The sequence below is a fragment of the Rhineura floridana genome, chromosome 13 (genome assembly GCF_030035675.1).
Source record: "Rhineura floridana isolate rRhiFlo1 chromosome 13, rRhiFlo1.hap2, whole genome shotgun sequence".
Classification (NCBI taxonomy): Eukaryota; Metazoa; Chordata; class Lepidosauria; order Squamata; family Rhineuridae; genus Rhineura; species Rhineura floridana.
Genome location: NC_084492.1, coordinates 25,530,885 through 25,602,973, shown reverse-complemented (window position 1 = coordinate 25,602,973; position 72,089 = coordinate 25,530,885). Strand labels below are relative to the sequence as shown.

Sequence of the window (72,089 nt, the reverse complement as noted above, 5' to 3'; positions counted from 1 at the left end):
GGGGGTCTTAGACCCCTTGCCTTTTTGGGAGCAGGGTCCCTATGTCTCCAGCATCCCATGAGCCAATCAGCAAGAAAGGGGTGTTAGACACTGAGAAGAGACTTCCACCAGGCTTCCTTGTCCTTTCCTGCTGAGTGGAACCAATCAGAATGAAAGGAGGTGAGTCAGCCACACTCTTTTCAGTAGCTAACACTCTCCCCTTTCCAGCTTATCAGCTCCTAGGGATATCTGTTGTTGTAGGAGATGGTATTAAGAAGGATCTCATTCTCAACCCCACAGCAAAATGTGACTATCATGAAGGGACCCTGCACTTCTGAATTTGCCACTACGCTCCTGCTATAGAGCGGGAGACAAGGACTCCTGCATGGCTCAGAGTGGGGAGGGGAGGCAAGGGAGAGGGGTCCAAAGGTGGGGAACATGGTTGTGTGTCAGGGGCATCCAGGGAGGGACAGGAAGGTGTAGAGGGGGCAGGGTGTGTGGAGGGGTGGGAAGATGTAGACGCACATGTGTCTGTAATGGTGGTGCAGTGCTTTGTGTGACTGTGTTTTCAGGTTTGCTTTTTGTTCTTGATTTAATAAAGCCTATGCAAAACCCCTCACTGTCTTAGTCACCTTCCTTTGGATATGCTCACATCGGTCAATATTCTTCTTAAAATGTGGTACTGAGAATGAGGGATGAGGGAGAAATTCAACACAGTCTGCATGTATAGGTGAATCTACCTAATTCCCACTGCCTGAAACAATATGCAGACTAAAACACAGCCGCCCTTCAAAATTCATACCTCTCCGAGTTTTGCAATGCACTTCTCCAAAAATGCATATTCTAGAGTGTGCATAGAAATGAATATGTTAGTAAAAATAACATAGAAAATGCATCACATTAGGTAGAACCTCTTTGCAAAAATGTGTATATTAGGCAAAACTACATATGAGAATGTGTGTCATAGGAGAAATTTGCACTATGCTGATGAATTTTTATGAGGACTTTTTAAAAAAATCACAGACTGATGTAGAAATTTGAAGGACAGAACTTAAGATTGGAAAAATGAGAAACAGAGAAATTGAAAATGACATATGAGCCCATCACTAACCAAGGGCCACTGGGAGGCTGTACGTCCTGCCTCCTAGGAAAAGCAGCAGGCCAGAATATGCATAACTGGATGCATTTTCCTCTTTTTTAAATTTATTCTTATGGGTAGCTGCAACAACAGCCTTTTTCTAAAAGTCGTTCTCTCAACAGCTCTCTTAAAATGTTTCAGCTCTTTTTCTCTCTCCTAGCTCATCAGCTCCATCTCATCAGCTCTTCAGGTTTCTGACTCCATAAGTTACTGACTGACTGACTGCCTCATTATCTAGATCAGCTTATCCACAAGTTTTTCATTCACCCTCCCAACCTTTTAGCCGGTCTTAAGGAGAGCAGCATCTTGCTTAAGGTGCTATTTCCTTTCAATTGCCTGAATCCTAAGATTAACTTTTGACCCTCCTGTGTTAAACTACTTGAGCATTTCCCCCTTAAATGTTTAATCTTCCTGAAAACTTTTGATCCTCTTATGCAACCAAAAACCCAACACAAAGCAGTTGAAAGTCCTATTCCTTCCCAGCCCAGTTTTGTTTAATGAAATGTATTTCCAATATAATATAATCCAGTTCACCCAACATGGCTCTCATCCGATAAACCTTGGGATTTATAATTCTGAACAAGGCTAACAATAATTCATAATCAAGCTTCAAGAATTAAAGCTCCCAGAGATTTTTTGATTTCATGTTCAGTGCTGGCCAGATCTCCTCACCTGCTCCAGAGTTGCCAACAGAATGTCTGTGGGTGCCAGAGTGGCTTCCATTATCTCCTATGGCATCTGCAAAAGGTTTCAGTAAATATCTTCTCAAAAATCCACAATGCATGAGAGACTTTTGCTCTTCCTGCTTAGTTCCTTTTTACACTGGCTTGGCCTCTTCCACACCCCACCCCACACTACCCATTTTGTGACTGGCACACATGGCACTTTTTCAAAATTCCAAATGTGCCCACTGGCCCAAAAAAGGTTGACTATCCCTGCCCTACATGAACTAAGATTATGCCCTAGAAGGCATTCAGCTCTGCCCTATGGATTTCAAGGTAAGGCTGGTTGCAGCAACAAAGTTGAGTGTCTCACTGATACCTTGATATGCTTCCAAGGAATCCCAGAGTTCCCCAGACCATCTTTTGAAACCTACCAATCGAGAGTAACATTAGCTTTCACAAACCGTTCCCTGTTTCTGCTGTCTGCTCAAGCAAAGGATACTCCAGCAGGAATATTCAATTGATCTTTTCTGTACTGGGCTTCTGTGCAAATTGATAGAAGTAAAATGTTACCAGAAAAGAAGCAGAGATCTCCATGGCCGTAACGCACATACTCATTTTGCACAGTCAGAAAGCTTTGATAACTCGCCTCTTTCGATTTCTGCATGTCGAGTTCACCTGCTGAATAATATCACAACCACTGGGTTAATTCTGGTTATTTCAGCCGCCAGTGTCTTCATCAACTACTTTCCAGTTTCCTCCTCTTGTCTTGACCCCTAACGACCAACCCCCAGTCGCTGCATGATCTACTACTGAGCAACATGAGGATAATGTCTATGCACCAATGGCTCAAAAGAAGAAAAAATTACCTCCGTCAAGTTTTGCAGGATTAATTGGCTTATCTCAGAAAACAGACCAAATGGGAAGCATTATTTTTGAACAAGAAAAATATCTCTGCCTCTAGACAACAGGATCACAGAGAATGCATGAAGATGAGCACACAGTTTTGGTGATAGTCAATTTTGTTAGAAATTTTAGGGATGGGGGGAAAAGTGTTTGCCTTAAATATTTTGTGTTGATGTAAATTATTACTAGCCCAGACTTATGAATTAGCTTTGCTTTTGCATGTAGACAAGCCTCTCTCAACCTGGTCCCCTCCAGATATTTTGGAGAACAAATTCCATAATCCCTACAATTGGCCATGCTGGCTGGAGCACATGGGAGTTGAAGATCAAAACATCTCAAGGGTGCCATAATGTTTACTCCAGTCCTGTCATAGGCATAGAAGTTTCACCCAAAGACAGTCAGTGTGTCAAAAGCAAATGTCACAAATCTGAATGCAGATTTTTATCCAAGAAAGCATCAACACTACAAATAGGATGCTGCCTTATATCATATCAGATTATTTGTCCATCTAGGCAAGTATTATCTACTCCGACCTTCCCCAACCTGGTACCCTCTAGATGTTTTGGACTACAATTAGGGATGTAAGAAGTTATTGTTTTCCATTTTGCCCTGTGTTTGTCACCTGCTGCTCTGTTTCTGTTATACTGCAGTTCACCTTCCGCCAAAAACTACATTAGTCATCTCACTGTCTGCTGTGGTGAAATTATGTAACTTACATAATTTATGTAATTACATAAATTAGATAAATTATGGCATTATTACATTATTCTACCCCACTCATTTCAAGGCAAAAGAAACACAATGCAGATGGAGAAAAAATGTAATCAATTACATATGTTTTTAAAGATGTTTTGTTTTAATATGTTTTAAAGTCTGTTTTTATTATGCTTTAGAGTGTTTTTAGTGTTTTTGTTTGCTACCTTGGGCTCCTACTGGGAGAAAGTAGGAGGAAATTAAATTATTTAAATTTAATAAATAAACAATAGTAATAATAGGTAAATTACATATCATTTGTGGACTGAAAGCAACAACAACAGCAAACACTGATATGGGGCAAATACGCGATCATTGGCAATTTCTGCTCCTGTTTTCGTTTTTGACAGAATTCTCTAACATCTTTAACTACAACTTCCACCAGCCCCAGCAAGCATGGCCAATCGTCTGATGTGATAGGGAGTTTTATTGATGGATAATCTGCTCCAGGAGCAGCTTTGCATAAATAAATAAGTAAATCAAAATAAGTGTTAAGCCGAGGAGAGTCTGGACATGGCTCAATATGGGAGCTCTACGTGAATTTCCTTGGAAGAACAGCAGGACTGAAGGGCAATTGATAATAACGCGCCATTCATGTCCCTGCCTATCAGCAATTAAGAGCCACGGTGCAGAAGCGGGGCTGGCACATGCTGTCTGATTGCGCCATTTCCAAAGCCATCCCTCACCTGGATGACATCAGCACTGTCAGATTCATCTTGTAATTTTTTTATGTTCCGCTCTTGCTGCCTCTCCTCTACCCCCAGAGACAAGTATTAATTAAGACATCTCAGTGCTAATGCTCAGCCACAGGCTTTGCTGTGTACTCAAATCCCAAAATAGATAGCACTTGCAATAATCCACATGCATTTACATTGTGTGTGGTTTTTTCCAAACCACTCTCAGCCCCCACCACCACTCACACTGCATTTGCTTAAGGTACTTTAAACATTAAAGTGTGGGGAATCAGAGAAAGACCATGCAAAATAGCCATGCCACTTAAAAGGTTTGTGGTGGACAGCCACAGCCATCTGTCGGGAATGCTTTGATTTGGATTCCTACATTGAGCCAGTTGGACTCGATGGCCTTATAGGCCCCTTCCAACTCTACTATTCTATGATTCTGTGATTCTATGGTGTTTTGGCATTGGGGCTGCATATACATCACACATTTAAAGCAAATTCTCCCCTCCAAAAGAATCCTGGGAACTGTACTTTACCCTCACAGAGCACCCTTATAAACTACAGTTCCCAGTATTCAGGTGGTGCTTTAAATGTATGGTGTGTTCACATTCTGGGACATTTAAAAAACCACCTGTAGATCAGCCATCTAAGAATCTATCAAATTTGCCCTTTCTGAATTATGCAAACCAAAACACAGCAGTCCTTTGAAATTTGCACTTATCTGAATTTTGCAATGCAGTTCTCCAACCAATGTTTACCAAAAATGCATATATACAAGAGGAAATGTGCATAAAAATGAATATATTAGTGAAAAATAACAAACAAAAATGTAAAAAGTGTCCTTGGATTTGACCCAAAGGTCTATGTAGACCATCATTCTATGTTTAACTCTGGCCATCCAAATTCCTCTGGGAAGCCCATAAAAGCTTATGAAGGCAGCAGTCCTCTCCTGGTGTTCAGGGGTCTACCTCTCTCTGAATAGGTATTTAGGCTGCAGAGCTAATAGCTGTTGATGGGCCTATCTTCCTTGAATTTAATCTCATCCATCTAAGCAACTGGTCATCACTGTATCTTTGGGCAATACATTCCAGAAGTTAATTATGCATTGCTTAAGCATTCATCTCATCGAGTCACAAGTGTGTCTCACTAAAAAGACAAAAGTAGAGCCTTCATCAATTTCAGTGAGACAAGCAAAATCAAGTCTATTTGGTGGGAAATCAATTTCTGCTAAAAATAATGGAAGACCTTGTCTAATATATGCATCTCTAATACTGCCATTTATATTGACTGGCTTTTAATTTATTATTATGCTTATATCCTTACTTTCCTCCAAAATGTTCAAAGCAGCATGAATGGTTTTTTCCCCTCTCCTCATTTTTTTAATCCTCCAACAACCATATAAGGTAGCTTCCGCTACGAGTGTTACTGGTTCAACCTCTCATGAGCTTCATGGCTGAGTGGAGATTAGTTAGCCCAGTCCTAATCCAATACTCTGTGCAAAGGTTAGGGAACCTTTTTTCAGCCCTAGGGCCACATTGCCTTCAGGACAACCTTCCAAGGGCCATGTGTCAGTGGTGGGCGGAGCCAAAGGCAAAATTGGGTGGAGCAACTAATGCATATGCTACTTTTGTACAGAAGGCTTATACACACACACACATTCCTCTTTATCCTTCATCCAGTCAAGCACACAGTCAGGGGCACATTTCAGTCAGGCAAAATGCTCATGGCTGGTGCAAAGCAAGCCTGGTGAGTGGTTTGGCTTGGGGAGAGGGGGGGTTGCCTGGAGAGCGTTCAGGGAGATCTGGAGTGCCCAATTCATACCCCAAGACTGAGGTTTCCCACCCCTGCTCTATCCACTGCACCACATCACCTCATTCTTGATATGATAATTAAGGCCCCTCTGATTATTTTGCATATAAAACATTTCTATACATATAGTGTTTTTGTAAGTCGTCATGGTGTCATGCGGCGTGACGGCAGCATTCTATGGGGGTGTGAGGCAAGTGAGGATGACAGACCAGCGGGTGAGCGAGGTGGGCAGGAGGCAAGCAAGCAAGCAAGATCACCCAGGCGAGCCACGGAGGACAGACCAGGGTAGCTCCTTATCAATCCTCCTGCCCTGCTGCTGCTCCCCCCCCAACAGCCTCAGTGGCTGAAGGCAAGGAGGCAGGAGAGAAGGGTGGTTGCTGAGGGTTAGGGTCTCTTCCTGTGTGGCTCACCTCAGCTAGTCACTTCCCTCCTTCCATTTGGGTGGGAGGGTGGCCTGTCTGGGAGTCCTGGGGGGATTGGGAGTCCGTGTGTGTGTGTGTGTTTGGAAGTCCCGGGTAGCAATCCCCCTGCGTGTGTGCGTGTGTGTGTGCGTGTGTGTGTGTGTGTGTGTGTGTGTGTGTGTGTGTGTGTGTGTGTGTGTGTGTGTGTGTGTGTGTGTGTGTGTGTGTGTGTGTGTGTTGGGAATTCCTGGTTGGCAAGCAGAGCAAGTACCAGAATAATTTTTCAACCATTGTTGAAACATAACAATTTGGCAATTTGTTTGCCAAAAGGACTATAGCTGAGTGGTAGCGCATCTGCTTTGCATGCAGAAGGTCCCAGGTTCCAAGCCTGCAGGTGGGTCTGGGAGAGCCTGAAACCCCAGAGAGCTGCTGCCAGTTAGTGTAGGTAATACTGAGCTAGATGGACCTCAATATCAAGCAGTTTCCTATGTTCTTATGTGAGGCTTGTACTTCTCATTTTGCAGAGACAACCCTGCCTATTGCTTGCAAACGGTGGCGAGAGGAAGGTGAAGGATTGGGGGAGGGATGTGTATATTGAGAACAACAGTGACCCTTTTGAACCACCTGCATTTATGACCTTTTGCCAGCTTCTAATGGAAATAAAAATATCCCATCACACTTGTTTGGGCTTGATTGAGGAGGGTGGAGAAGGGGGGGAATGCAATAAAACCTCCCGATTTTGTGTTAAACCACTGACATTTAAAAAAAAGAGGAGAAGAAGAACTAACCTGGCACTTGTCAGTCTACTGTTGTGTCCTACACTAAAGCAGAAAGTCCTCAGTGAAGGTCACAGCACAGGAAGTAAAGATGGGAGTATTTTAGCAGCACTTTACATACTGTTGTTGGTTGTTGTTTGGAGAGGAATTGGCCTCTTCCCTGTTTTCAAAATGGTTATCGTACCAATGGCAGCTGGTGGCTCCATGTCAGTGGGGCAGTGGAATCCGCTCCGGGTTTTAGTCCAAATTCTCAGGAGCTGCCACTGTATCCTATATTTGGAGAGCACTTCCAGATGGGGGCTGAAGATTGTAAAGGGATCATTGGTGGCAACAGGTTTTTGTTTTTCAATTTATCATGGAAATGGGCAGCTTTCCAGGGGCCATATGCCCGTGGTGGGCGGGGCCAGAGGCAAAGGTGGGAGGAGCAGCAGATGTGACTCTTGCCTTTATACAGTAGCCTACATTCCCGCCACACAGAAGTCAGAGGTTTTTCTACATGCATCTCTGTCTCCATCCAGGCAAGCAAAAAAGCACTATCCCATTTCAAGGACACATCCCAGCCATGCAAAAGCACTCAAGGGGGGCACTGAGCAGAACTAGTGAGGAGTGAGGCCTGGAAAGAAGGGGCATGGCCTGGAAAGAGTTGCAAGGGCCAGATAGAAAGGCCTGGAGGGCCATATTCATTTTGAGGGCCTGACATACCCTACCCATGTTTTATCAGATGTTCCCCAGAATTAGGAAGTCCATATCACAGTAAATGGGAGGTGGAGGCATTTTGACAATAATAACATTGTGTGGATGCTCCACAAAAACTTTCAGGCATGAGGAACACCAATCCCACAGTAAGCACCCATCTGCAATCACCCTGACAGACTTCCTTAGGTCATCAGTGCAGATGGACATGACTCATCCAAGTGTTACACACAGCCTGGGGTAACTTTCCCACCCATATCTAGAGATGCCGAGGATTGGACCTCAGATCTTCCACACCAGTGACAAGTGGTAACAGTTGTGAAGTCGGAGGCTGAAATATAGGTGATCCATCTGTCAAATATGCTGTGAATGTGAACCACGTGTCCATGGAATTCTCTCTTGGTTAACACTCTGATCAAAAGGCTATATGATGTTAATTTTTTTGGCTAGTATTTTACTTTATTTTATTTTATATATTTCTATCCCACCCTTCGATCCTACGGTGGGGCAATCAGGGCAGCTCACAATGCCATCATACGCAGTAAATAAAAACAGGGGGGAAATTAAAATAGATTTTAAAATACATAAAATACAGTTAGCAATTCAAAGGGAGTGATATTAAAAGAGGACTAAAGAGGAAAAACCAGAGCTTGGAAAAGTTACTTTTTTGAACTACAACTCACATCAGCCCAGTCCAGTGGCCATGCTGGCTGGGGCTGATGGGAGCTGTAGTTCAAAAAAGTAACTTTTCCAAGCTCTGGGAAAAACTAAAAAGGGGGGAATAAAATAAGTGTCAGGCTATACCTTCAGTCTCTCTCAAAGGCTCTGTGGGAAAATATGGGTTTCAGAAGTCTCCAAAGCACCATCAGGGAGGGAGCAGAGTTGGCTTCTTGGCATAGGGTATTCCAAAGCCTAGAGGCCACAGCTGAAAAGGTTCTGTCCTGTGTGCCTGCCAGTTGAACATCTTTCATTCCAGACATGCAGAACAGAGCAGAGCCAAGCTGATCTTAAACCACAGGCAGGTACATAAGGGTGTAAGTGGTCCCTCAGGTACATTTGATGTACATCAGGTACAGCCAAGGCCATTTAGGGCTTTAAATGTCAAAACCGGCCCTTTGAATTGGGACCAGAAACAAATTGGGAGCCAGTGGAGTCGTTAAAGGACAGAGATGATATGATTCCCATGCCGCGATCTAGTTAACATTCTGGCTGCTCCATTTTGAACCAACTGCAATTTCTGAACCGTTTTCAAAGGCAGCCCCACGTAGAGCATGTTACAGTAATCAAGCCTCAGTGTCACCAACACAAGTGTCACTGTGGCCAAGTCAACTGCTTCCTGGAATGGGCGCAGCTGATAGATGAGCTGGAGTTAGCCAAAAGCACTCCTGGGTACTGCAGCTACCTCATAATTCAAGCAGCTGGGCAGGATCCAGGAGCACTCCCCGACTGCAGACCTTCTCCTCCAGAACAGGTCACAGCCCTATTCCAGGCACAGCTTTCTTCTTGACCAGCAACAATTCCATCTCATCTGGATTATGTTGCAGTTTGTTAGCCCACATTCAGCCCTTCACAGCCTCCGGGCACCACTTTAGGATGAGCCCTTTTATTTTTCTTAGAGAAATGTACTTGATTAAAAAAGAAACTCTAAGCAGTACACCTAAAAGAATATAATAATGTGCAACTGTAATGTGAAATCAGATACTATATCGCGACATAGTATGAAAAAATATTTATGACTGTCAAAGATGTTTATTATTTACACAACCTGTAAAGATATTTATCGTGCAATACTATGCATGTTTACTCAGAAGCAAGTCCCAGTGTATTGAATGGGGCTTACTCAAACAAGGAAGTGTGCACAGGACTGCAACCTCAAGTGATAAGGAACTTCATTCACCCAACCCAAAATTCAGAATCATGCCACTTTAGGCTGTTTTGCAACTGTTTTATACTTGTTTTATGATTACTGTATTTTAAATGGATTTATTTCTGGTTGTGAGACACCTTGGTTTCCAATCAGCAACCCTACCTCATAGGGTTGTTGGAAAAACTCCATATATACACACAATGGAGACGTAAAAATGTATATACATATAGTAGTTTATTGTCAAAACCAGTTGGTCATTGCAGAACATTTTTTTAAAAAAAAGCAGTATTAGTTTCCTACCAAATTAAAGCAGTGACACCTAAGTAAGCCCTCTCCAAGTGCTTAAAAAATAGGATTGGAGGGGGAGAGAAACATTTAAAACACAATTCTTTGCTATGTTCACTCAAAAGTCCCATTGATTTACAGCACAATCCTAGCCATGTCTACTCAAAAGTAAGTCCTAACTGTTACTTTAATAAAAAAAAGATAAAAACTCACAGAGCTGAGTGAGACTTCATTCCTTGACTTCAGGTAGGACAGCTATTAGCTCATTTAACAGAATTTGCAGGGGGATGACATTTTGGTGTATATCTCTAGAATCAGACCATCTAGGGCTTTTTTTAAATGACAGCTAAGAGTCCAAAGATTAGGGTAACTCACCTGGAGACCTGGAGAGTACCCAAAAAACCCAGAACCCCCGGGTGAATACTGAAGACCTGGCAACCCTAAGTGTGAGTTGGGAAAATCTGGGTTAGGCGAATCTGTCCATTTCAGTTTCTCTCAGTTTCTCATTTTTTTCCCCATCTTAAGTTCAGTCCTTCACATTTCCACATCAGGTTGCAATTTTTTTTAAAAAAAGTCCCTGAAAAGTCATCAGCGTTTTAGTGCAAATTTATCCTCATATAAATATTTTGCAAAGCATTTTCCCCTAATATTTACATTCACCCTAATATAACACATTTTTGCATGTTATTTTCACTAATATATACATTTTTCTGCACACTTTACCCTAGTATACTGTATGCATTTTTGTACATGTTACTTGGCTAGAGAACTGCATTGCAAAATTCAGAGAAGGGCAAATTCCAAATGCTGGCTGTGCTTCAGTTCATGGTTGGTTTCGGAAAAATGCAAATTAGGGAGGTCCAACTTTAAATACAAAATGAGTTGAATTTCTTCCTCAGCCATGGCGGAGGGGCACCATTTCTTTCTTTTGCCTCAGGCAACAAAGTGTCTTGGACTAGCCCTGCTTCACCCCTTAGTTTTGGCCCCCAGCATTTTACTCCGCAATGGAATTTTTAGGCAAAGGTTTCAGTTTGAGAACTTATTTATTTATTTATTACATTTATATACCGCCCCATAGCCAAAGCTCTCTGGGCAGTTTACAGCAATTAAAAGCAATAAAAACAAATATACAAATTTAAAAACACAAAAACTTCCACCTCAGTAAATTGCATATCTGAAAGTGTGCCTTGAGGCACAATCCTCCCGGTATTTATGGTGTGCCGAGCAGATACAGAATGTGGCGTATCCCCAGTGGAAGAGGGATGGTATTGGCACAGCCAGGCTGTGCTGGTAAGTATCCTCCACCCAGGTGCAGCCGTGGCACAGCTGTGGCACAGCCAAGGAAATCCACCGCTTCCCAGGCCCATGGTCCAGCTGAGATCGGCAAAAGTGGAGCAGGCAGATTCAGATTCTTTATTGTTACAGTCATAGACCCATGGAAGTGGAGCAGGCAGAAGACATCAAAAAGGGGTGTTCAAGGGGGAGTCATGGCGGAACCAAGGAGCAGAGCTTGGAAAAGTTACTTTTTTAAACTACAACTCCCATCAGCCCCAGCCAGCATGGGCACTGGATTGGGCTGATGGGAGTTGTAGTTCAAAAAAGTAACTTTTCCAAGCTCTGCCAAGGAGAGGAGGACTTACACTGCATCCTGGCTCCATTTGGCTGTCTCCAGCGGCCTCTGGTCCCAGCAGACAATATGCCAGGAAAAAGGGGGAAAGGGATGATGCCACTGTGCTCCTCTCTTCAGGGCTCCTGATTCAAGGCAGGATGTGGCGGAACCTTCTGCCACCTTCCCTTCCACTGGCTCCACTCCTGCCATCCTTTCTGAGCAGGATTGCTCTGCACACCTGCCAGCAATTGTTAATCTGCCTGCTGACTCTTGCTTGACCGCAGTAATTCCTCACCTTTTAAAACTGATGAAGCCAACTTCTGGGCCACAAACCTGTACCTCAGCATTTTCCAGGTTGACAGCCGAGCTCTGATATTTATGAAGATGCTCTTAAGTAGCTATGTTCCTCCTGTTGCCGTATGCTTGAAGGGTTATTTTTGCATAGCTGCTAGTCAATATGTTTCCCTTCGGTGGTATAGTAAGTATAAAGAAGCAAATAACTGCAGGCGAGTACCTATAATAACTTCGGTAATGACAACATCGTTCGCCAAATCAAAACAAAAACAAATATACACATCTAGCTCAGAGCATATTGCTTAGCTGTTGCTGTTAACCAGAAGGAGGAGGAGGATTTCCAGGGTTTGAAGATCAGAGCCACATTTCCAGTTAAACTGCTGAAAAGATAATGGATGATCTTGATAGGAGACACTGAACTGAATGAGCTGGTACTGACAAACTGAAACAAAACCAGAAACACTGTCGGAGAGTGAGAGGGTCCCTCCAGGCTTTATTTTTAATTGAGCATTCATTTTGATTGGTGCTCATGATGTTACTGGGGCAGTTTTATGCCATCCCACTTTCAATACCCTTTGTGGCTTCAGAGGTTTGGGGGCACTCATACTGCTTCATTTGCCATAAGTGCATGTCCTTTAGTGTCCTGCTAAAATCCTGTAGCTTTTCATACCAAACTTTTCATACCCAGCACAGATCATGCCAACAAGGCCAATGCTGGTGGCAGGGAATCCTGGTGTGCCAGTTCCTGCTGTTGCACAAAAGCTAATGAGGACAGACAGACTGGAGGTAGGAAATCACACATTATCACTTCAGTTGTGAAGCTCCCAACTGCCCAGCCTCAGCATTGCCAGTCTTGTAATGGTAGCACCCCATAAGTGCCTTAAACAAGAAAGTAGTCACCCTGCGATTCAAGGTAAACACTTTGTACAGATGGTGATGTAATAGTGTGACCTTCCCCGACCCTGTACCTTCCAGATGTTTGATACTGCAACTCCCATTGGCTCGCATCCTGGGTGGGGCTTGTGGGAGTTGTAGTACAGGGTAGCTGGAGGACACCAGGGCTGAGGAATGCTACAATACTGCGTCCATAATGCTTCTAATTACTTTTTGAAGGAAGAATCCACTTCAGCTTCTCATGAAACATTATTATCCCTAAGAACACGGACCAAAAAAAAGAGATCTCTGTGGGCAATTCTATGCAGAGTTAGGCATTCTTAAGCCTCTGCATAGGATCAGGCTATAGATTTTCCAGTATCCTAAATGGTTACGTGAATCTCTTGGTTATCTGAACATTGTATTCTTTATGTAGCCTTGTGTCTGCATAATCTGCATAATGTATGAGTGGTTGGTTGATAAGTTTGAGGTAGTGAATGATGGTAGTAGTTGCATGAAATAGATGGTGAAAGGTTGTATTGTGCTATATTGGTTGTTACTTATATTACACTGCTTGTAATACTCTGACTTTTATATTGTGTTTATGTACATATATATGGTTCATGTATTTTGCTATGTAAATTAATTGGATATGGTTTTTATTGTACCTTGTGTATTCTATTGTAAACCGCTTTGAGATCTTTCAGATAGTGAGCAGTCTATAAATGGAAATATCATCATCATCATCCCACAAATGTTCTGTGGTTGTTACTGTTGTATCCCGCTTTTGTTGCGCTATGGCACAAGAGTTCACCTCCAGACAGAAATAAAGCGGTAACATTGGGGAAACATCACTGAACAACTAATACAGCAAAATGATGTGTAGATGATCCGGTATTGACCCACCACTAATGTGCTCTTAATGCACCAGTGACCTGCAGAGCTTGGAAAAGTTACTTTTTTGAACTACAACTCCCATCAGCCCCAGCCAGCATGGCCACTGGATTGGGCTGATGGGAGTTGTAGTTCAAAAAAGTAACTTTTCCAAGCTCTGGCTGTTACAGAATACACCCACAAACAAACGTTTTGGAGGGGTCCAGAGACTAAACTTTGCAGTGGAGGCTGCTCTCAAGTTCCATATCCCTGCTCCTGCCAGCAGAGGGTGGCACGCCTTGGTGCTCCGTAAGTATGTAAGAAGCTGGATCAGCCCAAAGCAAGGGTGGCTGGTGCCCAGTGGAGGCTAGTCTATTAGGGCAAATGGAGCACTGCCCACCCAGCCTTAGTCTGCCCTCAGTCAGCCCTCACCTGCCTGCCTTCTTACTTGCAACTAGTCCAGGGGGTGGCACTGTCTGTTGGCTTTCTCCTCCTTAGTCTCAGTGTTGCCCTTGCAGAACTGAGAAGAGAAGAAAATGGAAATGGACTGTCTTCAAGTCGATCCCAACGTATGGCTACCCTGTGAATAGGGATTTCATGGTAAGCGGTATTCAGAGGGGGTTTACCATTGCCTCTCTCTGAGGCTAGTCCTCCCCAGCTGGCTAGGGCCTGCTCAGCTTGCCACAGATGCACAAGCCAGCCACTTTCTTGTCCACAACTGCCCACTGGGGGGCAACTGGGCTCCTTGGGACTATGCAGCTTGCCCACGGCTGCACAGGTGGCAGGGCACGTAACCCCTGAGCCACTCACTGTGGGGGTGATCCTTAGCTGGCCCTTGACACCCAGGAGACACGAACGGGGATTTGAACTCACAGACTCTGGACTCCCAGCCAGGCTCCCCTCCTCACTGTGCTATACCAGCTGAAGAGGATGGGGGTAAAACAGAACTAGCTGACTCTGCCTGCCATTGGCTCTGGCCCCACCTACTGTTGGGCTACCAGTTTTCTGCCCTACCTGCCTGTCCAAGTAGACACCAGCACTGCAGATGCCCGTTGGTTCTGGTAGGGTGGAAGGCAGGGAGCACAAACAGTAAGCGGAGGTGGAGCCAATGATGGGTGGAGCCAGCTCATTCTAGTTTTGTCTCCAACCTCCTCTCTGCTGAGTTCTACAAGGGCAACACTGAGGCTAAGGAGGAGGAGGAAGTAGCTGACAGGTAGGGCCACCCGCTGGGCTAGTTGTAAGAGAGAAGGCAGGTAGGAGGGGGCTGGCTGTGGGCAGACTTGAGGTTGGTGGGGCATTCTGTTCTCATGGTAGTCATAAGGCTGGAACGGCACTACTGGCAGGCCAAAAAACAGAAAAGGTGCTGAAAATGTAGTTTATTTTAGGCCCAGTATACTTCAGAAAATTCCTTCTTCAAAGGCACTGTAAATAATATGGACAGCATAAAAGGGATAATTTAATTTTATTTATTTCTCTTATGAATCACTTTCCATGAAACATCCCAAAATGATTTAAATATCGGCAATCACAAATATTTTTTAAAAATCAGATCCAATACACTTACATACAGGGATAAGAATCTCCTCTTAAAGAGCTTGTTGGAAAAGGAAGGTCTTCAATAGGCACAGAAAAGGCAATAGAGATGGTGCCTGCTTGGTATTATGTAACAGGAGGGCATTCCAAAGGAAGGTAAAGGGATGATTTCTACATCATATGGAATGGTCCCTCCCCATGAGATCATCTATTTTGTACAACAAATACAAAATATAAGACAATATCGTATGATCTACTAAACTCAGGTTAAACAAATAAAAATTACCACGTTTCTTGTTTGTAAAGTTTACTCCAAAAATGCAAAACTTTAAAACCAAATGTGTTTACGTACACAGCTATGAAAATATGCCTGACGAAACAAATTAAAAATAGACTTCTGAGAAAGTAGCCCAGTTGACAATTTTTATTTATTTATTTAATATTACATTTGGGAGAACCTATTTTATTTCCTTACATTTTGCATTTATTATCCCTTATCTACTTGTACTCTTCATATATTTACAATGAATTCCCCTGAAGAATGGGGTTTCCGCAATGTCAAAATAAGCCACATCTTTTTCCCCTTTTCCTTCCTTCCTTCCTTCCTTCCTTCCTTCCCTCCCACAGAGGCCAACCAGATGGAAGCCCACAACCAGGACGCAAGCACAATGTCCCCTCTCCTATTGTTGTTCCTCAGCACCTACTATTCAGAAGCATAACTACCTCTCATCCTGGAGATAGCATGTACCCATTGTGACTATTTATTTAATGCAGGGATGGGGAACCTGCAACCTTCCAGATGTTGGCCTTCAACTCCTATCAGCCCCATCTAGCATGGCCAATGGTCAAGGATGCTGTAGCCCAGCACATCTGGAGGGTCACAGGGTCCCCATCCCAGATTTAATGGACTTATAGGCCTCTTTTCAGGCAAAACACCCTCCCAAAGTGGTTTATAAACTATATATCAATGTACACAATAAACATATAGTATTAAAGCCATTTTAAACAACAGCTCCAGCGGGCAGAAGCTGAGGTGGCCTCCCATCATAAGGCTGCCTCCTTTGCAAGCTTGTCAAAGGCCCATAATTTATTCTGAGAGCAGAATTTGTATTTGCAGCTCCCAAGGTCAAAATGTATATACTCACTTACTTACTTACACTCTGCTTAGCAGGCATCCCATCACAATTGCTCTCTGGGTGATGCACAGGCATAATTAAAAACAGTCTAGCGACACAAGTCTGCATCCATCAAAAATCCCATCTAACAACAGAATCCAAGAAAAAGCACAAATCATAGCAAGCACCAGTTCATACAGAAGACCTGAAAACAATCACCGGGTGACCAATGCCCATTAAAGTCAGTTATTAAGAGCATGGGATTCAAAAGGATTAAGGAAATATAAAGGTCTTCACCTGGCATCATAAATGGGGAGTAGGTGATACTACACTCTGAAAGATGACATAATGGCTCCAGTTGTCAAATAGAAGCCCTGGACAGACACTCCCCTAAAGTCCTCCTCCACTGTCATGGTGGCTGGTGCCCTTTGGAACTGGTAGGGCAACAGACAGTGGGACCAAGAGCAGGTGGGACCAGAGCCAATGTCAGGCAGGTTGCAAGTCAGCACTGAGCAGACAAGCAGACTGGTTGAGGGCAGACTGAGGTTAGTGGGGCAGTGTCCACTCACCCTGATGGACCAACTTCCCCTGCTCCACTGTACCACTGCTTAGTATTTTTGCAGCTACACTGAAGTTTCCAGGCCATCTTCAAAGACAGCCCCACATACCCCACACTGCAGACAGTCATCTAAACAGGTGGTTAGGTTAAAGCAGTGGTTCCCAGCCTTCTTTTCCCATGGACCACTCAAGAATTGCTGACAATCTTGGCAGACCACTTAAGGATTTTTCTGCCTCTTGTAGCAATTGTCATGCACTGCACTAGACGCTGTATGATTTGTAATTGCACTTTCCTTGCTTCTTTTATTTCCTATATATTGCATGTTATTGTTTTACCGTTTTCCTTCCTTAGGATTCAAATTGTAATTCAATGAAATACAACACAAGAAATAAAAGAAGCAATACAAATACAAATAAAAACCAATATGAATATTTAACACTGTGGGGTTGCTGCTGACCACTTGAATGAAGCTCATGGACCACTGGTGGTCCGCAAACTACAGTGTGGGGACCCCTGCATTGGAGCATGGATCACTGAAGCCAGGCTACCTCCATCCAGGAAGGATTTTAGGTGGGTATCGGCATCCCCCAGAGGATCCTTGCACCTGTCATGACAAAGATGAGTCAGCTACACAAACCTGATCCTTTAGCAAGCCATTCCAGAACAGGCTGACCATCACTCTCCCAGACGGATGAGCCACTCACTAACAGTAACTCCATTTGGGTCTGGTCTGAGTTTCCATTTGTTGGCCCTCATCCAGTCCTTCACCGCAGCCAGGCACTGTTGCAATTGAACATATGGAGTATATTTGTTGATCTGACACAATGTGCACAGCAGAACTGGGGAGACAGGCAACAGGATGCAGAGGCAGCAAGGCAAAGTCTCTGCATTATTCTCTTTTGCTTCATTCATAATTTGTGGCTCTTATTCCCAGCTATAAACTGTGAGGTAAAGACTTTTTTTCTCCTCCTCCTCACAGGAAAGTGTCGTCTCTGCAGACTTAAGCAAACAGCATGTCAAAGCAACTGCAGCAACCTGTGATATACAAATGATAGCCTAAAGAGGAGGGGGGAAACCCCCTAACAGGGGATCTATGCAGCGTAAAATACTCTTTGTCTATCCCTTATCCAACCTTCCTGAAAAGACATCCTTTCATCATCTTGGTAGCTGGTAAAATCATACTTATGGAAGCATAGCTAACTCCCAATGAAACATGGTGGGGTCCAATGCACTTTATTAAAAACCCAGGGAATCACATAATCAACAGCAATGGCAACAAGAGACCCTCCCGCACTTTAATTTACTTGCCCCAAGGCCAGTGAAATTTAAGCTGTGTGCAAAGACGTGCTTGGAGTACCAATGACTTAGATACTGAACATGGCATGATGGGGCATAGGGGAACTGCCAGAGGAAAAGCTATCAAGTGTGTGTTTCCTCCAAACGAAGCAGCCATCCATTTCTGGAGTTAATGAAAACTCCCACGCAGATCTGGCTGTTGCATCAGCTTGACTAGTTCTTGTTGGATTCCCCGGGCAGTCCAGAGGCAGTCCCACATTCACCTGTCAGCTCAGTTCTGACTGCGTTCTACTGAATCGTGTAGTGGCAAATTCAAAAGTGTCGGGTCCCTTCATGATAGGCATACCATGTCCCCACACAGCCAAGACCCCTTCTAAGATTATACAACCTTCTAAGCATATGCAATAAAATGAGCTTTCAGTTTCTTACCTTTGTTTGGAGTACTTTTCCTTAGTGATGCATTGCAAACATTAATGCAGATCTCCATGTGTTGCCTTTCAGCTAGATCTACTATTTTCTGTGTATGTACACAGGCAAATGTACTAAGGTGCTGCAAAGTAAGGAACTTCCTTTGCTGAGTTTCCCTTCTTGGTTGTCCTGTTAAGACTCAGAGTAACTGCATTTGGGCAGAGCTAATGAGTTTTAGGAGGAAACTTAAGCATGGAAATTCCTGATCCTAACCTTTGGTGTTGGCTGCAGTTTCTTAGGCATATTCATTTGCATTCCACCTTACCATGCACGACACATATATATAGAACATCATTAAAAGTGAAACACAACACACACACACTTCCTCATTCCCCACCAAATGTATTTTTTCTCTTTCCCTTCTCCTCCCCTACTATTCCTAGCTTTGGGCTGGAACAAAACCATACATCTCCTCCTGCCCACCATTTATTATTATTATTATTATTATTATTATTATTATTATTATTATTATTATTTGCTGTTGGGTTGAGAATAAGATCCTTGGTAACAAACAAACAAACTGGAGGCTGTGTGTGTGTGTGTGTGTGTGTGTGTGTGTGTGTGTGTGTGTGTGTGTGTGTGTGTGTGTGTGTGTGTGAGAGAGAGAGAGAGAGAGAGAGGGGGGGGGACAGGGAGAGAGAGAGATCTTCAGCCCAAGGTCTCTCCCCTCACCTACCTCCTTTTACACTTTCCCTTGCTTGCTTGCTCTCATCTCTGCACTCCTCAGTCCATCCCATGTGTGCCTTCTCCCACAATAACAGACATCCCTAGGAGCCAACCAGCATGAAAAGGGAGTGTGTTAGCTACTGAGATTATTCTCAGTGGCTGAATCACCTTCTTTCGCTCTGTTTGGCTCCAATCTGCAGGAAAGGATGCTGGAGACCCTGCTGGGATCCTGCTCCCCAAAAAACTAAGGTGTCTAAGACCCTTTCCTCCCCAGGAACCTGGATGACTACCCCCCTCCCAGGTCTACTCATGTGAGCAATGGGATGCAGGAGCAGCAAATTCACACGAGAGTTCTGTTCCCTTCTGTGAATTGCAGCAGTTCTTTCAGTGCATGGGGGAGAAGGTGGGAGGTCATGTTAGTTGGATGCTCCCCATGTTACGCAGCTCCTATGAGCACCACCCCAGATGAGCATTGATTTGTGCAAGTTCAGCTTTACATTCAGACTGATTCAAATTTCTTCTCCATTCCTAAATCCACATCCGGACAGCACCAGGGATTGAATGTGAAATTATCCGTGTTTAGAATGATTCTTCTATTGATGATGATGATGATGATGAAGATATATTTGTGTGCATGCATATTGAGTATTTCTCTGCTGTGTTTTATCTTGATAACCCTACACTTCATTTTATATTTAAGGACTGTGGTCCAAATAAACTAGGGGTGTGTGTGCATGCATGTACATATATATATGTTTGTAAAGATGTTTTGTTTTAATATATTTTAGAGTCTGTTTTATGATGTTTTAGAGTGTTTTCAGCATTTTTGTTTGCCGCTCTGGACTCTTTCTAGGAGGAAGGGTGGGCTATAAATTAAATAAATAAATATAACATACAAATACATACACACCATGTTTCTGGCCCCAAGACCACCTAAAGCGGTGCTCAGCGTATTTAATACACAGCAAAATATACCATCAAGTAAAGAGAGATGCCATAAATCAATCACCAATCAAAACAATATATGACAGTAAAATCACAGCGCAGGAGGGCCAAAAGAAAACCGTCCCAAACTAGAGGATGAAAGAGTGCTGTCACCAATTTCATTTATTTAAAGACATTTATGTACCTCGTGATCATTTGCATTTCTTAATGGTGTACATAGAAACAAGCCATACCCACAATGAAACGATAAAGCAAAGCAAAGCAAAATCATCATAAAACCAAGCACTACCTTAAAAAGGCCTGCTAGCATTTTACATACCACACATTTAGGGACTAGGAACCTGAACAGACAATGAGAGATACTTAAAAGGGGGGGAGCAGCTTATCTCATTAAGCAGGTGTTGGGAACCTTTGGCCCTCCAGACGTTGCCGAACTACAACTCCCATCAGTTCGGCAACATCTGGAGGGCCGAAGGTTTCCCTTGCCGACCACCAAGGGTGCTCTTACATCATTTCCAAGTGGACAGATCTATGCTCAGAGCATGTAGCATAGGAGAAGGAGCATCAGTGGGGATGTGGGGGGGAATTGGGAGGGATGTGCAGTCGCATTGGGGGGGTGAGTTCAGCCTTGGCCCACATGCCGGAATCCCGAGAGAAAAATCCTCAGCGACTTTCACAGTCCCCTCCCACCTTCACCCTGAACATCATCCCTTGGAAGTCCTCGTCTTTTTGAGGGAGCCGCGGCTGGCTGAGCACCCGCGAAGGCGGCCTTCATTTCCCATGTCTGATGCTGTCCTCTCGCTCAGCACGGCAGGCGACAGCTAGATTTCCTTCCAGCCACCACCAGCAGTAGCCATGGGTGATGGGGGCGGGGGGAGCTTTGAGAGAGGGGGTAGTATCATGATGCCCCCCCCGCACCACCTGTGCCTTGGATCAAGTCAGGAAGAACGCATCAGACTTCTGTTTCGGACACACCCTCCCTTTATGGGGGATGGGAACCACACACACACACGCAGCAGCAGCAGCCGTCCGTTTTCCACCCAACCGGAAATCGAACTTGCTTTGAATCAACTAGTCTGCCCCCCCCAATCCCTCACCGCACCGCCCCCCATGACTCCCACTGGCACGTCTCCCCTTCCATCCAGTCCGGGCACCTGCTCGCTCGCTCTCGCCCCCCTCCCTCTTTGGCCTCACATCTTCAGGTTTTCCATTGCGGACTTTTAACCGAGGGAGGGGGCGCGATCTCTTTGGGAAAGGCGCCGTCTTGTTTTCCTCCATCGCCTTCTACTTGCTCCAAAAGAGGGACGCCCCTTTCCTCCTCCTCCTCCTCCTCCTCCTCCTCCCTCCCTCCCTCCCTCCCTCCCTGCCTCTCTCTCTCTCTCTCTCTCAAGACTCTTGCTGGCTTGTTTTTTTTAAAGGGTCGGCGCTCCTCAGTCCTAGATTTTCTTTCCTTTTAAACCTGATTCCCCTGAATCACCTTCTTCTTGGAGGATTTCCTGGGAACGGGATGACTTGAGAGAATCAGGTAAGGGAGCGAGCCTTCAAGACAGGGCGATGGCTTCCGAGAAGGGGTTTAGTGGTCCAGGGTCGGGGGGGCGGTCTGAGACCCTTGACTTTTTTTGGGAGCAAGGTCCCAACAGGGTCCCTCTGTCTCCAGCATCCTATGAGCCAATCAGCATGAAAGGGGAGAGTGTTAGCCACTGAGAAGAGTCTTCTAACATGCTTCCTTGTCCTTTCCTGCATTGAAGCAATCAGAGTGTAAGGAGGAAAGTCAGCTGCAGAGAAGACTCTTTTTCGTAGCCATTCCTCTCCCCTTCCATGTTCGTGGGCTCCTAGGAATGGCTGTTGTGGTGGTGGGAAACAGCATTAACACGGATCTCATTCTCAACCCCACAGCAAAAAAAAAGGGGGGGTGACTGGGACTATCATGAAGGGACTCTGCACTTCTGAATTAGCCACTACGCTCCTGCTTCCGAGTCTGCTGTGCTCAGTCAGAGCCCTGGGGGTGGCTTCCACGCCCTGTGGCCCTTGCTGGAATGTTACATGCGGGACGTGCCTAGGTGGGATTCGAACGCAGCTCTCGGCTGCTGGAGGGAGGGGGAGGGGGTGAGCGCCGCTTGCTGGGAACTTGGAAGCCCAGCTGCGCTCTGCGGGGGAAGCGAGCAGCAGCTCGAGAGATGGTGCCAGCCTCTGTCCGAGGGTAAGAGGTGAGTACAGGTCCCTTAAAAGAAAAAAAACACCTCGAACGGAAGGGAGCTAGCATTGGGAAACAATGAAGAGGTGGGTTTCTCTCCCCCCCCCCCCGTTTAAGAAATATCGGTGACGCGATGAAAGAGAGGAAGGGCACTTTTTGGACTCTTGTCCTGAGTCCTGACACAACAGAAGGCGCTTCTCTCGTCCGCCCCCCCCCCCCTTTCCCCGGCTCTAGTCAATTACACACAAGCCAGACAAGCAAGCAAACAAACGCCTTCGAGGCGGGTAATCTTGGCAACGTGTCTCCCCCGCTACGATGACTTGCTCGGTCGGGAGGCTGGTGGGTTTGGCTCTGTCTGTCTCTTTCACTCCCTGTGTGTGTGCGTGGCTTTAAAATCCAACCATTTGATCTCTGGGAAATACAACTTAATTTTCTCTTTCCCCCCCCCTTTCGCTCTCGCCCTCTTTCTTCTAGACTTTGTCTCACTGATGCCTTCGGCTGGAACGTCAGACGGTGAAATTCCCTCTCATAGGTTGAGCAGCGTGTTGATCTGAGAGGGAGTTTAAAAAAAAAAAAGAGCGAGAGAAAGGTCCAGTCTTTCGGTTTCTGCTCCTGGTTTGGACCCTACACACCACCGCGAAAGAGGAGAAGGAAGATCCTGACAGCGGCAGGAAGAAGGGAGAAGGGGAACACAATCCCTTGGAAATAACCGCGGAATTGGAGAAAGGAATCGCCCTCTCTGTTCCCTGAAACTGTCCCTGGGAAGAGCCGAGCCCAGATGGATCCTGGAAGGAAACCTTGGATGTCTTCCTTCTTGGGGGACTCCAGAAGACCCCATTCAGACCAAGGAATTTGAATTGTGGTTGCCGCAGAGTTGTTAGAGGAGGTGGGGTATTTTGTGAGGGTGCGCAGGGATTAATAATCATAATCTACCCGGCAGATTTCCGTTTCGCTTCTCGGGATCAATTCTTCCAACGTCACGACAGCAATTTTTCTGTGGACCAACTGGCTGTGGATTTGTATATGTGCTTCCAAAAACAAGAGAAGAGGGGTGGGGGAGACGAAATTGAGCTCAGTGGCTTTAGGTGGCATCTATCTCTAAAGTGTCTCTGTTTGTATTTCTGCTACCCCGGGACCAGCACCCGAGCACCCAACCATGTCTTTTCATTGCCATGGGAATTGACGATTTCTTAGCTTGGTTGTTTTGACCACCCTTCCGGTTTTCTCGCCTTGCCCTGCTCTCCAAAGTCGACATATATGAAATGGAAAATCGAGGGCTGTTCGGTGCCCTTTCTTACCTGATGCTTAATGCTCCCTTGCTCTTCGTGGTACAGGGTAAGTCACAAATTTCTTATGGTGGAGGGGGGAGAGTAACAAAATAAGGTCGCTAGTTTTCAGCCTGCTGTAAGTGGCATCCTTTAAGCGCCTGTGACACCTGGGGAAGGGGGGGTTTCCTGCCTTTTCTCACTGTTTCCATAAACTGTGCAGAGAAATTTTCATATATACAAAACAGATCTGATATCTGGAAGCCAAATGGCAAGGCGGATTAGAGGATGCTCCACTGATCGCGTGTTTTGCTGGCTGCTTGTTTTGGAGAAGGCGAGTGAGCTCATGCTGTTGGAAATGCAGGGGTCTGGGGGGGACTGATGCTGAAGCAGAAAAGAGTGCAGGCAGAGAATGTAGCCGGGGCTGCAGGTGCAAGACTGAGGGAAGCCTGCACTCTTGCTGCAGAGGGTGACAATCCCAAGTAAAAGGGAATGATGAGGGGGGGAAACAGCAGGGAGGACCACCACGTCCCAAACGCACAGACGGCAAAAGATGCAAAACGTGGCCATCCTTAGAACAAGGGTGGAATTGCGTCTCCTTGCAGGCTTTAGTTTTTGGTGGGGGAGATGTATGTACTCCCCACTTTTATATGTTCTCTCATTTGACACTTGTCTGATGTGGATGGGTGCCCAGACTGCAGTGATCACAGGGGGCGCTGGGAGGGGGGAGGAGAGTTGATGACAATCCCAGCCCCTTATTCACAGGGAGTCGCTAGTTTTCAGCCTCACTGGCTCCTGCTGTTTGCGATATGCCGTCATTTGCGGTTTTATGGATAACACTGTTCAGAGCATTTGAATGCAGAGGGGCTCGACTAGATGACTGTCAGGGTCTCTCCTCCCAGTCCCTGACATTCTTTAATTCCACAGAGTATGTGCAACATCTGTGGTGTGTTGGATAGTTCAGGAAAGCCGAGAAAAGTCCCTTCATCTGCAACATTGCATTTTCGGACTGTAGCGGAACAGCCTTGCCACGTCTTTTTAATCTCTCCCTGTTTGCCACCTTCTCCTCTCCTTTTTTTTTCTTTTGGTCTTCAGCTACATTCACAGAAGTTCCTAAAGATGTGACTGTTAGGGAAGGAGATGATATTGAGATGCCTTGTGCTTTCCGGGCCAGCGGATCCACCTCTTACTCCTTGGAAATCCAGTGGTGGTATCTTAAAGAACCCGCACGAGAGCTTGCCCACGAATTAGCCATCAGTGGCCCCGGGAGCAGAACTAAGGTAAACCAATTCTCACAAAGATACAAGCACATGCATAGAGCATTAACTGGCATGGTTTTTTTACAGACCATAGGGTTGGTAGGAGCAGAAAAGCAATTGGTGTTTTTTCTAAAAAAAACAATCTAGCAACATGTATCAAGAAAGCAGTGTTTCTGTGGTTGCTTCTGTTTACCTTCTCCTCATCCACACGTTAACAGGATGGATTCAGACAAAGAAGTGAGGAATTAAGTTCACTAAGGGATGTAACATTTGTCACAGAGGAATGCTTGCATGAATGTTCAGGAATGTTTTCAATCTACAGCTAGTTCACAAGTGCACATTTGGGACTCAGTGGCTTTAGAATCAAGTGGTGGCATGCATGTGTGAATGAGCCACCAAAGATCAGGGCTCACAGATAGAGCTTGCATATTGCCATGCATCCATTCGTGTGCCGATCAGATCCACACATTCAGCTGCAAGGCTTCAAGGGATGAGAAATCAAGTAACATACATGCATGTGTGAACTGGCCTTAAATGGTGTGTTTCACCACTCCCAGGGTCATCAGTCCACATTTCAACTTTGCTCCTGGATGGGGTGAGCCACCACCTCACATTTTGATAGTGATGCATCATAGCATCAACATAGAAAGTGGGTACTCAAATGCCAAATAAGCCTGTGGTGATGTCACCACATTGCCTGGTTGTCTGAATAGAAGGTGAGACGGGTTGACAACAGAAAGGAACCCAGAATCCTGGGTTCTCAGCTGATGTGGAACAGGTGGGGTGCTAGAGTTTATTCAATGGTAAAAAAAAACGGTTGTCAGCAACATGAGAAATGCCGTTGTATGGAATTTATGCTTTGCAATTAAGATTAGGATGCAGGTGCTCCCTCTGCACAGGCATATGCACACAAAGTAAAATGCAAGCAACCTCCTTTGGTGAATATGTCTCTGAGGCCCACTGAAGCCCCAGTTGCTAATCTGCCTTTGATGGGATGTGGGGACAGAGATTGGTTATGTGCACTAGTGAGTGGTAATTGTTAATGGATTTACCTTTCATCCTTAACTGAGAGATGGATGCTTGGTGCATAACCTAGTGCATGATGCAATGTGGTCTGGGTGCTGCTGTGCCACAGAGTGTCTACTCTATTTACTCACCTACCTCTCCACTCTCTGCACCACCTGTGGTCTTTTTTCTGTTTGTATTAACACCACTGGAGACTGGTCTGTGAGGATGATTGGGACACTGGCCCACCAACCTCAGTCCACCATCCGTCAGCCTCCCACTTGCCTACCTTCTTACTTACAACCATTCTAGAGGGTGGCCCTGACTGTCAGCTTAGTCTCAGTATTGCCCTTGAAGAACTTAGCAGGGAGGAGGATGGGGACAAAACCAGAATTAGTTGGCTCTGCTTGACATTGGCTCTGGCTCCACTTGCTGTTCCGGCTCTCTATCTTCTGCCCAGCCATTCCTGATGGGCATCAGTCACCACTGATGAGTTAAGAGGGAGGAGGTTGATCTGCATCAGAAAATGCAGGGTGAATAAAGGGGAATAAAATGGATTGTCCATGTGGTGAATTGGGCAAGGACTGGGGAAACCAACTCGGCTATGAAATTGGGACAGTCACTAAACCTCAGTCTTACCTTACAGCACCCTTCCTCACCCTTGTGCCCTGCAGAACTTTTGGACTACAGCACCCTTCAGCTCCAGACAGCACAACAAATAGTCAGGGATGATGAGAGTTGGGGCCCATTTGGAGAGCACCAGGCTGGCGAAGGCTGCCTTACAGGGTTGCTGAGAGGATAAAATGTGAGGGTGATTATGTAAGCTGCCCTGAGTCTGTGGAGAATTTTTTTTTAATGCCATTAATTGAATAGAACTGTTACCCGATGATGTTGACTTTGGTTCGTTAATGATATGGACATTAAATTATTAAATATTGATATGAGGAGGGAAAGCAGTCATTCTGAAGAAGACATCATAATTCAAGAAGAGCTGTGGCTCAGCGGTGAAGCATCTGTTTTGCATGCAGAAGGTCTCAGGCTCCAGCCCCAGCATCTCCAGGTAGGGCTGGGGAAGACTCCATGGGGAAGAGTCACTGCCAATAACGTAGACGTTGCTGAGCTAGATGGACCAATAATGTGACCCGGTATAAGGCCCTGTGTTCCTTTGTTTTCAAATGATGCATGCATCTCCTTGCACAAATGTTTTCTTAGAACAGGCCTCTTCCTGTCACACAGTGAGAGACTGGTGGGGCGGAAGGGAGGAGGCCAACAGTAGGTGGAGCCACAGCCAATGACAGGCACAGCCACAGCCAATGACTGGCAGAGCCACCTACAGTAATTCTAGCTTTGCCCCCCTCCTCCTCATCCTTCAAAGGCAATATTGAGACTGAGGAGGAGGAAGCTGACCCCTGCTGTGCACTGCCACCCCCTGGACTGGCTGTAAGTAAGAAGGTAGGCAGGTGAAGGATGGCTGAGGTCAAGTTGGTGGGGCAGTGCCCCATTTGCCCTACTGGACCAGCCTTCGCTGCTCTCACATGGGGGAAGGAATGCCTCTTTTTCAGATAGCCTTCACCATATGTAATTCGTGTAAGTATTTCTATTGCAAAATTATTTTAAAAAATAAGAATCTGCTGCCTGGTTGATTAGGGGAGCACCTTTTCACAGCACAATCCTATGTGTCACTGCACTGAAGTAAGTTTCATTGACTTCAGCAGGACTTACTCCCAGGTAATTGTGTATAGGATTGAAGCCTAAGTCACACAGAGTGTTTTCAATGGAGTTGTTGATTAGCTGTTGGAGCTCTTGGAAAATAATACATAAAGAAATCTGAACATTTGCTCTAGTAAGAGAGGGACTAATTATAGGAATACTTCTGATTTGCCCGTTTCTTTTGGTGAAAGAAACCCGTATAAGATGTGCCAGTCATTACCAATGAAAATAGGACCAGCTAAACAATTAAATATGAACAGACATTATTCTAAAACACTGGTGAAGGATGGTCATGATACAGGACACCATGTTTGGGGGGTGTACATCTAAGTCAATGTAAAGGTATGCCTAAAAATGTAATGTGTGGATATGACAGGAACAGGTCTGAAAAATGCATGCATCGTACAGGAAGACATGCAAAAAAGGCAGGATTGGCTATGCTTCTCTGTTGTGTGTATCGAGGTTTGTCTCCACATCGTATATGAAATGGCCATTGTACTCAGTGGCCTTCTAGGCCCCTTCCAACTCTACGATTCTTTGATACAATGCTATGATTCAGCAGTGGCTGGTGTTCATCAGGACTGATGCGGCAGTAGGCAGAGAGGCCAACAGGAGGTGGAGCTGGACCCACTGACAGGCAGAGCCAACTCGTTCTAGGTTTGTTCTCATCAGCCTCCCTGCTGAGTTCTGCAAGGGGCAATATTGACACCGAGGAGGAGAAGGTGGACAGGCAGTGTCACCTCCTGGCCTGGACGTAACTAAGACGGCAGCCAGGTGGTGGCTGGCTGAGAGTAGAATGAGGTTGGTGGGTCAGGGCTCCATTAACCCTAGTGGACCAGCCTGTCTCATTCTCACTGCAAACTCAGTGGGCAAGACCAACAAATGCCATGATACTGCACTGCTATCAAGTGAGCATTCCATTCCCTAGCCAGATTTATCTGCCATTCAAATAAACAAACCCAGGGGTAGGTTGTTTGATACAGTGAACTTTTTCGCTGCAGATGATTCATTATGGTTGTTAGCTTCCTTCCTCTCTCTCTCTCTCTCTCTCTCTCTTTCTCTCTCTCTCTTCCAATCCTTTTCTGGTGGGATGCCACCTGTGCAAATGTCCACCCCCCTGGAGCTGCTACAGGATAACTCTGCAGTGGGATGATTTATCTATGCGCTGGCACATAATAATTAACATGTAGAAAAGGAGGAGCAGGTTACACCTTAGGGGTCCTTTCCTGAGCCAGGCAAAGCTTTGTGGTTGGCTCCATTTTTAATGCCCAGACTGACATTGACCAATTCTTTGCAGCCCACTCACTGGGGCTTCTGCTGACGAAAAGGGACCAGAAAATGTCTGTAAATGTCTGTATATATGTCTGTGCATGCTCAGAAGGAGGAAGGGCTTGTATACAGCAGGGAGCCCCATGGAAGTGGGTGCAATGGGTCTCTGAACAGAGGCATACATGTTGACCCCTTTGAGCAAAGGGTGAGCCATCTCCTATAGGGGTGGTGAGCATGTTTTACTCCCATTACAACTCCAAATACACTGTTTTATTTTTTCTTGGTAGGAATAAACAGTACTCATTCATTTATATAGGAAAATGGAAAGAGGCAAACTCAGGTACACCACTGGAGTGAGGATGGGGGGGGTAGCACTGCTACCAGTGACTCGTGCAATGAACAAGTGCAGCCTCCTTCCCAGTAGTGTAGTGGTAAATTCAGAAGTGCAGGATCCCTTCATGTTAGTTAGAACCATACCCCCCATTTATTTTTTTTGCTGCTGGGTTAAGAATGAGATCCTTGTTAATGCCTTCTCCCACAACAACAGACATCCCTAGGGGCCACTCAGCACAAAAGGGGAGAGTGTTAGCTGCTGAAAAGTGTCTTCTCAGTGGCTGACACACCTCCTTTCACTCTGATTGACTCCAATCAGCAGGAAAGGACAAGGAAACACGTTAGAAGACTCTTTTCGGTGGCTAACACACTCCCCTTTCATACTGATTGTCTCACAGGATGCTGGAGACATAGAGACCCTGCTGAGACCCTGTTCCAAAAAAAGTAAGGGGTCTAAGACCCCCTGAAACCCTGGACGACTACACCCTTGCTACTTCCAGCTGTGTCCTTTAGCTGTAGCCACTGCGAATCAAGCCTGCCTCCATTTGTGAAGCCTGACCTTGCCATATGCATAGCCCCACCCTGGGTTCTGTTCCTTGGTCACATCAAAGTGTGGTAGATTCTTAGAACTGATTTTTAGGTGTGATCAATTAGACCCAGTGCCGGATTTAGGCATAAACTAAACAAGCTACAGCTTAGGGCCTCACAATCCGCAGGGGCCGGGCCTTCAAGCTTTATATAGCTTAGGGCCTCAACAAGTCTAAATCCAGCACTGATGAGACCTGCAACAAAATGTTGCAGTAGACTGTTGATCAAGATTCCAGTTACTCCATTCCATAAACACACACACAATTCCCCCCTCCCCAAAGTCAAGCAGCATTCCATGGCCAGTGGCCAAGCTCCGTCCCCATTGGACTGTTCTTAAGTGTGTGTCCCCCTTTCATTTATTTCCTTAAGGTTATTTGCATTTCAGGTAGGGTTCCCCCAAGATTTACATCTTGCGTTGCTATTGTAGCTACAAAAGGAATGGCACTCACAGCTTTACCATCAGAAAGAGATTTAATGATAGAACCAGTGGCTCTTTGGAGCTGGAGCTATTAAGGTAGAGTTTAGAGTGTTCTTTTCCAGCCACAGAGCTATTGCCTAAAATGTGCTCCTCTTGAATCTATAATATCCCAGTTATACTCGCAGAAACATAGGAAGCTGCCTTATACTGAATAAGACCATTGGTCCATCTAGCCCACTATTGTCTACACTGACTGGCAGCAGCTCTCTGAGGTTTCAAACAGGGTCCCTCCCCAGCCCTACCTGGAGATGCCAGGGACTGAACTTGGAGCCTTCTGCATCTCATTTTCTTCTAAAAACAGCCATGAGAAAGAGACTATTTGTGGTGGAGCCACATCATTGGAGAGCTCTCAACCTTTCCCCCCAGTGCTGTGTCCCTGATCGAAATGTCCCCACCCCAAGCCATGGAGAGGAATACATACAAGCACAATATGAGTATGCATATGCTTCCCCTTCTATAACTAAGGACAGCTCTGGGAAGGAGAGTGTTCAGGGATCATGGCATGGGAGGAGTTAGACTCCTCTTTTCCCATCCCATGCCCCTGATCCAAATTGCTCCCCCCCATCTCATGTCTGCTTTTAGAACAAAATTACATAATCCAATCTCTTATTCTTTAATAATTCTTTAATAAGCAGCCATGCCAGACGTTCTTTCTGGTGGAAAGTGATCATTCTTCTTGCAAGATCAGAGGCACAGCTTTTACACACTAAAGATGATCATTAGGAGGAAAGTCCAAAGGCAATTATTCTGGACTCAGTCCTTGAGCTGAGAAACTTCGGATCCGGCTTCCCCAAAATCAGGACTGTGTGGATTCATTGATTCAATGTCCTGCAAAGGACCTCAGCCTTCCCTGTGTCTCACAGGCACTGAATACTTAATGGGACTGAGTCAAAACCGGATGTGTTTCAAGGTGAATATTTTTGCAAAAGGGCTACTTTGGGGGATACGAGATGGGGTGAATGCATAAGGTGGCAAAATACTGACAGTGCAGTTGCATAGCCAGAGACCCCGATCATCACACACACACACCAACCACATTCAAACAGTACACCCCTCACTGGTGCCTGGAATTCAAGTATCGGCACCCCAGAATGAGCAATTTTTTGCAGCCCCAGTTGGCTGCTGCTGCTTTAGTGCCATTGCTTTCTTGCTTTCTCAAATAGATCTTCTACTGAGGAATAGTGAGATCACTTTGCCACCCATCAGTCTTGGCTATGTGATGACATCACTGAGGGCAATGTTGTCACTCTGAACTGGCTTTGTTTCCTATCAATGTCATTGTTGCCTAGCCAAACCTGATTGGCTACATGATAATGTCACTACTCCTAGAAAGACTTGATCTGATGAGGGAATGGCAGGCAATGCTCCTGGAGCAGCAGGGATGCTTTTGTGCTAAAAATGTTCTGTTGCAAACATTCGGCTAAATTGTGCAGAAATATGCAAGTGTGCTTGATTTTGATAGAAGTCAGGTTTGTTTTTTTAATCTCAGTGCAGGATTCGAGTTATACTGAGGGGAGTGTTTTAGCACAGAGTAACACATATCCAGATTAGAATGCATCCTTGCTGAACAAGTTTAGTAGATGGAGAACATTGGATGTAACTACCGGTGGCCCAAGTTTAGTTCCTCTCTCAGCCACAAGGTGGCCTTAAATCCCTCTCTCAGTCTAACCTGCTTCATGGGGTTGTTGCAGGTCTGGTGTAAGGAGCAGGCACTGCTAGGCACCTGCAAAGGCCCACACCCTTGCAGGGGACCCACTGCCACTCACTCAACTCTCATGGTCCATGTCTCCATCCTGCTCATGATCGCCACTCATTCACCTACCCTCCAAACATGCAAGCAATGACAGGAGCAAGGAAATTGAGAATCCTTCTCCACCTCCTTTGTGTTCCTCCATCCACTCCACTGGCAGTTGTGTGGATTGGGCCCAGGGAGCAGGTGAATGAATAGGCAGCAATGCCTTGGAGAGGAGGGGGGAGGCCCACTGGAGGGAGCAAGGGCAATCCAGAAACTAAACCTGGCATTGGGTTATTGAAAGGATCAACTTGGGAGTTGATAAATCAAGGAGCCCAGGGTGTCCAGCGCAACAGTGATAAAACAATACTATTACAAAAGAAAAGAAAAAAAGGAAACAATTAAAAACATCTAAAAACATTCTAAAACAATCATATACTCTCACAGATCATAATTTTAAAGTCGCCAGGAACAATACCTTTCAGACATAAAATGTCTAGATAAATAGGAATGCCTTAAAGTTGTTCCTGAACGTTAATAATAAGTGATGCAGAAGCACCTCACTAGGGAGGGCATTCCAGAAATGGAAGACCACCACAGAGAAGGCCCTGTTATGGGTCAGTGCCAACAGGGCTTCCTCTGCTGATCAAAGGGCCTGAGAAACCAACATAAGGAAAGGCTTGACTATGTTTATTTTCTCACGATGGTACTTTGAGATCCTCATCAGAGCTTTTCTCTAAGTTGCTCTAACTTCAGAAGTACTGGGGAGAGGGCCTATTCAGTGGTGGCACCCTGGCTTTGGAATGATCTCCCCAGAGAAGCTTGCTTGGCACCCACTCTGATGTCTTTCTGGTGCCAGGCAAATACTTTTTTTAAAAAAAATCCAGGTTTTGTTTTGTTGGTTTTTTTTAGCTTCTTAACATCTTTTGAGGGTTTTTCTTTCTTTTCTTCTTTTGGATGTTGCTTTTATAGAGTTTTGCTTATTTGAATGTATTAAGGGCTGCAATCCTAACCCCACTTGCCTAGGAACAGGATTTAAGATTGCATTGTAAGATGCCTTGATTGTGAGTTTGAAGGGCAGGGTATAAATCTAATCAAACAAATAAATAACAGAAAAGGCTGTGTGGCAAAACAATGGCTCAAAATCCAGTTCACCAACAAGCTCCCTTTCCTAACTTCCACCATTTCTTTTGGAACTGTTAGCTGCTTGCAACAGAACCAATGAACTGACTTGCAGCCATTCCTGACCTCAGCTGCTGCTATCAGGTAGCAAAATAACTGCATGAGAGCCACCAACTGAGGCCAGTTGTCTTTCACCCAAACAGTGAGTTAAGGACCAACTGAGTGTATCCTCAATCAAGCAGATGTGGTCTGCCCTATTCAGGGAAGAGAACCGTGTCTGTTAAATGGCTGTGTGTCTGAAGTTATTCCTGTGCTTAAGAAGTCCCTGTTTAATTTCCCTCTTTTCTTTTCCAGGTAGCAAATAAAGATGCAACGAAGATCAGCGTAAGTGTGGCTCATAATATATTCTGCTTTTTTGTGGGCATCTGGTTGGAGAAGGGGGTATAGCTCTCTGGCAGGGCAGAGCCTTTCCGTATAGAAAAACCAAGGTCCAATCCTGGATCAACTCCAGTTTAAAGATCTTAAAGAGCAATATTTGGAAGGACTTTCCCACAAAGATGGGGCACTGATTTTTCAGAGTATTCAGCCACCCCTTAAATCCTTTTATCTCATCCTTCTCCGTGCCATGTCAACCTTCTACGGCAGGGAAATGTGTGGTCCTCCAGATGTTGCTGGGTTACAACTCCCATCTGCCCCAGCCAGCATGGCTAATGTTCAGGAATGATGGGAGTTGGACTCTAATAACATCTGGAGGGCCACAGCTTCCCCATCCCTGCACTAGAGAATAGGTGGGCAATTTGCAGCCTTAGATCCAGTGGCGGCTGGCGGCTCCATGTCAGTGGGGCAATGGAATCCACTCCAGGTTTTAGTCCAAATGTTCAGAAAGCTGTCCAAGGGACCTTGCACAGCTCCCTGAATGTTCGGACTAAAACCCAGAGCGGATTCCACTGCCCAACTGACATGGAGCCACCCATTGTCCATGCTTAGGTCTACATACAGCCCTCAGCCCAACTTTGTGTGGCCTTTGGCCTAATTTCATGTAAGTTATATACAAGTTATAAGCTTGGTGTAGTGGTTAAGGTGTTGGACTATGACCTGGGAGACCAGGGTTCGAATCCCCACACAGCCATGAAGCTCACTGGGTGACCTTGGGCCAGTCACTGCCTCTCAGCCTCAGAGGAAGGCAATGGTAAAACACCTCTGAATACCGCTTACCATGGAAACCCTATTCATAAGGTCGCTATAAGTCAGAATTGACTTGAAGGCAGTCCATTTCTTTATATAAGGAGAAGATAAACAGAGGGAGGGGGAGAGAGTGGGAGAGACTCCACCCACTTTTGGCTCCACCCTTGCCTACTTTTTATTCTGTCCCTACCTATGACCAATATGTAGCCCAAAACAGATTACCCTTAAGGTAAGCACCCACTCCTGCACTAGAACAACCTAATAATCTGTGTATGTACACACACAAATCCGGGTTTGAATGAAAGGTTCCCCCTTCTTAAGGGAAAAATACTCCCTTCTTGCAGGACATATGTGAGGAGGGAAAGGTCACTTAGCAGGAACAGAGGAAGCTGCCTTATACTGAGTCAGACTGTTGGTTCATGTAGCTCAGTATTCTCCACACAGACTGGCAGCAGGTCTCTAGGGTTTCAGACAGGGTTTTCTCCAGCCCTGCCTGGAGATGCCAGAGACTAAACCTGCATGCACAGCAGACGCTCCACCACTGAGCTATGCCTACGACCCTTTGCATAGAAGGAACGCTACAAGGGAGCTTTTTCATGGCAGAACATGCACTCTCCCCCAAAGAACCCCAGGATCTATAGTTTGGAGGGGGGATCTTTAATAGATCATTCTCAGCACCCTCACCAAACTATAATCCTCAGAATTTTTCCAAGGACATTTCAACAGTTACATTGGCATAAGACCAAGATTGATTGATTAAGTTCATTTATATGCCACCTTTTCATAGCAAGCTGTGCTCAAAGCAGCTTGCCACAAACAGTCAAAACATCAAAATGCAAAGCATCAGGGTAAGGGAGAGAAATCAGTTTACAAAAAGCAACAAGTTGGCAAATATAGAATAAATCATATTACAAAAGAAACAGCCTAGACTTAAATATGAGAGCCAGTGTGGTATAGTGGTTAAGGTGTTGGACTATGATCTGGGAGACCAGGGTTAGAATCCCCACACAGCCATGCAGCTCACTGGGTGACCTTGGGTCAGTCACTGCCTCCCAGCCTCAGAGGGAGGCAATGGTAAACCACCTCTGAATACTTTTTACCATGAAAACCCTACTCATAGGTTCACCATCAGTCGGAATTGACTTGAAGGCAGTCCATTTCCATTTAGACTTAAATGCAACGCAGACAGTGAACTGACATCAGAGCTCCAGATGCAAGCCTTATTACATTCCAAGGAGCCTCAGCAGGGGCCGGCTTAAATACAGTTCAGAGGGAAGGCGTCCTCTCACCAGGCTAGGTGGCTTACAGCTGGCTCCTTCTTCTGTCCTCCAGAGGACACCAACAGCAGCAAAAGGGGGGTGCTAGGGAGGCCAGTGATGGCGAATCCCCTTGGCTGCTTCACATACTGGGACATCTTCCAAAACTTGCTTCACCCCTAGTGAAATGAAGTGACGTACACACTTTCCCACCTGCTAGATTTGGGGGGGGGCTGGTCTTTTAGTTGATTGCATCTTAGGCTCCATCTTCGCCCACCTCTACCAAGTTTGTTTAGATTACATTGCAAAGAACAGTGGCATTGGATTTGAAACAACCTCCTATCACTGGTTTCTCTATGCTGGTGTGTTTGTGTGAAACATTGAGTCTTACTAGATCAACATTTAACAGAAAGCGGAATCTTTGGGGTTTGTTTGATGAAGCACTTTGGAACTGAGATTTATTTAAGCGAGGGCAACCTTTTTAGAACAAGAGGCATCCCTGAGAGTAGCAGACATTTTGGCAATTCTTGAATCATTTCCAGAGAGCAAAAAGAAATAACAATAATAATGACAACATGCTATGTGTGTGTTTCTGCGTGCATGCGTGTGTGTGTACATATTTAAGAATATGGATATATCACAGAAAAGAGAGTAATGGATAAAGCATTGTGCCAGACCTGAGAGTAGTGGCTACCCGGAGATGGAATTTCAGAAGTAGACGTCGTGGATGACATTTCAGATGGGGACAAAAGGAAAAACAAAGAAACATATTGGCCAATGCATCTGTTGTTGTTGTTGTTGTTGTTGTTGTTGGAGATGGATTGTGATCACTCATAGCAATGAGGTTCTGTTCACCTTTGGGGAAACTAATGTATCTTCTCCCAAGAGGTATGATATTTGCTGACTGGGATTGTGTGTGCTTTGCAGAGGACTAAATGCAGAAGCTGTGTTTTCTGATTGGGTGAGGAGTGTGGAGGGCTGCATTTATTTTGGGGAAGGAGAGATGATGAATGAATGGCTGGGTGCTGTTGGATGCATTTATTTCTGCAAGGGAACGAAGGCAGGATTGGAGAGGCCCAGCATGCTGAGGTTGTTTCTGGACAGATGATACATTTTAAATGCATCACTGCTGGAAGGGGGTGGGGAGGATGTTTAGGATTCGTGGCTAGTTGTTGACTGCAGCAGAGAGATGCATTTAATTAAGGGAAGGAGGAAACAGAATTAGCGGCCAGTGTTTGATTTCAGATGCGTGCTTGGACTTATTCCTTGGGGGGTGGGGATAGAAATGGCCAAAAGCAATGACTAGTAGGAGTAGTATAATTGATTTTTGGGGAAGAAGACAAATTGAATTTTTGGAGAGAGAAGAAAGAGTACCACCAGAAGACTTTTTTAAAAAAAAGATCACTTTAGGGAAGGTCCACAGAATGGCTTGATTTTTTTTAAGGAGTTGTTCCAGTCATTGGGTGCTATATCAAATATCATTGCCTAATTTCAGCAGAGATGGAGGCAGGACTCAAGCTCCTTGAGAAGTAACATATCTCCCTTGCAAGTCCAGATCCATTCTCTCTCAGGTGTGTAGATGTATGAGGAAAAGATGCTCTGCACATGCTTTATAATGTATTGCATTATAATGCATATTCCACTCTTGATCAGTAGCACTGAAAACAGGTTCCAAGACTGCAGTTTGGTTAGCTACAGCTCCACACTGATCTCTGGTATAACGTACAAAGCCTTCTCCTGCTTATAATCTTATTACCTTTGACTTCTTCCCTATATATCTTAATGGGTCTGAATATCAACAAGAGTGCTTTTGCCACCAGTACCAATATTTTGTGTTCTAGGAACTGGAGGTAGGCTTGTTCTACTTAAGGCCAACATCTCTGAAGTCAGATCTCCAGGTTTTAATTGTGCTTTTAACAGTAATTTCTTATTATTGTGGTTGCTGGTAGTAGTAGTAGAAGATGACTTATAGATAGTGCTGCAGGTTCCAAAACTGGGGAGCAGATATTTATTTTGGAATACAGATAGCGACTTTAGAGCAATTTGTCTAGAGCATGGATAGGCAACCTGTGCCCCTCCAGGTGTTGTTGGACTCCATTCCCCATCCACCCCAGCCAAATTGGTTATGGTCCAGGAGAATGGTAGTTGTAGTCCAGCAGACAGGGAATTGCTGCCAGCCAGAGGTCCAGATCCAGAAGCAGCTAACCTTCCACATGTCATTTTCAGAGGTGGCCACCAATCTGTCAATTACCTGGTGTCATATGGTGTTTAGGCAACTGGAATGTCAAGCCACAGCTGCTGTGCAGGGTGACAGAAGGTGCCAAATTCAAAAAGCACCAAATTCAAGCCATGGCTGCAAAGAAGAGTGCACTCCCAATTCTTTCTTTGCAGCTGTGGTTTGAATGTTTTTTTTTAACTTTCCTGGCCTGAACTTCTCATGCCTGATGTCATATGACATATTTATTTCTTACATTTCATAGAATCATAGAATAGTAGAGTTGGAATGGGCCTCTAAGGCAATCGACTCCAACCCCCTGCTTAATGCAGGACTCCAAATGAAAGCATACCCGACAGGTGGCTGTCCAGCTGCCTTTTGAATGCCTCCAGTGTTGGAAAGCCCACCATCTCCCTAGGTAATTGTTTCCATTGTCATATCACTCTAATAATCAGGAAGCTTTTCCTGATGTTCAGCCAAAATCTTGCTTGCTGAATCTTGAGCCCAGGGTCCCTCCAGATATTATTTTTAATGTGCATTCATGACTATTTATGCTCATTATGATATCAGGGCAGTTATAAGCAATCCTGCTTTCAATATTTTTTGCACCTGCAAACATTTCAGGGCAGACATACTAATTTGTTTCCAATTTATATCCCACCATTCCTCCAAGGACCTCAAGGTGGCGTACAAACACTGTTCTTCCCCTCCCAATTTTATCCTCATGAGAATCCTGCGAGGTAGGTTAGGTTGAGAAACAGTGACTGGCCCAAAGTCACCCACTGAGCTTCATGCCTGAGTGGGGATTTGGACCCTGGTCTCCCAAATCCCAGTCTGATACTATAAGCACTCTAACAACATCTGAAGGGCTACAGGTTTCCTATCCCTGGGGTAGAAGGAATGGCAATGCTTCTGAAGAGGTCCACTATTTTTGAGAGAACCGTACAGAGGCTACAATGATGGCAAGTACAAAAGACCAGTACAGGCTGTAGCATGATGGGGACTCAGTGTGAAGGCCCTGGGCACAAAGTTTCTTCTAATCTCAGCAGCCATTCTCCCTGGATGTCTGAACCACATTTTCAGAGCAGTCTGCACTTGTACTGACAACAGCGACTGCATCAGTTACAGACAGAATTACAACTTCAGTTTTTCATGAATGGCCTACTCTACCCCTCTGCAGAATGGAAGAGGACAGAATGAATAGCTGGAAAGATACTTGATTTGGGAGTGTGTTGTGGGTGCAACTGTACAGTTGCCTTGTGGAATCTATGATGCAAGGCAGGACTTCCCCTGCTGCTTTCCCCAGCTATTGTGGCCAAAGTAATGTGAGGTCAGCAGGTTTTAACCTTTGGTCCATGAGACCAAATCATGTAATCACGAGACAGTTTACGAGAGTGCTTAATCGCATTGGTCCATATAATCTACCATGGGTTTGATTGCAAAGAGCAATCTGTAACTACAAGGAAGCTGCACTGAGGAGTGATGACATTGCCACCATCATTGGGAACAAATGTATTGAAGGAACAAGTCTTTTGTGTCTGGAACCTAAGATATGGGGGAGAGCAATGGGGCCACTCTTAGTTGGTTTTGCAGTAGGAGGTGGTTGTGCAAGTTTTTGCCCTGCAGTTTGTTTGTTTGGAAAACTGGAAGAGAGTACTGCAGGCTCAAGCATTGTTCATTGAGCTAGGAAAGATGCAGAATTGGTAACATGTGCATTTCATGGGAGGTACCATAGCCAGTGTGGTGTAGTGGTTAAGGTGTTGGACTACGGCCTGGGAGACCAGGGTTCGAATCCCCACATAGCCATGAAGCTCACTGAGTGACCTTGAGCCAGCCACTGCCTCTCAGCCTCATGAAAACCCTATTCATAGGGTCGCCATAAGTCAGAATCGATTTGAGGGCAGTACACATGTGTGACACACCATAGGTGAGTGGAAGAGCAGCTGATTTGCATGTAAAAGGTGTCAGGTTCAATTCCTGGTATTTTGTGTGTGTGTGTGTGTGAAAGGCTCATAGGAACATAGGAAGCGGACTTATACCATTGGTCTGTCTAGCTCAGCACTGTCTACACTGACTGGCAGCAGATCTCCAGGATTTCAGACAGGGTTCTCTCCCAGCCCTATCTGGAGATGCCGAGGATTGAACCTGGGACCTTCTGCATGCAAGGCAGATGTTCTACCACTGAGCTATGGCCCTTCAGGTAGCTGGGAAAGACCTCTGCCTGAGACCCTGAACAGCTACTACCAGTCAGAGTAGAGAACACCGAAGGATGAATAATCTGACCTAGCATAATGCAGTTTCCTGTGTTCCTAGTTCTTCTTCACACATTAGAGAGACGCCACATGCCTTTGAAGAGCAGACATTGGCTGTGACCCTGGGGGACCTCTCTCAGATTGGGCATGGCTTTTGTGTGTGTTTGTGTGTATGCGTGTGCTTGCAACTACCAGCGCGATCCAATGGTTGTCTCCTTAGAAATGCATCCCACTGAGCCCCATGACACTTCCTCGCTCTTGAACATGCATGGCAGCGCAGATCCCTTTTGAGCCTCGCCCTGGAATAGATCCCCGACCCGAGGAGCTCCTCCCCCGGAAAATGGCCCCGCGGGACGGCTAAGGCCGCTTTCTCTTTGCAGACCGTGCGCGTCCAGGGCAACGACATCTCCCACCGGCTGCGGCTCTCCGGGGTGCGGCGGCAGGACGAGGGCGTGTACGAGTGTCGAGTGTCGGACTACGGCGACGAAGACACGCAGGAACACAAGGCACAGGCGCTGCTGCGCGTCCTGGCGCGCTTCTCCCCGCCCGACGTGCAGGCGGCCGAGGCGGTCTCGCACATCCAGAGCAGCGGCCCGCGCAGAAGCAGCCCGTCCGGACGAGCCACGGACGAGCCGGGCCTGGGGGACAAGCGCCTCCTGCCAGCGCAGAGCGAGGCCGCCGCCTCTTCTTCTTCCTCCTCCTCCTCGGCAGCCTCTGTCCCCGCCGCGGCCTCCTCGTCGTCGTCGTCGTCCTCCTCTGCCTCGTCCTCCAACTCGAGCACCACGACTATTGTGGCGGCGGCGGCAGCGTCGTCGGCCTCCCCTCCGCCGGGTAAAGCGACCATCCTCCGCCAGCAGCATGGATCAGGTAGGTGGAGGCGCAGCGACACCCGACGGGGCGCGGCGAGAAGCGCAGGGAGCTGGCCGCGGTGCTGCCTGCAGACCAGATTTGGCAGCGAGCGAAGGTGGACTAGGGCATGGCCTTGCCGAAAAGTGACCTCTAGGGCTTCTGTTGGGTTTCTCCTCCTCTCTGGGGAAACGGGCTCCTTTGCAGCTCTGTTGGGGAGAACCTAACTGCAGGTGGGAGTCCGCTTTGGGTCTTGTTCTTCTCGTTTCTCTTCATTTTATTTTTTTGTCTGTTTGTTTATTATTTGATTTGTATCCCGCCCTTCCTCCCGGCAGGAGCCCAGGGTGGCATTTTTAAAAACTAAATAAATAAACAGAGAGGGAGAAAGCCATCATTTAAAAAAAATAAAAAATAAATTACCAACAATGGAAAATAAAGATTTGCCATTTCTCCTCCTAACACACATTCATTTTAGTTTTTTTAAAAACTAAAAAACCCACAATGATTATCATTAATAATAATAATATTCATTAAATTTCTATCCCGCCCTTCCTCCCAGAAGGAGCCCAGGGTGGCAAGCGAGGGACAAAACTCTAAACACATCTTTAAAACAAAACAACTTAAAAACATCTCATGATGTATTTATGTTGTGAGTAGTGTAGTTTAAAAACCCTTACTTTGCCCTAGAATCTACTTTGTACTGCTCCTTCCTAGAGAGCTGGTGTGATGCAGTACTGAAAATGCAAGCTCTGCAGCCGTCCATGGAATTTTTGCCTCAATGGGCAGTGGCAACTGGTGGCTCCATGTCAGAATAGGTTTCAGCACCCTAGACAGCTCCTTGAAAGTTGAGACTAAAACTAGGAGTGGATTCCAGTGACTAGCAGCCGCCACTGTTTCCTTCCCCAACCTGGTGCTCTCCAGATGTTGTTGGATTACAACTCCCATCATCCCTTGAACACAGGAACCTGCCTTAAAAGGGCAGAGCCAACAATGTAGGAGATGCTTTGTGTATCCCTGTTCTCTCTCTCTTCCCCGCCTCCAGCGCTGAGATCAAATAAATTATTGCACTGAAACGCAGAGGAAGTTTCATTTTTTTAAAAAAATACATGGTGTGTGTCTGCATGACAGCTGATTTACCTTCCCTTACAGACGAAAGCATAATTGGAAGTCACTGTTCTGTTGCGTGTGCCCTGCCTCCAAATTTGGACGGGGGCTATAGAATGCAGACAGCCTACGTTTCAGTCTCTGGTTACAGAGAAAGCTACCTTGTACCTTATACTGAATCAGACATTGGTCCATTTAGCTCAGTATTGTCTACACTAACTGGGAGAGGCTCCCCACGGATTCAGGCAAGGAATCTTTCCCAGTCTTACTTGGAGATGGCAGGGATTGCAAAAACCTATCCGGACTCTGCGTTCATCATCTGAGGCCCTTCTTCACGTGCCCTCTCCGAGGGAGGTGCGGAGAATGGTGACATGAGAACCAGCCTTTTCAGTGGTGGCTTCCCGGTTGTGGAATGCTCTCCCCAGAGAGATGTGCCTGGTGCCATCATTATCAGCTTTTAGGCACCAAGCCAAGACATTCCTGTTCACCCAAGCATTTGGCTCTTTATTGGGGTCACAGGGTATGACGATACCCTAGCCTCTACTGGTGTTCATCTTTTAGAAGGGTAGGGTAGGATTTGCTCTTCTTATGTTACTGCAGAATGAGCACTTTCAGACAGTTAATGTTCTTTTATCTTTTTGATATATTTTGCATCATGTACGCTTTTATAATTGTAAGGGGTTTTTTAGACATTTTTTGTGGTAAACAACAAATAAATGTTAATGATAATAATTTTAAAAAATACGATGCTGGAGTAGACTGACCCTTCTTCTGATCCAGCAGGATTGTTCTTTTGCTTTATTGGTGGAGGCCAATCCATTAGGGCAAATGAGGCATTGCTCCACCAACCTGTCTGTGCTCAGCCAGCCCCCCTCCCCCCTTCTTCCTTCTTACTTGCAGTCAGTCCAGGGGGTGGCACTGGCTGTCAGCTTCCTCCTCTTTAGTCTTGCCATTGCCCTTGTAGAACTCAGCAGGGAGGAGAACGGGGTACAAAATTAGTTTGGCTCTGTCTAGCTTTGGCTCCACCTATTTTAGGTGGCCTCCCTGCCTTCCACTCTAACAGTCCCAATGGGCACCAGCCAGCACTGGTGCTATTATGTAGAAGCACCAACTAATGCAGGGATGTGGAGCCACCAAGTCTCTTTTGGACTGTGCTGCCTGCACTGGTCCTCCTAGATCCAGGGATGCCATTTGGACTGTGTGGTTTGTAGGCATCAAGCATGGAGACTCATGCTTGATGGCCCTTGAAAACCTTTGCATCTAGAAGGGCCCTTGGCAGATGAAAGTGTGTGTTTTATTCTAACCATGAAAGGGCAAGCAGCGGTTGAGAGGTAGAAATATGACTCTGCACATGGCTCTCTAGTGTCGTGCTGTTGCCCGCTCCCTGACTATAGAGGCAAAGCCCAGGATATGAAGGAGGGCTTACATAAGCCGTGTAGTGTGCCCTAAAGAGACACAATCTTATCCTCTGGTCCATCTATTGTGTGGCTTTTAATGGCACATATTTGCTCTGGGGTAATCTGAGACTTCAGACTTTTAAAAAGAAAAATCAGCCTCCCTGCACAGCTGATGTATTTTGCTTTATGTAGATAGCCTGAGAGTTACATAGTACATATGCCCTAATGAAACAGCCAGATCAAATTGTAATGGGCACAGTGCCATGCTAACAGATGGGCATAAACATTTGCAGCTAAAAGAGCATGTCAGATATGTCTGTTGGGGCAAAGATCCCCTGCCCAGATAATCTAGTCTTATCTAATCTATCTATCACACTACTCTATATCTCTGGTGATTGTACCTGTCTGTGAATAGGGGAAACCTTGTTAACAAGTCATTTGAAGATCAGATTAATGTTTGGGCAGAAAATGTAGCAGCCAGTTAAGGAGAAGTAATTTTAGACCACAAAAGAATTAATTGCAAGATGGGAAGATGCAATGGATAGAATGGGTCCCAAAATATGTTCTGAGGGCACATGATGCAACAACTTTGCAGGTCTGGTTCTGCTCAAGTTCTGTTTTGGACATTCACAGATAATGGCAGAAGAGAGGATACAACCAGAGGTGAATAGGGAGTACTTATGTCTGCAAACACCATCAAAAAGTCTTTCTACATTGTGTGATCATTTGTGGCATATGGAGTGAAGCTAACCACAGGAACTGAGAAAGAATGTAGCGGTGATAGCCAGATTCACTTACAGTTCAACCTGCTCCCCATGTAAGTTCATGGTGGGCTCCTCCAGATACCCTGTTTATTGAGTATTCATCCTGATTTGTTTGCACAAAGCTTATACCTGGTTTTTATTGAGCATTGGCTCTGATCTATTTGTGTGGAGGTTATATGACACTAAGCGTTACTCCTGATTTACGTCAGCAGCAGTTATGTGGTCTTCCGCATAAAAGTTTATATCACACTTTTTGGTGCATTTCCTCGACACTTTCCTAACTGTGAAGAGAATTTTTTTTTTTAATTTAAAAAGTGGATTTGTGGCTACGGAGCACTTTAATCCACTTTAACTGTGCAAACCTAAATCTCCAGTATGCCACTGAATCCTTCCCAGAAAGTACTGAGGGTAGAGACACACTTACTGTTCTGTCAGTTCCAGTGCATCTCCACATATCTTTTCTGAAACAGCGGGACAGGATGCTAGTCAAACTCCACCCATATTTACTGTAAAACTTCATCAGATCAGCTCGAGTGTGTTTTTTAAAAAATCACTTCAAAGAGATTTCACAACTGGTTGGCAGATCAACCCGTTCCCCCTCCAGGTGTGGCCAATGGAAAAGTTTGCTGTAGGTGACTAGTGTGCTCACAGCCTGTGTCTAGAGTATCTCATTGTATCCTAGGCCGAGGTTACAATGCAAATTTTGCATGCAGATGGTCCCAGGTTCAATCATCAGCATCTCCAGGACTGTGACTGACTCCTGTCTGAAACCCTGGACAGTCAGTAAGTGTAGACGATACAGTAATACCTCAGTTAACCAATCCTCCAGGAATGAAGCTCCTTGTAACCAAGACTTTATTTAAGGTGAAACTAACCAGCCTTGCTTTGCTATGGATAAACTTTCAAGCTTGTGCCTTTGCTTTAAAGTGAAACTGACTAGCCTGTGTCTTTGCTTTGCTATGGATAAACTTTTAAGCCTGTGTCTTTGCTTTACTAGGGTGAAACTGACAAGCCTGTGTGTTTGCTTTGCATTAAAGAGATCTCTTGCTTTCTCCCAGGGCTGGGGAGGGAAGGGTCCAATAGGAGTCAGAGGAGGAGAAGGAGGGGAGGAAGGAAGAGGGGGAGTGGGTGGGTACTGGGTAGGCACCCTTTAAAGCCCCTATTGAAGCTGTCCCACCATCTATGAGTGAGTGTAGGAACCTATCCCTATTCTTTCCATGTTATTCCTACCTCTGGTACCAAAGTTTCTGTTAAAGAAGTAATGTACAAGAATGCTTCTACTTTGTTAACTGAGGAATTACTGTACTGAGCTAGATGGACTAATGGTCTGAGGCAGTTTCCTATGTTCCTGTAAGCATAGCTATAGGGATCTTGGTACCCCATTCCCAGATTCAACTAAAAGGGGGAAGTGGAACATCATCATTATATCTCAATGTGTGCAGGAGGGGTGTTTCAGGAACTCTTCAGTTTTGTGAAGTACTGGCAGGAGTTTGCTGTACGTTCTGCAACTTTAGTTAAGTGCTACAGCACTACTAGCGCCCCTGTGTTTGTCTGATTTAGCCCTTTTTTCTGATACTGGCTTTCGCAAAATGTTAGTAAAATTCTCAATATATTCTTTATAACTGATTGACAGAAGGAAATGAATAATTGAGTTAATGAACAGCCCACGCACCAGTTCATATCTTAGAATATAATATACAAAATGTATACTCATCATGAAAGCCACTGAAGAAGACTAATTGTCAAAACGCGTCTGGCTATGGTATACATTGTGCACTATTTGGGCACTGATTTATGTACATTGGCCACTTTTTACAAGTTGCCTTTTATTTCCACATTGATATTGCCTTGATTATATTATATATTTTGTATTTCATTGAGTTTGGGCACTGATTTTTTACATATTTTGGCCATCTTTTTATTACTATATGAGAATACATAAGGATTTTATATTGATTGTTTATACACATATTAATTTTTTGATATTATTTTATAACAATGCATTCTATGTCTGTACCTTAACTTTGTTTTGGAGCACTGTTTTTGCATTAAGGTAGATTTTAACTTCACAGTTCTTGCTGTAGGCACATGGCCTGACCTAGCAAAAGGCAGATTCCCATATTCCTAAAAATGACCCCCCCCCCAATTATCTTATACGATAGACCAGGGAGGTGGAACCTGTGACCCTCTAGATGGCATTGGACTACAACTCCCATCAGCCCCAGCCAGGACTGAACCAATAATCAGGGCGGATGAATGTTGGAGCCCAACATCAACTGGAGCATCACACATTCTCCACCCCTGATGTACTGAACTAGATAGACCAATGGTCTGGCTCAATATAAGATAGCTTCCTATGTAACTTCTTATGATAGAGGTAACCAATATGGTACCTTGCAGAGGTTGTTGGACTCCAACTCCCATCAGCCCCAGCCAACATAGCCACTGGTTAGGGATGATGGAAGTTGGAGTCCAGCAACATCTGGGAGATACCACATGGGCTACCTAGCCCAAGTATCCACTATCCCTTCATTAACTTTGCTCATTTAAACACTAAAGGCTACAGTGCTATTTCAGGATGTAAAAGAAAACCGGGCCCAGCAGTTATTCTACCTGTACTAGGTATAAAATACCAGAAAGAATATTTGGCATAAATGAAATGGGGATAGGGTTCTTAAATGTCACCTGGTAATAAACACACAAAAAGGAACTTCTTATTAAACACGCATCACTAGCATTTTAAAAGCCAGGGCTATTATGGACTCCCTTGGATCTCAGTAAGGTCAGATAAGGGAAGCAGCTTTTTTTGTAATGGGATGTTGATTAATTCCTAGACTGGAAAGTATAAAAATGTCATTAGAGTCTACAGGAGAAAACAGATAGGTAGTAGGACTTCTTGACTGGGAAAGTTTGTGACTGTTGGGGGCTGCATTTGGGGTTGGTTAGTTCTTAAAATGAAACGTGCCTAGAATGTAGAGTCCCTGATATGAACACACACACACATACATTTTTTAAAAAAGAGTCTAAAAGCACCTTAAAGACCAATATATTTATTGTGGCAGATGCTTTCCTAGATTAAAGCTCATTTCATCAGATGCATGGAATGTTGTTCTCAGGTGGCAGATATATATACAGGAGCACATGAGGAGGAGGCCCCAAAGGTACTCAGGAGATTACTCACAGGTACACAGAGAATCTGTCTCCTAAAGATGCAGACAGATCTGGGCAAGAGCCAGATTTTATAGTTTCAAAAATAAGGGATCAACCGCTGTATGTTTCTTCTTTCCAGCAGCCCTGGGTGCAACCTGAACCATGCAAAGCAAATAGCTTAGGGCTGTTCCAGATGTCCTGTTTACTGAGCATCCATCCTGATTTGCTTACTCAGAGGTTAGACTCTGTTCTTTATTGAGCATTCATTCTGAATTGGCTATGGGGAGGGTATAAGATAAGGAACATTCATCCTGAATTCAGCCTGATTTAGCTGTGAAGTGGACATACCTTTTCCCATTAATCATTCATTTGTCCTACTTTTTTCAGTTCATTTCCCCATCACTTGCCTAACCACAAAAAGTCTGTTGAATGTGCGTTTGTTGCCCCAAGGCAAAAGAGCTCTTTAATCCACTTTAATTGTGTGATGATGATGATGGACTGCCTTGTGCAAACCTAAATTTCCAGTGAGAGCCAGCAAGGTGTGGTGGTTAAAGTGTCGGACTACGACCTGGGAGACCGGGGTTCGAATCCCCACACAGCCATGAAGCTCACTGAGTGACCTTGGGCCAGTCACTGCCTCTCAGCCTCAGAGGAAGGCAATGATAAAACACCTCTGAATACCTCTTACCATGAAAACCCTATTCTTAGGGTCGCCATAAGTCGGGATCGACTTGAAGGCAGTCCATTTCATTTTCAAATTTCCAGTATGCACTCGAATCCCTCTCATGAAATAATGACAGTCTGGGGGTGACCAGATTCTTACCTGAATGTCTGCTACCTCTTTCCACAGAGGTACTCTTGAAAGATATTTATCTCAATGTCTGGTAACTCTTTAGACAATGAATATTTGCAAACTGTCTATGGCACCAACATCAGCCAGCTTTTTTCCTCCACTTCTGCAACCCTTGTTTTGTTCACCATCTAGCCTGATGAAGAGTTCTTCAAAATTCTAAAGCTTTGCATCCTATTTTGTTTTGTGTTGGCCCTAATGTTGATTCTGGAGTTTTTCTTATGGGCCACTATGGCTACCTTTTGCTTCCACTGGGTTGGCTCTGATTTAGATGAAATTGTTTAATTCTTTCCATGAGAAAGCAAATCATCCTATTTTGAGAAGGTACTGAAGACAGTTGTGACAGAACTGTATTAGAATTGCCCCCAAAGAGTAATTATAATACTCAAAAAGGATTGGGCAATGAACTTTTCTTCTGTGTATTTTTGAGGTCTTCCCTACATTTATTCTCGCATATGGTGCCTTCGTTTTCTTCTTCTATAGACAGAAAGTGCTTTCAGATGACCTGTTCACTTAGCATTCATCCTGATTTGATCTGCAGAGAGTTTAGATGATGTTGGCTCTTTAATGAGCATTCATTCTGATTGGTTTGCGGAGAGGTTAGATGGCATTGCCTCAAACCAAGTGTTATTGTACACTTCCCAGTGCATTTTCCCATCACTTTCCATATCACAAAAAGTCTGATATTTTGGGTAAGTGGGTTTGTTGAGCAAGACCTTCCAACCATCCATAATTGTGCAACCTGAATTTGCTGGTATGTGATTGAATCCCACCTGAAAATAGCAACAGTCTGCAAGCAACCTGAGGGAGGAGGGGTGTTTGGGGTGGGGATACAAATAGTGAGACAGCAAGGCCACATCACAGATGCTGTACCTTGTATTTCATAGCCTTTGAGAACCACGGTTTGCCATTTTCTTTCCTCTATGTCCATTTTAGGACCTGTAGGCCTTAGCAGGCAAATCACAGAATAACAGAAATGCAAGGGGCCTATAAAGCCAGCAAGTCCAACCCCCTGCTCAATGCAGGAATCCAATTTAAAGCATACCCAACACGTGGCTGTCCAGCTGCCTCTTCAATGCCTCCAGTGTTAGAGAGCCCACCACCTCCCTAGACCATTGGTTCCTTTGTCACACCACTCTAACAGTTAGGAAGTTTTTCATGATGTTCAGTTGAAATCTGGCTTCCTGTAACTTCAGCCTGTTATTCTATGTCCTGCACTTTGGGATGATCGAGAAGAGATCCCGGCCCTCCTCTGGGTGACAATCTTTCAAGTACTTGAAGAGTGCTATCATATATTTTCTTCTTCTCAGGGCTAAAGATGCCCAAATGACATCACTCCTTCTAACGGTGAACTCAGGAAGTGAGTGCCAACAGGACTATAGGAAAACAAGAGAGAGAAAAACAAGAGGGAGGTATCCACATAAGCTAAGGTGACAACATTCCCCCTCCCCTTAAAAAAACAGCCTATTGAGGTCTGAGCATGCTCAGTAGCCATGTTGTATGTCAGATGGGAAAGAAGAAAAGAAAACCATGGGGGAAGAGTTAGAATGGAGAACAATGGAGGGGAGTGTGGCTAATTGGGCCCTTCCAACAGGAGCACTTCCTACTAGGAGGTGAGAACATATTGCAGTATTTGTTGCTTGGGTGCCTATTAGTCATGTGTGTGTATATGGGTGTCAGGGACCAGGAGTCAGATGCCTCTTCCTTGGGCGATGGAGGCAAGGATGCTGAACCTGAAGGGAAAAGGCATGCAGGGCTAGCCGCAGAACCACGGCTGCCAAGTGAACAGGCAAGGCCAATGCTCCTAGCCAGCCAGCCTGGCGGTGTGGCACTGCCTTCCTCTGCCTCAGAGGACTCCCTTGCAGAAGACCTGAGGCTCCCACACCCCATCACAGAAGGAGATTTCTGGAGAAGGCTGCCGCTCCTTTCAGTAAAGCAGAATCTTGCAGCACAGGTGGTGCTAACAATCAGGCTTCTACTGCTACTATATGAGCTTTGTTTCAGCTTGTCCCTTGCTGGAACATCGTCAGAATTCTGTGTTCCTAGGGAAGGTGTGGGGAACCTTTGGTCCTCCAGATGTTGCTGAACTACAGCTCCCATCATGCCTGGATTGGCCATGCTTGCTTGGGCTGATGGGAGTTGTATTTCAGCAAATACCTGGCGGGCCAGAGGTTCCCCATTTCTGTCCTAGAACCCTGCTTGAACCCTGTCCTGCCTTATCCTCAGCGTGGGACCCTCTGCCCCACAGAGCAGCACAGTGTGTATCTAGGGACAAAACCATGCATCTGATCAAGTGGGTTCTAAGCTGCAAAAGCTTACAACACAATACATTTGGAATCATAGAATCATAGAGTTGGAAGGGGCCTTGTAGGCCATTGAGTCCAACCCCCTGCTCACAGCAGGAAATCCACAGCTAGAGCATCTTCCGCAGATAGCTGTCCAGCCTCTGCTTGAAGACATCCAGCGAAGGGGATCCCACCACCTCCCTAGGCAGTCGGTTCCATTGCCGAACTGCCCTTACTGTCAAGAAGTTCCTTCTAATGTCCAATCTGAATCTACGCTCCTGCAACTTAAAACCATTAGACCTAGTCCTACCCTCTGGGGCAGCAGAGAACAAATCTGTACCCTCCTCTATGTGACAGCCCTTCAGGTACTTAAAGAGTGCAATCATGTCACCCCTCAGCCTTCTCTTCACCAGTTTGTTTGTGTGTTTTTGCAATAATAGACAAACAGTTACACTTTTAGGGTTTGTCGCTATCTACTGTGGGAGGTCTTCCTTCTAATCCAGATGTGTGGGGGATGACTTACAGATGTATAATTATGCAGTGATGGGGAGTGGGTGGCAGAAGCGCCCTGTAAAAACATCTCCTCTTTAAACAAAATCTAAAAGACATAACCCCATCTAACCCAATACAACAGCCTAAAACACCCCAAACCTTGCCATCAAAAAACTTGAAATATAGCCATTAACAATGAAAAGCCTGGGGAAATAGAAAGGGTGGTCTCACTGTGAGTTCACAGCCATGGAGCTTGCTTGCAAATGCATCCATGAAAGCTGCGAGTATTTAAAAAGTTTTGCTAGTCCACTTTCTTTCATGTATTCATTGGTACTAAACTGGCGGCTTAAAATCTGAAGCTCCCCCAAGCTCCAGGGCCATCCTGGTGCATAGCCGACCACCTCCACCATAACTTCCTGGGATCCCATCACTGCCCCTAGAACCGACCTATGAGAATGAAGGGAAATCACCCGGAAATGGTTTGTAGCTAACCAGGTTCTCCTCAGAGTAGACTCCTTGAAGTTAATGAACCTAAGTAATCATGCCCATTGATTTCAATGAATCTACTCAGAGTAGAACTTACAGTGGATACAACTCAATGACACCCCCCTCCAAGGCTACCAGTTCATTGCCAGTTGTTTCCAGGCCCAATTTAAGGTGCTCATGTTAGTATTTAAAACCCTAAATGACTGAGGTCCTAAATATCCTTCCCTACAGACCCTCTTGGGTGTTGAGATCAGCAGAGGAGGCCCTTTTGGTAGTTCCACCATCCTCAGAAGCTCGGGGGGGGATTTTCGGTCGCAGTCCTAAGTTGTGGAACTCCCTCCCCACAGAGCTATGTCTAGCAACTTCACTGTATAGTTTTTGGCTAATGATGAAGACACACCTCTTCAACCTGGCCATTGATACCTGAGATGTGTAGTTATAGGACCATCATTTTTTGTGATGTAATGATTTTAGGTTGTTTTTAATTATGTATTTTAAAATTCCTGTAACCCGCCCTGGGACCTTTGAGTGAAGGGTGAGTAATAATAATAAGTATCATCAACAACAACAACAACAACAACAACAAATAATACCACCCAGAAAGGTGCTGCGGTTGATAAAGCTGCGGTTTTATGGCATCTGATGCACCCTCACTAGCCTTACCACCACCACCACCACCCCATCTACAAAATTATCCCTGGGGCAGCAAAAGCAGCACCGTGTCTAAGTTGAAACCCAAACCAGAAGATGCAGCAACCACCTAACAGCACAAAGTCTGCAATCCCTGAATCTTTGTCGGAAAGATATTGGATGATATTCAATGCTAGTTCTACAGAGTAGACCCATTGAAGTTAATGGACATGACTAACTTAGGTTCATTCATTTCTATCGGTTTGTGAGTTGGATTTAGTTGAATACTATCCATTGTTAGTTTTTAGTTGCATCCTCACCTGTGTACCAGTATATATGCCAAGAAGTCAGGATCAAAGTATGCTCTGGATCGTGGGCATGCTGATGCTCTTGGAAGAGGTAGGGCATCAGGGAAAGCTGAAAGGCTGCTAAGTTGGTGCTTGGAGGTTGCTAATGCAACACCACATCCTTCCTAACTCCTAGTTCCCCATCATCCCTGATGATGGTTCATGCTGGCTGAGGTTGATGGGAACTGGAGTCCAGCAACACTCAGAGGAGCAAAGGTTTCTCAATCCTGCCTTTGGTGAACAACTCCCATCTTGTTTTGGAAACCTCTGACCTGCTGGTACCTCATTGGGAATACAAGGACCACCATAGTATATAGCGGAGGTTCCCAAACTGTGGTCCATGAGCTTCATTCAGGTGGTCCACGGCATGTCTGTAAAATTACACTCAACAATAAAACAACATCTAGCAGAGCACATTACAATTGCTGCAACAAGCAAAAAAAATCATTAAGCTGTCAACCAAGACGGTTGGCAATTTTCAAGTGATCCTTGGGGGAAAGAAGTTTGGGAGCCGCTGGTATATAGAATTTTAATTGTGTAATCCTATATATGTCTACTCAGAAGTAAACTCTCTTGCGCTCCATAGGACTTGTTCCCAGATAAGAGTGTGTGGGATCACAGCTTTAGTTACATGTTGAAGCCTCTCTTTCTCTCTCTCTTGGGAGCCTCTCCTGTTGCAGCAAAGCCAACATTTTCATGAATAAGGGCAAAAGGGGGGTCTGGAAACAGATAAGGGAAACACAGCAACTGTGGGTGTTTTGGTAGTCTCTGAAAGGACATGGTTTGGTTTTTTTCCACTGTACCAATCTCTGACAGCATTGTATTAGGAATAAGATGAATTGATTATAGGTTTTTAATTTAAGGAGTGCATTTCATGGCAAGTTCACAATGACTATTTGTACCATTGCGCTCCTGCAAGCGAGGCAGTAACAAAGCAATGGTGTGCATCAATATTAAACAGCTCCTGTAGGGTTTGCATTGGGAAAAGCAGGGGTGTCAGTGGAGCAGGGTTATTTGTCACAACAGTCCTTAGCAACTGTTGTTTTTGCATCGCTGGGCTGTTACTGACTGGAAGGCAATTGCTGTCATCTGAGAAGGGCTGCACTTTAGAAGAACAGCTAAATCTGTATCTTGCAAAAATGGCTGTGGGCAAGGGAAGAATGCCACCAATCTGCCACCTTCACTTACTAAGGGCAGTGCCCTGGTCCAAAAGCACATGATGCACCAACTTTGTTGTGTCAAGAGTTTTTGGAGTGTATATATTGCAACTGAATGCAGAACTAACTGGTCTGTTAAGACTCGTAGTTGAAAGAATAAAGAAACATAAGGCTTATTACTACAAAGAGGTAAAGTCATACCTGCTAAAGCAGCCATGCAGCCTTCACTGAGGGAGGCATGACTGAGAACAAAAACATAAAGAGAAGGGAGGAAGGGAAGGAGCAAAGCCTGCAAAAGCAGCAAATGCTTTAGAGGAGGAATGAGCAGAGAGAAGAATAGATTGTCTTTCTATTGCCCCCTCTCCCACTGGTTCAGGTCACTTGCAACATGCATAGGTGCTTTACTCCCAACATGTTGAATGTCTGGGGATGATCAAAGCCTGTATGGGAGAACCACCTAGAAACCTAATGCGTACCACATTGGATCCATGAAGGAGGAGATATGGCACTAGCAGGACATAGATATATACTCCTCTCGCTTAGCCAGCCATACTCTCCTCCATGATACTCCATTCCATTTCTCCCATAGTCACTTAGCATCCTGTACAGAGCACACTCAGTATTCACTGGGCTGGGGATTTTGTTGTTGTTGTTTTTGCAGTTACTCTCACCACCCCCTGAGGGATTTTGTTCAAAATATTTTCTTTTTGTACTTCTGCAAACTTTCGGGTTCCCCTAAACCAGCTGATGCCTCTCTCTTGTGCATCGATGGTGCCATTTTTGCTACATAAGGATCCGCAGCGTGATTATTGAAAAGAGAAGGAATGATGATAAATTTGACTGATTGATTTTTAAGGCATTTATATGCCACTAAATCATTAGCATTTGTAAGTGGTGTACATAAAAATAAACCACACAGGGAATAAAACGAACAAAATAATCATAAACCCAAACACTACCTTAAAATGCCTGCTGGAATAAGAAAGTCTTTCTCATGCATCTGAAGTTCAGCAAGGAGGCTGCCTATTCTCATCTCACTAGAGAGGGAATTCCGCAGGCGTAGGTCCACAATACTGAATGCATGGTTTCTAGTAGTCATGAGACATGCGTCTGAGCCATGCGGGACCACCAACAGAGACTCCCTCAAAGATCAGGTAGGGATATAAGTGATCAGGTGGCCCTTAAGATATCCTGGACTTAAGTTGTTAAGGGCCTTGTAAATTAATACAAGGACCTTGAACCTGACCCGCTGACATATGAGCAGCCAGTGCAAGCTGATAAGAAGCAGAGTTTGTCCCTGTCAACAGTCTAGCTGCAACATTTTGCACCAGCTGGAGTGACAGGAATATGTGGGGGACATTCCCACTCTCCCCCATGATTACCACCATGCAAAAAGATGGGATGGGATAGGTCTTTAGTTGACGACGGTAGAACTGCAGACACTGAACTTTATGAGGAGGTGGGACCATGGTTTAATGCAGGGGTGGGGAGCATCAGGTTAAGGGGGGGATGAATGTGGACTCTCCCCAGATCGTATATTTTCCCCAGCTACACCCCCTGTCTCCTCAGAAGCCCTAGTCCATATATTCCTTCGTGGTTATTGCCTGGCTGGACTGTGTTCTTGAGCTCTATGCCTCTCGCTTGTCTGGATGGAAAGGGATGTACAACGGAGAGGCAGTGTGGAGTAGTGGTTAGAGTGTCAGACTCATACCTGGGAGTCCCTGATCTGACACCCTAAGTAAATAAATAAATAAATTTGTCTGGCACTCTAAATAAATAAATGAAAATCAATAAATCCCCACTTTTCCATGAAGCTCACAGGGCCAATAACTGTCTCTCAGCCTAACCTACCTCACGGGGTTGTTGTGAGGATAAAAACAAGAGAGGGAGAGCCATGTTTGTACACCACCTTGAGCTCCTTGGGGGAAAGGTGGGACATAAATGTAATAAATAAATAAATAAACTGTGTGTAGAAACTAGCCTAACATACAAAGATAACATATTCATTGCTCCGCCTGCTTTTGCCTTCTGGGCCCCAGAAGTTTGCCCAGGAGGGAATGTGGCCTTCAGACTGAATAAAGGTCCCCTTCTCCTAGTCTAGTGTTATGAGGACTGTACAAGCCTCAGGCTTCCATACACCCCTCTGCACTCTCTCTCTCTCTCTCTCTCTTTGCATGGCCATGGGGAGACAATCAGAAATTTCTTGGTGTTATATCTCTAGGTAATGTTTTATCTTTTCCTCTCAGTTTGGCATTCATTGGTGACATGAAAATGATCATCTGTACACCACTAAGCCATAGCATTTTCCCACTCCGCAACAGCTTGCCACCTCCCCCAGATCTGTTGTGGGGAGGAAAAACAGGGAGGAAATCCTTATTATTATTATTATTTATTAAATTTATATCCCGCCCTTCCTCCCAGTAGGAGCCCAGGACAGCAAACAAAAACACTAAAAAAAACTATGACAAAATGGAAATGGACTGCCCTCAAGTCTATCCCGACTTATGGTGACCCTATGAACAGGGTTTTCATGGTAAGCGGTATTCAGAGGGGGTTTACCATTGCCTCCCTCTGAGGCTGAGAGGCAGTGACTGGCTCAAGATCACCCAGTGAGCTTCATGGCTGTGTGGGGATTCGAACCCTGGCCTCCCAGGTCATAGTCCACCACCTTAACCACTACACCACACTGGCTCTCAAATCATAAAAATAGACATTAAAATATACTAAAACAAAACATCTTTAAAAACATATTAAAACAAAACATCGTTGAAAATATCTTTTTTTACAAAAAGCTTTAAAAACATCTTAAAACGCAATTCCAGCACAGACACAGACTGGGATAAAGTCTCTACTGAAAAGGTCTATTGAAAGGGGAAGGTTTTCAATAGATGCCAAAAAGATAACAGAGATGGTGCCTGTCTAATATTCAAGGGGAGGGAATTCCAAAGGGAGGTGCCACAACACTAAAGGTCTCCTTCCTATGTTGTGTGGAATGGACCTCTTGATAAGATGGTATCTGTGGGAGGCCCTCACCTGCAGAAAGTAGCGATTAACGGAGTATATAAGGGATAAGACAGTCTTTCAGGTATCCTGGTCCCAAGCTGTATAGGGCTTTGTACACCAAGACTAGAACCTTGAACTTGTCCTGGTAGCTAATGGAAAATCTTTTTGCCCTGGTGCAGCACCATTATAACAAGGTCTTAGAGTTGCTTCCTGTTTCAAAGACCTTTTTTGTAATAGTAATAGTGTCGTATCTGAGGGAGAAGAGGAATTAGCAGAGGGTTGGTGAGCCACTAGAAATGGTTTGGTGAGCTGGATGCAGGCCACAGTTCTCCACTCCAGTGCCAAGGTGTTTTTATGTTGGTAATGAAGCCTCTAGCAGTGATTGGCTGAACTGCCCTGATGTCACAGAGAGAAAGAAGTGTCTCTGTCTAGTAGGGATGGGGGAGAAATTAGATTCATACTTACAGACGAGCCTACCAAATCTGCACTTTCTGAAATTATATCTGAACCAATATACAGAGTCATCCTTTCAAATTCACACATCTCCTAATTTTGCAATGCAGTTCTCCACACTAGTAATGTGTACAAAAATGCATATCCCGGGCCAAAGTGTGCATAAAATTGCATATGTTAGTGAACATAACATACAAAAAAATTGTGTGTTATGCATTATATCAAGGAAGATTGCTCTGCAAAAATTTGTGTATACGGCAAAATTGCATACAGAAATTTGCACTAAAATGCTGACAAATTTTCATAAGGGTTTTTTTAAAAAAATCAAAACTTTTTGCAGAAATGTGGAGAACTGAATTTAAGGTTGGCAAAATGAGAAATTGCAAGAACCACAACTGACAGATCCTTCCATCCCCAATTGCTAGTGACAGCGTGGTGTCTAGTGGTAAGGCCACAAGCAACCACAAACCACGTGTGGGGTTAGCCCTCTGGCCAGCAGTTTTGCCCCATTTCTTCATATGTTTATTTGCCCTGATCCTACTGTTGCATGATACATCCACATTTCCAGCCATAGAACGCTGTGATGCGTTCATGGAGAGGAAGGGGTAGCTCCACCCTACTGTGTAGTCATTGGCTCTGATCTGAGAGAAGAGCAAAACAGGCATCAGAGCCGAGGAAAGGAGACAGGAGTCTTGAGAATGCAGCTGGCAAGGCAAGCTATGGTCTGAAGGCGCATGGTGTAGCTGAAGCAAAGCAGTTCTGGATGTAGCCACTGCCTGCATGAGAGACCACCTAACCCAGCACATCCCACACTGAGTTCCATGCTGGAAGAGAGGCAGGGAAAGCAAATAATTCATAAATAAGGAGAAATGCCAAGGACTGGATGTCCTTGGGCAAAATCTCTCTGCTTAAGATAGCCCTGGGCTCCTACTGGGAGGAAGGGTGGGATATAAATTTAACAAACAAAAAATAAGACAAGGGCAGCCAATGTTTTGCCCTCTAAATTTGTTGGTCTATAATTCCATCATCCCCAATTAGCATGACTAATGGTCAGGGATGATGGGAGTTGTTATCTAACAACATCTGGAGGGACCACACTGGCTACCCTGGGCCTAAGATCTCTTATGTGAAAAATGAGAATTGTTATTATTTAGTAGTAGTAGTAGTATAAACATTATTTTGGAAGCCTTTTGGGGTTAACAACAAAAATCTAACTTCACATATACACTGATGTGGTCTAAATTGGTGGTGATTAACTAGGAAAGTGATATTGGGGTCATGAGGGATTGCTCAGAGAAAATGTCAACCCAGCGTGTGGCAGCTGTGAAGAAGGTAAAGTCAATACTAGGGAACATTAGCAAATTTCAAGTGAAATTTTTGGGGAAATCTCTGTTTTAGACATAGGTGAGGGTGAATGGTAGAGAGCATAAAGTATCAGGAAGAGGATGGTACGGCCACATCAAAAATTGGAACTAGTTTCAAACCACTTTAAATGCCATGGTTTCCATCCAGGGGACTTTTAAGGACCCCTCCAGACATTGTTCTTATAGTACATTCATGATAATTTACACTCACGATGATATCAAGGCAGTTATACACAATCCCGCTTTCAATACTTTTTGCACCTGCAGACTTTTCAGGGCAGACATCCTGTCTTGTGTCCGATCAGCACATGTCATGTAACGTCCTTCTGAAATCCTGTAACTTTTCATCCAACAAATGTTCCATTTTTGGGTCCCACTTTTGTGCGCTGTAGTGCAAAAGTGCCCCTCCAGACAGCAATAACGCTGTCACGTTGGGGAAGCATCACAGAACAACTAATAAAGTGGAATGATGTGTAGATGGTCCAGGATAAATCCACCATTAATGCACTATTATTGCATCAATGACATGCTGCAGAATATACCTGCAAACACAGAACATAAGCAGAGCATCAGACCAAAGGCTTATCTGGTCCAGCATCCTGTTCTCATATGGCAAACCAGATACCTGTGGGGCAGCAGCATTCTCCCCATTTGTGTTCCCCAGCAACTGGTATTCAGAAGCATAGTACCTCTAATACTGGAGGTAATATAGCCATCCTAACTAATAGCCACCGGAGCCTGTACAACCCTGGAAGCTGTGGTTCTATAAAGTAACCAGGAACTTTGTTCAAGCCATTACCAATTCTTTTCCAATGTTGCTGCTATTCGATGGTTTGGAAGCCATGGCATTTAAACTGGTTTAAAGGTTTTTTAAATAAACAAATAATGTAGATGTGTCGATCTTGCGCTAAGTAGGTGAGCAAAGGCAACTGTTCAGCCACGGTACTGCAAAGAAAGCTATTTTCCGTGGGTTAGAGTGGCTCCCAGACTGATTGGTTAGAATGGCTGGGTCTGCACTAAGTGCTCATCTGTCAGCTCCTTTTAGGATACTCCCTATTGTGAAGGTTAATTGTGGTAGATCTAGGTAATGACATCTATACTAAATGTTCATTTTGGTCCTGAACTAGCTTGACAGGCATAGAAAACTGTCTTATATCAGGTCAGATCATTGGTCCGTGTAGGTGACTATTGTCTACACGGACCTACAGCAGGTCTCCAGGGTGTCAGGCAGGACTCTTTTCCCAGCCCTACCAGGAGATGGTGGGGATTGAACCTGGGGCCTTCTGCATGCAAAGCAGATGCTCTGCCACTGAGCTACGGCCCTCCTCCAACAGCAAAGAGGGCCTTGGTGGTGATGCTAGGTGAATCTCCTGCCTTATGGCTTCTCCTAGGCCAAATAAAATAATTTGTGGAGCAATTCTGCAGTTAATTGTTTTGCCATCCTCATGAATTTTTGCAGAATTTCTCATACAAGGGAGGGTGGGTAGCAAAGAAATTGAAATGCTCAAGTCCCATGGATGCCACTGGGACTTGTAATACGTTCCTATGTATGTTTACTCAGATGAAAGCCTCTTTAAGTTCAATGGGGTTTATTCCTCAAGTGTACATTGGATTCCTGCCACATCCAGTTATACTTAAAGCTGTAAAGCTATGGATATTTGCCTGGGAATCAGTCCAAATAATGATTTGCATCTGTGCATGATTTGCATCATAGATATACCACCACAAAAAGAACTTTGATTTCACAACACATCATCTGAAATGCATTGTTTCTCAGTTGAGGGAAGGAGGTGCTGTTAAGAGTTTAAGAATCATTAAGAGTTACGGTCGCCAAGGGACATATTTGTCTGTGTGAAATGGCATGTACCTTTCTCTGGATCGTGCTTAGGTTTGATCACTGTTTCAGAGATTATTTATAATTAATGACGTCTTGGAAATCGGTTCTGTTGTTGCGAAGCTTGAGCCTCCATCATAATAGTCTTGAGACATTTTCAGCATCTTTGAACTAACCTTAAATTAGGTTTACCAGAGTTTGGAAAAGTTACTTTTTTGAACTACAACTCCCATCAGCTCAATCCAGTGGCCATGCTGGCTGGGGCTGATGGGAGTTGTAGTTCAAAAAAGTAACTTTTCCAAGCTCTGGTTTAGACTACAGTCAGCTGTTGGTTTAAGCAGATTTGCTACATAATGCCTGGTCATTTAACTGAAGATATATAGGGACTGTATAGGCCCTTTCAGATGTCCTTTTTTATTGTGCCTTCATGATGATTTGTGCTCATGATGATATTGAGGTGGTCGTATGCAATTCTACTTTCAATACTGTTTGCACCTGCAAATGTTTTGGGGTGAACATACTGCTTCATTTCCAATCAGTTCATGTCCTATAACTTCCTACTTAAATGTCTTGTACCACAGATGTTCAAGGGGGTTGTTCCGCTTTGTTGTGCTATAGCATAAAAATGCCCCTCCAGACAGCAATAATGTGGTAACATTAGGGAAGCTTTGCAGAACAACAAATAAAGCAGAATGATGTGTTGATGGTCCAGTATAAATCCACCACTAATGTACTATTAATGCTTCAATGACATATTGAAGACACTTGCAAAAAAGAAAACACAGTCTGGAGGGGGGTCCTTTATGAGTTATCCGTGGTGAGATAAAGACACACAGTACATGTCCAGAGGCACTCCATTTTATTGTTTGTATTTTTCAGAGCTCAAGCCTGGAGCTCTGTCCTCACTCAAAGTATGCCAAGATGCAAGGAATTCACTGTGTACTCATCGCTTTGCTGGGAACAGAAAGCAATTTTCTTCCAAACCACGTTGGTTGGAAGCTCTGCAAGCAATTGCATCCTCTCCTCCATGAGGTTGTATGATTGCCCCCAAAAGGTTTTTTAAAGCATGTAGTGCTGTGTTTATTTGTCTGTGTGAAATGGCATGTACCTTTTTCTGAAGTGAAGATATTTTCTTTAAAAGTGGGGTGTAAATCTATTAAATAAATTAAACAAAACAAGATAAGTTTTGGTTTTCCCTACCAGAAGATGCAACTATGGCCACTAGCTAGAGTGCTTTTTTTAAAGGGTTAGTTAGACAAACTGGAGGATCAATGGCTATGAGCCAAGATAGCTAAATAAAACCTCTATGTACACCTCAGAATACCAGGGGCTGGGGGGAAAAAGATGTCAGCCATTGTCTTTGTGTCATGCTTGTGAACATCTAGAGCAGCCTTCCCCAACCTGGTGCCCTCTAAATGTTTGGGACTACAATTCCCATCAGCCCCAGCCATAATGGCCAATGTGGGGGTTTAATTGGACATTTGGTTGCATATAAGCCCATATAGCACATTTGACCTTGTTTGGTCGGAGGCTTTTGCTAAAAGAAAATGGGGGGAAAGACCTCCCCCCCACTGGAATCCCAAATGTAGCCCCAAAAGAGAAGGTATAATAATCACAGGCACTTCAGATAGCCCACCCTTCAGCAACAGAAAGAAATCCTCCTGGTTAGGCCTCATCTTGAGTACTGCGTCCAGTTCTGGTCTCCACACTTCAAGAAGGGTGCAGACAAACTGGAACAGGTTCAGAGGGCAACAAGAATGATCAGGGGATTGGAAACAAAGCCCTATGAGGAGAGACTGAAAGAACTGGGCATGTTTAGCTTGGAGAAGAGAAGACTGAGGGGAGATATGATAGCACTCTTCAAGTGCATGAAAGGTTGTCACATAGAGGAGGGTCTGGATCTCTTCTCGATCGTCTCAGAGTGCAGGACATGGAACAATGGGCTCAAGTTGCAGGAAGCCATATTTCGGCTGAACATTAGGAAAAACTTCCTAACTGTTAGAGCCGTACAATGGAACCAATTACCTAGAGAAGTAGTGGGCTATCCAACACTGGAGGCATTCAAAAGGCAGCTGGACAGCCATCTGTCGGGAATGCTTTGATCTGGGTTCCTGCACTGAGCAGGGGGTTGGACTTGATGGCTCTATCCATCCCCAGTTGCAGCATCTTTCTGCTGTAAGGAAGCAGTATGTGCGAATGTGCCCTTACATTGGCTAGTATTTCTCTTGTACAAGAAAAACCGGTCAGGTACACACACACACACACACACACACACTTCTTTTTTTAACACACAGCTAATCCATAGTGATGCAACCCTGCACAAACATTTATGCAGAGCTTTTAATTAAAATTGTCTGCGAACAAAGGAGGCCAGCCATATTCCCGCAAGATGGCTTCTTGGAATACAGTTTGAGGCACTCCAAATTGGATTGCACTGAAATCTAATAGCAGAATTGCAGACTCAGGGGATGAGTGTTATCGATCAATAGAGTACTTTTATAAAAAAAAATAAAGAGAGGGAGAGAGAGGCAGACAGAGTGGACTTTTTGTTAGCTTTTTATCCTTTTTTCATGATCTAGACCATATTTTTTATTGTTTTGACCTGTACCAGATGTTATCAACCATAGACATTTGCTTAAAAAAAATTTAAAGGTCTAAACATTGTTTGGAGTACAATGTCTCCATGCTCACAATCATCTTGTATAAGACAACAATATTGACTATGGAGTACATCTGTAAGAAGGCATCCATTTGCCTTCCACCTTGTATTCACTGCATGCAGCACTCTTTCCATTCCGCTGCAGTTCATCTTCCACCAAAATCTACATTATTCAGTGCAAAGGAAACACAATGCAAAATGGGGAAATTATCAATTACATTATCATTTGCAGACTGAAAGCAACAACAATAGTGAACACCAATTGTATTCACTGGATTGCTTTCCATTCTGGACATAGGATAAATAAGCAAACATGGGCAATTTCCACTCCCATTTCCATTTTTGTCGAAATTCTCCGACATTCCTACTCTGGAGCCAATGACACCTCTCTCAGTTTTGAACATAGATCAGTCCAGAAAGATATATGGTAGCTGGTCAGAACAGCCCCAGAGGGCCTCTTGCTTATATGCAGTAGGAATGACATCCACGTGTCCACAAACCTGTCCTGCTCCATTTCTACTGGTTTTTCATGTTGAGTTCTGAACACAGAACATGGGAAGACCCAGGCCTTATTCTTATTGACAGATGAGCACTTCTAAAACCGGTCCTTCTGTGAACAACTGTTGAAGCTGCCTCATACTGCATCATTAGCCCACCATCTAGCCCACAGCTATGCCCTTTGGCTAACCACAGATGCCCCAGGGTTTCAGACAGAGTTTCTTTCCCAAACTTGCTGACACCCGACATTCTTTAACTGGAAATGCCAGGGATGTGAGAACATGAGAAGAGCCCTGCTGGATCAGATGAACGGCCTATGTCCGTTAAGTCGGACAGATGGGCGACTAATAAATAAAATTTTATTATTATTATTATATGTAAGTCCAGTGCCATCTTTGCCAAAGTGGCCAACCGGATGCTTATGGGAAGCCCACCTAGTGGATCTCAGACAGTGGCAGGATACAGAGCAGGGCCTCTGAAGCCACCCTAAAGGCCTGGGTACATTCCTGTGAGAGAAGGTGGTCTATAAGGTATGTTATGTTCATATAACTGTGCACCGTCCAAATGCAGGGCCCATCCTCACCACTAAGGAGATGCAGCAATAGATTTTGTGGCAGCAGAGATAACAATAAAGGATTTAGCAGTGATTGGCTGAACTGCTCTGATGTCATAGAGAAGGGAGGCACATGGAAGAGCCTAGGGAAAGAAAAGGAGAAGAAACAAAGGCCTAGGAAAGGAAGAAGCAGAACCTGGAACGAAAAAGGGGGGGTGTCTGTGTTGTGTTGCCATGTGTTTACTAAATATCACATCATGAAATTGTCCTCAAAGCTCCTCTTCTGGATTTCTGTTCTCTATATGGCCTCATTTTTACTTTAATGTAACAGTATGCATACATCATACAGAAAATGTGTTTTCTTTCTATGTCCATAGCTGGTAATGAAAAGTGTCACGGTGAGTCTTGCAGCCAGTGGCCAAAAGCAAAACTTATTCTGTTGATGAAGGAATGCTGGAATAAAGCCAGAATAATGGGCAAATGATATCCACGATCTGTCAAAAAAACCATTTGCAAGATTAAAATGTGTGTGTGTGTGTGTACACACACATACATAGTAGCAACTTCAATTAATGCATATTTATAGTAGCAACTTCAATTATTTCTATGCCAGAATGCAAGCTATTTGCATGGCCACCCTGGTGTTCCGTAAGAACATGAAAAGACCCCTGCAATCGCTCTTTCCTGCTTGTGTCCACCAACAACTAGTATTAAGAGTTATATTGCTCTGACAGGGGAGGTGGAATTCAGCAATTGAGGGCAGTAGCCATTGATAGCCTTATCCTCCTTGAATCAACCTAATTTACCCTTTAAAGGTGATCCAGGTAGGTGCGAATGCATACACCAAATCAGGGTTGAGCAAGTTGGATGGTGACTTGTGGGTGCAAATGAATGACATGTGTTTGATTCCCCAGCCCAACTGCGTGCATTGCTCTTTAAAAAAAATAAATCCAGGATTCCACCAATTGATTGTTGGGGGTGGGACTAGGGGCTGGATTCAATGCACCTGATTTTCTCTTCTCCTTCAAAATAAGGTCAGAAGAAGAATGATTTCACATGTGTTAGAGCAGAGGTAGCCAATGTGGTGCCCCCCCAGATGTTGCTGGACCCCAGCTCCCATCAGCCCCTGCCAGCATGGCCAATGTCCAGGGATGATAGGAGGTATAGTCTAGCAGCATCTGGAGGGCACCATGTTGATTGTCCCTGTTCTGTATAATAATTATATTTATTCTGGATTGCCCTTGTTGTGTATAATTATTATTTATATAGGTAGGTTTCCTTTTATAATATGAACAGCATCAAATTTCTCCTCCATCCCTAATTAGAGAATAAATCTGCAATTTGAAATTTCTCCATCTTTGGATGCCTGACTATGGCCTAGTTTTTACACATGCATTTTTACAACTTGGTTTCTCGGTGAAGTATACAATATTACTGTATTGTTGTTTTTAACATGAACTTTCTCCTCTGAAGCAGTGGTGGGCAATCTTCTTCTTTTTTTTAATGAGGAAGGCCACATTTCCTGAGGGTTGTCTTCTAGGGACCACATATTGGCAGTGAGAGGAACCGGAGTTAAAAATGGGCAGGGTCAGCTCCCAAAGTGGGTGGAGCCACCTCTTTTATCTCTCTGCCACCCCTTTACCATCTCTCTTTCTGTCACGCCCTTTCCCCCCTATTTCCCTCTCCTTGTCACCCACCTGAAGGGAGCCCAAGGGCCACCTGAAATTAGCCCAAAGGCTGCAAGTGGTCCTGGAGCCAAAAGCTGCACACCCCAGCTCTCAAGGGCCTGAACTGAAGGTATTCTCTATAACAGAGGTGGGGAGCTAAACTACAAGTTCCATCTGCCCTCGCAAGCAGGGCCAATGGCCAGGGAGGATAGGAGTTGCAGTTCAGCAACATCTGGATGGCCAAAGGTTCTCCGCATCTGTTCTGTGACTACTCATTCTTCCCTAAAATGCTACATCATGCATCATGTTGTTGCAAAAATTAAATCTTTCTCTTCTCTCTCCCTCCCTCCCTCATTTTTTTCTTCTTTCTTTCCAGGTACAGAGCCAATTTATGTGACAGATCCTTTCCTCTGTACGTTCCTGTTAGTGTTGCATAAGCTTGTACACTTATTCTTAAACCACTGATGGACTTCTGTATCCAATAATCCTCAGCCAAATGGGAAGGAGCCTATTTAAAAAAAAAAACAGAGAAAAAGAACCCTCAATGAGAACTAAAATCTTAAAGATGGACAGAAAGAGACTGGAAAAGAAGCATGACACATTCTACAAGGGGAGGGGTAAAGCATATTTTTGGGACATTACACAAAGGTCAGTCACCTGAAATAATGCATCTAGTTTCGAGAGTCTACGGCATAAATGCCCTGTTCCACACAAGGTAGCTATTATTTCTCTCTTTTACTTTTCCAATTCTTTTCTTTTCTAAACCCTTCCCCTGACAATTAATTTTGCACGAACTGTTGAACAGTTGCTTTTATGATGATATGTAAAGACGTGGACGGGTGGCAGCCAAAGCCCATCTAAAGAAGGGCACTATTTTTAATAGATGACTGTGGTTAGCCTTTTTATTATGATTTTGATTATTATTATTATTTGCTTTTCTCACCCCACCCCTCTCTTTTTTAATTAAATTATTTCTTTTTAAACAAAAAACATTGGTTTTTTTAAAAAAGGCACATCTTACCATAATGAATATTCACTGTCGATAATATTTATTTTTAAATATAAAAAAGAAAGATTGGAAACAAGGTAAGACATTTGTTTATAAACTGTATTGTATATTGCTGAATAACAGTTGAATTAAAAAGAGATTTTGAAATAATTGTTTTGCATCAAATTCCCCTTTTTTTAAAAAAAATGCAATGATGCTAGATTTGCTAGAGCAAGGAGGCTTCCAACAGTCCACCCCCCCTGCAAAGGCATGCACACGTGCACATGTGCACACACACACACACACACACACACACCACCCTTTAGGCTCCATGCTCATCTGTACCCTCTTTCACCTAGAGCCATAAAGGTCATTGGTCCTTGTAACCCAAGAGTGGGGAACCTCTGGCCCTCCAGATGTTGCTGAATGAAGCTCCCATCAGCCCTCACAACCTTAGCCAATGGCCAGAGATTGTCATTCAGCAGCCTCTGGAGGGCTGAAGGTTCCCCTCACCTGTTCTAACCATAACCAATAGTCGCTTATGAGCCTGTTCATTGAAAGCTACCAGCATCTGTCACTGAGCAAGTCCATGGGGTAGGATGGCATTGCCTACATACTGGAGGATGTTGCAAAGCAGTTGAGGCAGCCTAGGCACACGACTGCTGGACTATGACATAAGCACCCCACACTGGGCACTGTGAGCAGCCACACATCTGCGCAGTGCTAAGTCCAGCATCCCCCATGCCTTCTCTTCCACTTCATGACACCCTCCAGCAAAGGCAATGGAGCAATGGACATTGGTGGTCTCTAGTGTACATCTGTCAGAAGCTGCCTCTGATCCACCCTAATCGAGAGCCTGTTGTGGCACTCCTGCACGTGCCAGCTTTCCCATTCACTTCAGTGGAGAAAGCCCTGCCCATGCATCAGGTTTTGTCCATGGAGCTGTTCCCTCCATTGAAATGGAGAACATGGGAACAGCAGCACACAGGCTTTACTGGTGCAATCATAAATAGCATACAGGCCATAATGCTGCAGTCATAAAAGAGATTAAATGACAGTTGTCAGTCTGCTTTTCCCTGTAGCAATCCATTGCAACTACTAGATATCCTGTTGGCTAAATTCTGTTACTCTTAGTTAGCAGTTTGGTTTGCTAGAGGCCCACTTTGATATGGGTCTGGAGAGCAGCAGGCCAGGCAACCTTCAGAAAGAGACTGCAAGCAACTCCCAGGGACGACAGAACTCTTTTCTCTCCTGCTGCTGGGCTGACAATTGGAGATTGTCTCCCCCAGGAGGTTGCATTTGACCCATAGCAACCTATAGCTTTCCCCGTTGAGAAAGGGGAGAGATGTAGCAATTAATCAAGCCTAGCCTCTCCCCTCTCCCCTCCCCCCAAAAGCATTCTCAGTTGAAGTTGTTCAGGCGAAGTGTAGCAGTGTACAAATCAGAGAGCTGAGGATTAGACCACAGAGACTTCACTGTAGAGAAGAATTCAGCTGGATATTTGACTGAGTAGGGAGGTAGGAGTATTGTTAGCTAGGAGCACTGAGCTGACTATTAATACAGTACTAAGGCAAGGATGGGGAACCTGTGGCCCTCCAGACAGCCCTGTAGTCAGGTGGGTCAAATCAGAGCACCACTTTGCCTAGACATGTGCTTTGCACGCTGCCATTCCCCCCCCCGGATATTGTCTTTTTAATTTGTGACATGACAGACAATGACAGCCTCCATTTAAGAATGACCGCTGGTTTTAAGAACAGGAGCAATTTAAGAATAGGATCCTCACAAAGATACAGTTCCGAGCACCCTTAACAAACAACAGTTCCCAGGATTCTTTGAGGGAAGCCATGTGCTTTAAATGTATGGTGTTGATGCCGCCGGGGGAGGGGAATGGGAGCGCTGCCCTCCCCGAACTACGCTTCGCCCCCTCCCCCAGGATTTTTTGGGGAAATTGTCTTCTTTTCAATTTTGTGACATGACAGACAATGACAGCCTCCATTTAAAAATGATAGCTTGTTTTAAGAATAATTTAAGAATAGGACACTCTGATATATTCATTGATAAGGCAGGGCTAGTGAACAACAAAAGTATCATCTATAAGAGTCCCCAAAAGTCTGCTCACTGAAGTCTTTCACTGACTGAGTGTGGATTTTTCATGATCCCTATAATTACTTAAGGGATCCTGAAAAAGACACCCTGTATAGTAACATGAGCCTTGAAGAGTTAAATATTAGAACTTTGTGTTATGGGCTAGAGTTAGACTCCACCCCTTGGACTTTTCTTTGCTCTAATTTTCAGATCCAGTTTCAGTTGTCTCCTCTACCCAGCCAGCAATAAAGAAGCATGTTTGTTTGCCTGCAGAAAGAATTAAGAGTTTGTTTATGTTGCAGATGTTATGATAAGTAGAGCAGAATGGAATGCTTTTTGCTAAAGGGTGGTATAAAGAGATAACTTAAAGTTATCTGAAAAAAAATCCACCCTGTCACCCTTTACTCGTTTAAAGCACTCACTATACTCATGTGGCTATTTTTTCTTCTTTTTCTTGAGTACTTGATGGCACTGAAAACAGCCCTAAAGAAATATAAACACTGTTGTGCACACTACAGTCAGTTGGCTGACCACCTAGGCTGTAACTCAGGCCTACTTTATGGTTTTCCCAATGTGTGCAGCTCAGTGTGAGGCCTCTTCAGAGTTTCTGAGCAGAAAAATCAACCCAGCAACCAGTAAAACAAAAAATCCAATTGCTTTCCACAATTTGTTTCCAATCGCTTAGTTAGTCCTTTATATAGCAACCAGTTAAAAAGTTTTCCTTTGATTGTCCAACAGGAAGGAAAGTCTAAAGGTCAGGAACAAGACTAGAAGGAGGGACCCTCAAGGAGGAGTTAACAAACATACCCTAAAGAATTTATTTTCTTTCTGCCCTTCTGTAAACATGTAATATGGACAAGTTTTCTTTTTGGGTGGAATCTAAAACTGAGATACCTAATCCAGCATTAAAGCCAAGCTCAAGAGTTCATTGTCATTACTAAAGTAGTTCAGTTCATGAAGAATCGGAACACAGGAACAGACCATAGGTGAAAGAAGACTGTAGCTATTGGCAAAATCAAGCTGTTGAGAATTTGAGTATTCCTGGAGATTTCTCAAGAAAGGGCGAGTCAATTCAAGAGATACACTTCATTCAGGTAAGTTAACACACTCTGTATGGAGGAAGAGTGAGGGGGGAGGTTACTGACTTTGCCTTCTCCTGGTTTTGCCCTCACATCCTCTCCACCAGTGAGCGTTGCAGGGGGAGATTGGCTGGCACTATGCACCTCCCTCCCAAAATGCCCCACCTACAAATGTGGCTGCCCCACCTAACAAGGAAGGCTGCCTCCAGGGCTGCCTCCAGATGTGTTGAACTCCAACTCTCATTGGTCATGCTGATTGGGGCTGATGGGAGTTGGAGTCCAATAACATCTGGACAGCTATAGGTTCCCCATCCCTGTCCTAGAGGGAGGGAGGTGTGAAGCCGATCGCCCTAGAGGGGCCATGCCTGGAAACCAAAGGTCTTCCATTCTGTTACACAGGTATGTACTCCAGCAGGGTGGAAATTATTCTTCTGGCTCCTGGGCTTAGTAGGGTAGAGAAGGAGGATTCTGTGGGACTGGAGGGCACTCAGAGAAGGAATCATCTGAATCCGAAAAGGGAAGCAAGTCCTCTGGAATGGCTGAAGTTTAATGGAAGCGCATCTCCTTTGCATCAGAAAGTCCCAGGTTCAATCCCCAGCATTTCCAGGCAGGACTGGGAGAGACATCTGTCCAAAACTCTGGAGAGCTGCTGCCAGTTAATGCAGACCAGGAGTCTGGGACCTCAGGCCCTCCAGGTTTGGCCCTTGGGACTCCAGGCTGTACCTCGTCCTCCGCTGCAATCCCTCTTCCTAGGCCTCAATCCTCACCAGCCCTTCTTTGCACCCTCCTTGAATGCTTTTGCCTGGCTGGAATGTGGCCTCTGATAATGCTTCTTGCTTGTCTGGATGGAGGATACAGAGGACTGTACGAGTGTGTGTAGACATTTACTGCACAAAGGTAAAATTTACATCCACTGCTCTGTCTGCTGCTCCACCCACCGTGTGGTCCCTGGAATGCTGCTCAGAAGGAAATGTGGTCCTTGATCTGAACAAGGTTTCCCATCCCTGGGGTAGACAGTACTGTGCTGGATGGGACCAATGGCCTGACTCAATATAAGGCAGCTTCCTATGTCCCTATGGAGCCAAGGATGGAGGCCTCACTGTCTGCTTGGGCATCTCCACAGAAGCCTCTTGTGTGGTCACCACTTTGGACACTGTCTCCTAGGAACCCAAATCTTTAGAGGTCTTCTCCGGCCAGGGAAGGTCAAAGTCCTGGGCAGAGCTTGGAAAAGTTACTTTTTAGAACTACAACTCCCATCAGCCCCAGCCAGCATGGCCACTGGACTGGGCTGATGGGAGTTGTAGTTCTAAAAAGTAACTTTTCCAAGCTCTGGTTCTGGGCCGTGACATGCAGATCAAAGTGGCCATCTCATACAGGTGATTTTCAGATACAAGTAAAGGCATCAACCTGCAAACGATTAGTTTCATTGCCACTGAGGGGACCATCATTTGGACTTTCCGGCACTCTGAATTGTCTTGAATTATCTTGCCTGATATTTGTCCATAGCTGGTGGGGTTTGGCCTTCCTACAGAGAATCTGTCTGCTCGCTATTTGGTCACTGCATCGCAAGAATGGATGAATGGATCTTAACCTTTCAGGTGCAGTAGCTTGAATATTGGAGTCACATTTTTTTGTTCCTTTGTTGCAGGCACCCAGGGAACTCCCATCAAGACATAGTTCCCTGAGTGCCATTTCAAGAGGCTGAAAATCTGAAACAGATGTGAGAGTCCCTGGCAGAAAGCAACTCTCTCTCTCTCTCTCTCTCTCTCTCTCTCTCTCTCTCTCTCTCTCTCTCTCTCTCCTTCTTTTGGTCTCTCTCACTCATATTCCTCAGCAAAGCATTTAATTAAGCAGTTGTTAGGGCTGCAGCCTTACCATGGGCAATCTGGTTGATTGCTTCCACAAACAAAGTGATTTAGTGCTTTTGAAAGACACCAGGAACTCATTGTCAAAGCACTGACAGATTCATGCTATGAATGAGCCCTCCCTTAGGACCACAAAGAAGAACTGGGAAGCTGTTTAAGGGCTGCTGCAACTCAGCATCCTCCCTTCAGACCAGAGCTAGGAATGAACTAGTTTGGTTGAAAAAAGTCCATTGAATTGGATTCAACAGTCTCTGAACTACACCTGAAAGTAGTTCCCAACACTGCCAGATGAACTGAATGTGAATTAAATTAACTTTGGGGTTGAAGTTTGAACAATTTCTAGTTCATCTTCCAGTTCACCTTGTGGCAGTCATTTTATGTTAGGCCACCCCCCCCCCATGGCAAACATTTTATTTATTTTATTTATTAGATTTATATCCTACCCTTCCTCCCAGTAGGAGCCCAATTTGTGGCTGTTGTGTGAGTGGTG

General features: G+C 44.8%; 1 protein-coding gene across 1 annotated transcript; it reads left to right on the top strand.

The window, feature by feature from the left end:
• Window positions 1–24,775: 24,775 nt before the first annotated feature.
• On the top strand, window positions 24,776–66,047 carry VSTM2B (V-set and transmembrane domain containing 2B). The gene is made up of 4 exons (XM_061594264.1): window positions 24,776–24,919; window positions 33,490–33,519; window positions 40,424–40,910; window positions 65,959–66,047. The coding sequence occupies exons 1-4, from the start codon at window positions 24,791–24,793 to the stop codon at window positions 66,045–66,047; spliced, it is 735 nt and encodes a 244-aa protein (XP_061450248.1). The 5' UTR covers window positions 24,776–24,790.
• The last annotated feature ends 6,042 nt before the right edge of the window (window positions 66,048–72,089 follow it).

What these genes read in the sequence shown, in the direction of transcription:
- VSTM2B (XM_061594264.1), top strand. Translation starts at nt 24,791, where the DNA reads ATGCCTTGTGCTTTCCGGGCCAGCGGATCCACCTCTTACTCCTTGGAA. An exon ending in GCCCCGGGAGCAGAACTAAG is followed by an intron (nt 24,920 to 33,489) that starts GTAAACCAATTC and finishes TTTCTTTTCCAG; the next exon opens with GTAGCAAATAAAGATGCAAC. An exon ending in CCGCCAGCAGCATGGATCAG is followed by an intron (nt 40,911 to 65,958) that starts GTAGGTGGAGGC and finishes CTTTCTTTCCAG; the next exon opens with GTACAGAGCCAATTTATGTG.